The 60,948-nt window shown below is 34.7% G+C and overlaps 5 protein-coding genes and 1 non-coding gene across 15 annotated transcripts; 4 read left to right on the forward strand and 2 right to left on the reverse strand.

The window, feature by feature from the left end:
* Nucleotides 1–8,016: 8,016 nt before the first annotated feature.
* LOC114401934 (transcription factor DIVARICATA-like) lies at nucleotides 8,017–8,472 on the reverse strand. The gene has a single exon (XM_028364505.1). It carries the CDS (start codon nucleotides 8,470–8,472, stop codon nucleotides 8,017–8,019), a length of 456 nt encoding a protein of 151 aa, XP_028220306.1.
* Nucleotides 8,473–22,027: 13,555 nt separating this feature from the next.
* LOC114401187 lies at nucleotides 22,028–27,337 on the forward strand. 8 transcript variants are annotated; one of them, XR_003664235.1, is made up of 13 exons: nucleotides 22,028–23,735; nucleotides 23,868–24,010; nucleotides 24,091–24,213; nucleotides 24,471–24,531; nucleotides 24,650–24,752; nucleotides 24,845–24,935; nucleotides 25,013–25,163; nucleotides 25,443–25,600; nucleotides 25,680–25,800; nucleotides 25,879–26,043; nucleotides 26,124–26,192; nucleotides 26,291–26,422; nucleotides 26,996–27,337. XR_003664235.1 is itself a non-coding variant. In XM_028363640.1 (13 exons), exons 6-12 carry the CDS (start codon nucleotides 24,719–24,721, stop codon nucleotides 26,175–26,177), a joined length of 774 nt encoding a protein of 257 aa, XP_028219441.1. In that variant the 5' UTR covers nucleotides 22,028–23,735; nucleotides 23,868–24,010; nucleotides 24,091–24,213; nucleotides 24,356–24,358; nucleotides 24,471–24,531; nucleotides 24,622–24,718; the 3' UTR covers nucleotides 26,178–26,192; nucleotides 26,291–26,665. The 8 variants fall into 8 exon arrangements, 7 of the variants coding, with proteins under 7 accessions (XP_028219441.1, XP_028219440.1, XP_028219438.1 ...); XM_028363640.1 differs by lacking the exon at nucleotides 26,996–27,337 and adding an exon at nucleotides 24,356–24,358 and having other exon boundaries at nucleotides 24,622–24,752; nucleotides 26,291–26,665; XM_028363639.1 differs by lacking the exon at nucleotides 26,996–27,337 and adding an exon at nucleotides 24,356–24,358 and having other exon boundaries at nucleotides 26,291–26,665.
* A 36-nt stretch (nucleotides 27,338–27,373) lies between these two features.
* LOC114401189 lies at nucleotides 27,374–30,030 on the forward strand. Of its 3 annotated transcripts, none has more exons than XM_028363643.1 (5): nucleotides 27,374–27,973; nucleotides 28,636–28,708; nucleotides 29,045–29,110; nucleotides 29,192–29,519; nucleotides 29,604–30,030. In XM_028363643.1, the coding sequence occupies exons 1-5, from the start codon at nucleotides 27,969–27,971 to the stop codon at nucleotides 29,717–29,719; spliced, it is 588 nt and encodes a 195-aa protein (XP_028219444.1). In that variant the 5' UTR covers nucleotides 27,374–27,968; the 3' UTR covers nucleotides 29,720–30,030. The 3 variants fall into 3 exon arrangements, with proteins under 3 accessions (XP_028219444.1, XP_028219447.1, XP_028219445.1); XM_028363644.1 differs by having other exon boundaries at nucleotides 27,379–27,973; nucleotides 29,192–29,477; XM_028363646.1 differs by lacking the exon at nucleotides 28,636–28,708 and having other exon boundaries at nucleotides 27,375–27,973.
* Nucleotides 30,031–42,953: 12,923 nt separating this feature from the next.
* Nucleotides 42,954–44,546, reverse strand: LOC114401935 (protein MAIN-LIKE 1-like). The gene is made up of 5 exons (XM_028364507.1): nucleotides 44,199–44,546; nucleotides 43,879–44,085; nucleotides 43,426–43,590; nucleotides 43,155–43,319; nucleotides 42,954–43,082 (listed from the first exon to the last, which is right to left on the reverse strand). Exons 1-5 carry the CDS (start codon nucleotides 44,544–44,546, stop codon nucleotides 42,954–42,956), a joined length of 1,014 nt encoding a protein of 337 aa, XP_028220308.1.
* Nucleotides 44,547–45,990: 1,444 nt separating this feature from the next.
* On the forward strand, nucleotides 45,991–60,261 carry LOC114401936 (protein DNA-DAMAGE INDUCIBLE 1-like). The gene is made up of 7 exons (XM_028364508.1): nucleotides 45,991–46,190; nucleotides 46,356–46,496; nucleotides 56,570–56,671; nucleotides 57,450–57,506; nucleotides 58,030–58,079; nucleotides 59,881–59,999; nucleotides 60,181–60,261. Exons 1-7 carry the CDS (start codon nucleotides 45,991–45,993, stop codon nucleotides 60,259–60,261), a joined length of 750 nt encoding a protein of 249 aa, XP_028220309.1.
* On the forward strand, nucleotides 53,857–53,963 carry LOC114404009. Its single transcript, XR_003664771.1, has one exon. It is a non-coding gene; the product is annotated as a small nucleolar RNA R71 (small nucleolar RNA).
* Nucleotides 60,262–60,948: the final 687 nt, after the last annotated feature.

Genomic DNA, 60,948 nt, shown 5'->3' on the forward strand with positions numbered 1-60,948 from the left:
ATTTCAATTTCTTACTAAGTAAAATGGATCATTTTTCAAGGTCCAACGCCTTAAAATGATCACCTTTTTAAGTAAAAAAGAATCACTTGATAAAAAAGAACTACGTAGGTCTGATTTCCTCATCGCAATTGAGGAATACGTAGGAGCAAAGGGAAACACCCTTGTCGACCACAAAAAGAGAAAAAATATAAAAAAGGGGTATAAAGGATATAAAGACATAAAAGGGAACGTAAAAATCAAAGTCATGTTTGCACATTCGATTAAAGGCTGTCATCCCTTGGGACGGACGTGTGGGGTGCTAATACCTTCCCCGTGCGTAAATACAATTCCCGAACCTTTCACTTAAAAGTTCGTAGATCGCGTCTTTTCCGGTTTTTCCGACGTTTTCCTCAAATAAACGTTGGTGGCGACTCCGCGCGTATTCCTTTCGTGGAACACGCATCCCGCGAGTCACGCGTCGCCCTCCCGCCGAAGGGTAGGTTGCGACAACATGGACTTATAATTTTGGGCTTCATCGTTACAAAAGTCCGTTAGTTAACTAGTAGCATGTCAATGCTAAAGGACTTTGCCCCACATGATGGAACTATCACACAATGATAAGGGTAACTAGTCTAGTGGTGATATATATATATATATATATATATATATATATATATATATATATATATATATATATATATATATATATATATATTATTGTAGGAAGAATGTTACATAAGATCGAAAGTAAGTTGGATTGTCCGTTGAAGATTTATGACATTTAATTTAAGGTCCGGTTTAACATAATTTATTTAGTAAATAGATTAAACTCAAGTTTTTTTAAAAACTTATTTAGTTAAATAGAGTAGATCACAAACCTTAAGAAAAGTCTATTAAACATGACGAACTAACTCATTTAACAATAATATGTTACAATAAAAATATTATTATTAATATGATATATCTTATAATTATTTTATTTAAATTAAAAAATTATTTTAATAGTATGACGATTTTAATCATTTTAGTTAATGTTTGAAATATGTTAATTCGTATAAGTATAAATGGGTAATGGGAATATAAAGTCTTTGTTTTTGGTGAAATTTAAAAGATTTGATAGTATGTCACATGTAATGGTTGTAGGTAATTTTGCCCATATTCTGTGATTTAAAATTGTTTTATTATTGTTTAATGAAAACCTTTGATTTCGATTAAAATAATAATATTTTTTTACACTTTTTAATATGAAACAAGCCTTTATATGGATTGATAGGTTTGACGGGCTCTTATAGAAGTCAGGCTTAGGCCTAAAAATAGGTTTATAACAAGTAACAAGCAAGCTTGGACAATAAAAATATAAAACAAATCAGACCAAACATAAGTAAGACTTAACCCAACCAAATACATTTCTACCCCTAATGCTATAATTAAGATATAAGGATACCATATTAACAATTTTTTGATTGCATAGAATGAAGCTAATTTGCAGGGCATGAAACGTATTCTTTCTAAATAAGGGTGAGAATAAAAATGATCATACCCTTACTATCATTTTACAAATGGAAAAAGGGGGAAAGGCTAGTAAATTTGAGCTTCTTGAGTAATTAATTCAGAATAAAGGATAAATTTCTATTGATTTAACAAAAGCATGTAGCAAAATATCAACATAAATGTTGATGATGACAAATTTATACCTGCTTCACAGCTTCGGCTAGCTATTGAATATAATGTTGCAATATAATTCAAGGCTCTAAATGTCCATGTATTAAGCTAGGAATAAGTCAGCATTTGTTAGTTGAACTGTAGGAAGATTTGGTCAAGTCTATTGCTAGTTTTTAGCTATTTTTTAGGTGAACATGTGCGTCAGTTTGAGTCAGTTTTATGCCACTTCCTTAGGTGATGTTAGTCCTGGAAAGTGGAGTCAGTTTATCAAGTTAGTTGATTCCATTTAAGCATTGTTATGTACTAAAATTTAATAGAGAGAAGAACGTTGATTTCCTCATTGATTTGTCTCTCAAAATTGTTATCTTATTCCTCTAATTGTAACATTTGGTATCAGAGCTTGAGAGCAATTCCTGAGTTGATTTTGAGTGTTTTCGTGTGAGAAATTAAACACAAAGGTGGTCACCATGCAGAACAACAATGGGAATGGAAACTCACTAAATCAATTGCCTATCTTCAAAGGTATTAATTTCATTTTTGGAGTCTAAAAATGAAATCTCTCTTCAAGTCACAAGAGCTGTGGAGCAGTGTTGAGAGTGGGTTTGAAGATGATGGAACTGAGGAGCCAGACCAAGCCTTGAGGGAGAAAAGAAAGAAAGATGCAAAAGCACTTTTCATCATCCAACAAGCTCTTGATGATGAGGTGTTTCCACGCATTGCAGCAGCTTCTACAACAAAAGAAGCATGGTGTATTCTCAACCAAGAATATGTCGGAGACAAGAAAGTGGTCAATGTAAGATTACAATCTCTGGGAAGAGAATTTGAGTCATTCCAAATGAAGGAAAAGGAGAACGTGCAAGAATGTTTGTCAAGGATATCTAGCACAGTTCAACAGATGAGAACCTTGGGTGAAGAGATCAAGGAAAGCCAGGTTGTGAGTAAGGTGCTAAGAAGCCTCACAAAGAAATATGATCATGTGGTGGCAGCAATTGAGGAATCAAAGGATATGGAAACATATACCTTTGATGAATTGAAAGGCTCTCTTCATTCACATGAAGAAAGAATATGCAAAGGTGATGACAAGAAAGAAGAGAAGGCTTTTCAAGCAAAAGGAGAGTCTTCAAACAAGGAGAGAGCAAAGTAAAGTTCAGGCAGAGGCAGAGGTAGAGGCTCCAGAGGGAGAGGTCGTGGAAGAGGGCAGAGTAATGAGTAAAGGGATCAATCTTCTCAAAATTACAAGGGCTCATTCAAATGCTACTACTGTAAGAAGCCTGGACACAAAGAGGCTAGTTGCTGGAAGAAAGAGGAGGATGAACAGAAAGGACGTGATCAAAAATCCAACTTTGTGGAGCAAGAAGAGAAGTTGTTCTTGGCACAACATATATCAAACAATGATGCTGAAGGTGGAGTATGGTATGTAGACAGTGGGTGCTCAAACCACATGTCAAATGCCAAGTCAATATCCAGGACCTTGGATGAAACAGCAAAGACCAAAGTGAGACTAGGAGATGGAAAGCAGCTTGAAGTAGAAGGAAGAGGCACGATTGCAATCACAACCGAGCAAGGCATCACCAAGCTCTTATGTGATGTGCAGTATGTGCCAAGGTTGGCTCACAACTTGCTAAGTGTCGGCCAACTTCTCAACTCTGGCTATTCTGTGCTATTTGAAAATGGAGCTTGCTTGATCCAAGACAGGAGCTCTAAAGAGACAATAGTGAAGATTGCCATGGGAAAGAACAAGATGTTTCCTCTAGATTTTTCAAGCCATGTAAGCTAAGTCTTGACAGTCAAAGGGGATGATAATGCTAAGCGTTGGCATCTAAGATATGGTCATTTGAATATGCAAGGGCTGAAATTGCTACACTCCAAAGATATGGTGCAGGGGCTGCCTAAAACTGAAAAGCTTGAGCTGTGTGAATGTTACATTTATGGGAAACAATCAAGAGGATAATTTCCAACAGGCAAAGCATGGAGAGCAAGTGAGTGCCTTGAACTTCTTCATGCAGACTTATGTGGCCCAATGAAAGCAGTCTCACTCGGTAGAAGTAAGTATTTCTTGCTCATCACAGATGATTATAGTAGAATGAGCTGGGTTTATTTTCTTAAAGCTAAGTCTGAAGCATTTGAAAGCTTTAAGATTTTCAAGGCTATGGTTGAAAAATAGTCTGGCTTGTATGTTAGAGCTTTGAGAATAGATAGAGGTGGTGAATTCTTATCAAATGAATTCATTACTTTTTGTGAGGAGCAAGGGATAAGAAGAGAATTGATTGCTCCATATACTCCAAAGAAAAATGGAGTGGCCGAGAGGAAAAACAGAATTGTGGTTGAGATGGCAAGGAGTATGATCAAAGCTAGAGGTGTGCCAAACAGATTCTGGTATGAAGCTGTAGCAACTGCAGTGTACATTTTCAATGTTTCTCATACCAAAGCTGTCATGAACATGACACCACTTGAAGCTTGGAGAAGAAAGAAATTGTCTGTAAGTCATTTGAGAATTTTTGGTTGTACAACATATGCATTAGTTGATTTATGGACTAAGTTGGATGATAAATCTATCAAATGTGTATTTATTGGCTATGCTACTCAGTCAAAGGCATACAGACTGTATAACCCACTAACTGGCAAGATAATTGTCAGTACAAATGTTGTATTTGATGAAGATGCAGGCTGGGTTTGGGAGGAATGTGAAATCAGTCAAAGTGTTCAGCAGAAATCAGTCAATTTTGATGGTTTAGAGGAGGTCTCAAATGTGCCACAAAATGATCACACTCCAAGCCCTCCTTCAATGCCATCAAGCCAGGGATCATTAACTCCTTCAAGCCAGGTATCATCTAGCTCATCAAGTGATTTTGCTCCAAGGAGATACAAATCTTTGGCAGACTTGTATGAAAATTGTGACTTTGCATTGATGGCAGCAGATCCAACATGCTTTGAGGAAGCTAAAAAGAAGTGGAGTGGAAAAATGCAATGAAAGAGGAGATCAAGTCCATTGAGAAGAATGCAACGTGGCAATTGCTGAATCTTCCTGAAGGGAAGAATGTCATTGGACTGAAATGGGTGTTCAGAACAAAGTTCAAAACAGATGGAAGCATCCAAAAGCATAAAGCTAGGTTGGTGGCTAAGGGGTATGCACAGCAAGAAGGAATTGATTTTGAGGAAACATTTTCACTAGTAGCAAGATTTGAGACAGTGAGAGTGATGCTAGCATTGGCTACTCAATGGAAGTTGAAGGTGTTTCAGTTGGATGTCAAATCAGCATTCCTCAATGGAGACTTGCAAGAAGAGGTGTTTGTTGAGCAACCACTGGGGTTTGTCAAAGCTGGTGAAGAAGGCAAGGTATACAAGCTGCAAAAGGCATTGTATGGGCTGAAACAGGCTCCACGAGCCTGGTATAGCAAGATTGATTCATTCTTCCTTCAAAATGAATTTGAGAGAAGTGAGAATGAACCAACTCTCTATGTGAAGAAAGGTACAAATGGATTTATAGTTGTCTGCCTTTATGTAGATGACATAATCTATTTTAGCTCATCTCCAAAGTTGCTAGAAGAATTCAAAGCTGCCATGATGAATCAATTTGAGATGACTGACCTTGGATTACTTCAGTACTTTCTCAGTTTAGAAGTGAAGCAAGGAGAAGATGGAATCTTTCTCTGTCAAAGAAAATATGCAGAGGATTTGCTTAAGAAGTTTCATATGGAGAAATGTGAAGCAATGAGAACTCCTATGAACACAAATGAGAAGCTGCAACGTGATGATGGTACTGAGAAGGCAGATGAGAAGCTTTTCAGAAGCTTAGTTGGTGGCTTGAATTACCTTACACATACAAGGCTTGATATAGCTCGTAGTGTGAGTGTAGTTTCAAGATATTTGCACTCTCCAACTAAGCAACACTTAGGTGCAACAAGGAGGGTTCTTAAGTATGTTGCAGGTTCAATCAAACTTGGAGTACTTTATGAGAGTGTGGATAATTTCAAGTTGGTTGGCTATAGTGATAGTGATTGGGTAGGGTTCTTAGATGATAGAAAGAGTACATCAGATTTTGTATTCAGTCTTGGCTTGGGAGCCATCACGTAGAGCTCCAAGAAGCAAGACACAGTTGCTTTATCATCATCTAAAGTTGAATATGTAGTTGTTTGTGCAGCAGCAAGGCAAGCAATCTGGTTGAGGAAATTGCTAAAGGATTTGTACTGTGAGCAAGAAGGTGCAATCGAATTGTGGTGCGATAACAGGTCTTCTATAGCCATGACAAAGAATCCAGCGTTCCATGCAAGAACCAAGCATATTGAAGTTCAGCAACACTTCATAAGGCAGCTAGTGGCAGAAGAGAAGTTAGTGCTAAAATTCTGTGGCACGGATGAACAGAATGCAGATCTGTTTACAAAAGCTTTAGCACAAGCGAAACATCAGTTCTTTTTGGAGAAAATAGGAATGCACGAGCTTGAATTAAGAGGAGGTGTTGCAATATAATTCAAGGCTCTAAATGTCCACGTATTAAGCTAGGAATAAGTCAGCATTTGTTTGCTGAACTGTAGGAAGATTTGGTCAAGTCTGTTGCTAGTTTTTAGCTATTTTTTAGGTGAACATGTGCGTCAGTTTGAGTCAGTTTTATGCCACTTCCTTAGGTGATGTTAGTCGTGGAAAGTGGAGTCAGTTTATCAAGTTAGTTGAGTCTATTTAAGCATTGTTATGTACTGAAGTTTAATAGAGAGAAGAACGTTGATTTCCTCATTGATTTGTCTCTCAAAATTGTTATCTTATTCCTCTAATTGTAACATATAACAAACAGGCTAAAAACATAAGTTTTATGCATTGTAAATGTAAATTAAAAGAATTTACACAACCAACAAATAATAAATGATGATAGGTATGACCATGACTATAAAAAACTTTTTCACAATACCAATGCATATTAGATTAATTATTATTGTAAGACAGCCCAAAACAAAAACATAAGTGTTCACTGATATTAAAATTCCTTTATTTCAGTTTCCATTCAAAGGTATGAATGATCATGACCCAACAGACACCCTTCTCTCTCTTTCATCAAGATATTCATTCGGTGAAGCTCACCCTAAATGAACCTCCCAGGCACTTTAGCAATTTACCTCTCAAAGTCAAACCTTACTCCACCAAAAGAATAATGTGCCCTCTGAGCTGCTGTTCTACCAAGTTCTTCTTGCCAATTATTTGAACTGCCACCATAGTCTTGACAAACGTGCCCTATGGTGGTAATTCATATTTCTAATAGAATTTACTCTTGACAAATGTATCATCATCACACTTATGATACGCTTGACATCCAATACACATATCTGCAAATAGCCATTTCCAATAACAGCCATTGTATGAACATGAATTTGCTTAGACAAAAGTGAAAAGAATTCACAAAGATACAAGTATTTGATTCAAATAAGCAATGCAATAATATCATCAATTGAGTGAAAAGATTAATATGCTAAGGAGATGTTTTGCTTAGACTAGGGAAATCAACAACGGACCTACTCACAATATTGAAATTTTGTTGACATTACAAGTCTCTCAAGGAATTGACTTGTGACACTTTATTCAGCATATCACCCAAGTTTTTACAGCCTACATATACACACACTTATCAAAACAACGCATGAACAAACAACCTGTTAATTAATATCTAATAGTAAAGTATGAGACTTGACTCTTATATTAGAAGTATGAGATTGTGGTGTGAGATTTATTAAACTTGGATTCTTTAATCAGAATGTCTAACTTTTATATTCTTATCACATCAAAACTTTTGGTCATGTCTCTTGGCTTCAGACTATAAGCAGCATGGGGCACTAACATGAGCGTTAAAATAATATATGTTTGAATGGAACAGCATAATCGTATTCTATAGCTTAAATAGTTCTTAAGCTATAACCAGCTGACACAATCTTTATTTAAAGAAAGAAGAAAATAAAGTAAAATCCATAAATGCATAATCTAAGAATATTCTAAAACAATAGAATACAACCTATAGATATCTGGACAAAGCTTCTAGCAAGCTTCTCAATCAAAACTCAATAGTCATTATTAAAATAATATCTATCTAGTTGATCTGTCATTGTTTTTATGGTTGAACTTGTTCTTCTTGTATTCAAGGATCTATTGTGCAATAAGATCCAACTCATTATGGGGATGGCCACTATTAAAATTTCTATATTCATCCATTTGAGGAGATGAACTATGTAAGTTGAACTGCATATGTTGTTCTTGTTGCATTTCATGTGACTGCACTGCAAAATTTGAAGGAGGTGGAACTCAATTATGTCGATCAATTTGGGGAGTATGTGGCTGCACTACAAAATTTGGAGGAGGTGAAACCCAATTATGTTGATCAATATGAGGAGTATGTGACTACACTGCAAAATTTGGAGGAGGTGGAAGCCAATTATGTTGATCAATATGAGGAGTAACGATCATATCAATGTCGTCTAAAGTTGTTTCATGGATGCTTCTTCTTTTCCTCTCTTTCTTTGGGGCATTCTTCCATTTGAAGAATTTTTTAGCATGACTGACGACTTGAGTTGGAGTTTTTGATGGAACAAATTTCTCTGAAATCTTTTCCCATCTACTCTCTTTATATTCCTCAAGCCCAAGGAGAAACGACCTATGTTCTTCTTTTGTCCAATGTATGTATTTCTTGCTATGAATCGACTGGGATGAGCCACTGGATAACATGACGTGATTGGACTCCGTATTCTGTGACAGCAAGTGGTGTGGGTAGCTGCTCGGCACATGGACCTGCTTAGATGCAATGCTATAGAATGTTTCCTCCAATGGCTTGGTAGGAACCTGAGAGGCAAGAACCATCTAAGGGGCAGGAACCCGAGCAGGCGGAATAGGAACAAAATCAACATAAGTATAAATCCTGTTAGGTGCAGGAGCAAGAATAGGATCGAGAAGAGGGGCAGGAGCAGCAAGAACCTCATTGGCGGGAGCAAGAATGACAAGAAACTCATCCACTGCAGGAGCAAGAACCTCAGAGGCTGAGGGGAAGAATCTTGAGTGGCAAAATTCTTCAAGAACTCATCAAAATCTTTGTTTACTTGTTGGAGGTCGAGCGAATCCAAGATTACATTGAGGCATGGCTCATCTTTGTGCTTCAATAACTCTTCTATTTCCTCCTCATCAAAGTGATAATCATACATTGTTTTCTTTCTTTTCCCTTTGTGATTACTGAATACTGAATTCCCTTTGTTTCCCTTGTATATAGAAAGTAAAAGATAGCACCGAACTTTTCAAAATTACTGCCAAAATGATAATTAGTTAGTTACTTACTTAAGGATTGATTGTGGCCATTGTAATTTTGCCTTCGTTAAACTTGCGTGATAACACAGAGGCTTCTTAAGTCCCAAATGATTATTAAAACAGTTTGAGAGACTTATCATCAAATTATCATATATAGGGGTGTTTGAAAAAGAGAGATATGTCATAGCTGTATTGTAGTGACCGGACTCAAAAAATTCGTATGTATATATTAAACTATCAATACGGATAACTTATTAACTAATTTTGCATTTCATTTTATCCTTTTAAATTCAAATCAACTAAATTTGATTTTATCTTTTTAAATAGATTTTTTCACCTTGTTAATAATTTTGGGGCCGAATTAGAATAGAGAAATAAAAAAAAGTAAAATTAGTAGCCTAATGGAAAAATTTAAAATTTTACATTAAAGACTCAAATTTATAGCATAATATAATGCAATATAGACCCAAAGAGTTCATATGATTAGTTTGGCAACCTTTTCAATTTATAATTTTATTTCAAAAATCCCTTTAAAATTTGAGAAAAAATGTCTGTGAATTTTTGTGATAAAAAAATTTAGATAACAAAGTCTTAGTAAATACTCATTTTTAAATAAATGAAAGTTTGAATTTCATCGTTATATATTTTGTCTAAGGTAAATTTTGGTAAAAAAAATTATGGCAGTGAGAAGTTGACTTTGAGTCAGCATGCAAATATGTTAGATTTGTGTATCATTGCATGAATCTATTTACTGTTAAAATCATTATTCCCTTATAATTTACACCAAATGTTGAAGGCAACACCGAGCACCACGTCTACATTGTTACAAACAAAACAAATAAATTTTCTATAGGATTATTGTTCAAGTTCAATTATCAAAGTGTATATATTTTATCTTAGGATTTACTTAAACTCACATTGTAGTTAACTTATTTTAGGATTTAGATAGAGAGAAATAGATAGCATCCATTTTTACAAAATTGCTGCCAAATTGACAATTAAATAGTTATGTAAATATATAAAGAAATTTTAATTTATAAATACTTTTAAAAGAGTTTGAGTGAGTTAGAATAAGCCGGAGTCAAAAAAATTCGGATGTGTATGTATTAAGCTATCAAGAGTAAAATCAATACGGATATAACAATACTTCTTCATCAGATCCAGTTTTGATAAAAAAAAAAATCATTCAAATAAGGGACTTTATTGTCTCCAAAGAGCTAAGTACGGAAGAGGCCAAAAAGAGGATTCAATCTTGGAGCACCAATGAACAATTGCTTATTGGCAAAGTCTATGAATACATTAGAGGTGTCAAGCCTACTATTAGTTGATGTTCTGTTATATGGAACCCAACAATCCCCCCTAAGATGTGTTTCATTCTATGGCTTGCTAAAATGAATCGGTTGCTTACTCTTGACAAAACTGCTTTTTTGAACAAGGGTTCCCTCTACCCTTTATGTTCAAATGAGGCTAAGTCAAATGCTCATTTGTTCTTTTCTTGCAACAAATCTCTCCAAGTTTGGGCTCACATTCGTGATTTGGCTCCTTTTCGCAAGCGTTTCACTTCTTTGCAGAACATTACTGACTCTTTAATTAGGGGCAGATCCACATCAAGTGTTCAAGGCAAATTTCGTTGTCTGACTATAGCAATTACAATCTACTGCATCTGGCTGTCTAGGAACAAGCTGATTTTTGAAGATTATCAATTTTCTATGGTAGAAGTTATTAGCAAGATTAAGTTTATTTTGTATAGATAAGCGCACCTGTTACATTTGTTTTAACATCTTGATATAGGCTTTTTTGTATTAGGGAGGTTTTTTATTTTCTCTAGCTTTGAGGTATGTCCCGTTTATTGTTGTATCATTTTGAGTTTAATATAATTTACATTTTTCCCAAAAAATACAGATATATTATTAATTAAATTTGTATTTTGTTTTATTTTTTTCTTTTTAAATTGAAATGAATTGAATTTTATTTACTGTTATAAATAGATATTTTCAATTTTTTGATAGAGTACCAAAATTTAATAAGGTTATTAGGTTTTTGGACAAATTGGAATATTGAGAAATAAATAAAGTAAAATTAGTAGCTTAATTAATGGGAAAAATATAAAATGTTATTGTTCAATACTGTAGACTCAAATTTATAGTATAATACTCACCCAAGGAGTTTTTGTTTTTTAATAAATAGACCCAAATAGTTAACATAGTTTCGTGTTTTTTTTTAATTTATAGTTTTATTTTAAGCTAAATATATTTTAAATATCTAATAAATAATCAAAATTTGTTTTGTATTAAAAAAATTGCGTTGGATACTTACTTTTTTCCTTTGAACAAAAAGAGAAAAAATACAACCAGAAGAATATATTATCCATGTCAACGAATTAAAAAAATATAAAAAATAAAAATAAAATCAAAACTAAATTTCTATCATTTTCTACCCTTTTAAACCATCTATCTGCAACGAGCTAGCAACAAAATCATTGGGAAGCCGAAGAACCATCCTATCCAATAAAAACACAGGCACAGAGTGCCTTTAAAAAAGTTAACATCATTTTCTAACCAAATTTTTTATAAAAAAAAAAAAAAACCTTTTAGTTAAACCTAACAAGCAAAATCTTTGCCAAAGTAGTGGGAGCCAAAAGCCTTGAATCATACTTAAAAGATCAGAACTAGAGTTCTAATGATTTTTGAATTTTACTAAGGTTATGATCCTTTCTTATAATTATTAATGAATAATAGTCTTAATCGATGCTTAAAAGATTAGATATGATACAATTTCTAGTGTTTTTTTTTTTTACTTTTATTAATATGGATGTAATGCCTTCTTCCACTTGTTATATTAACAGGGCAATTGATTGCTGATGAAGATGTTCAAAACAGATACATAACTCTTAACAATGTTGTATATTCATTTAATTTTCCACATATCTAGCGGGTCCTTATTTAGTATCTTCCAAACTGAGTTTAGCATAATTGTAGAAACCTAGACAAACCAGATTTGTGCATCCAAAGATGCAATCTACCAAATAAACCTATACGTTAATTTTATGCATAGTAGGTTTGCACTATGTTGATAGGCAAGTATCCAGAAAAGAAATCAACACAAGTTTAAAGAAAAAATATGTAGTATAGTAAAAGGTAATATAAAATTTTCATAAACATAATAAGGATAACGTAGTGGTATTTCAAGGTCCAATAGAGTCAAAATTATTTAGAACTAAAATTCAGACTCCAACATGTAGTGATAGAACAAATTTAAACCTATTTTCCAGAGGAAGTCTCACTGGTAACCATGAACAACTGAAATTATTTTGAATTCTGCTTTTGCCCTACTATATAACTACTGGGAAGAAACTGCCACTTGCTCATCATCATCATTTGTTCCAAAGTACCGATCTCCAAACTCGCCCATGCCAGGTATGACACGGAAATCTTCATTCAAACCAATCTCAATCTCGGATGTCACTATCTTTATTCTTGGAAACTTTTGCATACCACATGCACACCTTTAGCTGCCTGAAAAGGTGCAGCATCAAATGAGAACCATTTAAACTACACAATAAAAAAGAAAGAAGCAAGAGAGAATTAATCACAATAAAAAAAATTAGCAAGAGATATAGAGGAACTAAGATATTAGTCACTTACGGATATCAGATTAAGGAATATAATGTTGGACTTAGGTACACCCTTTTCATCTATCATGATACAAACAAGGCCCTGACAATGCTGACGTGGCATTGTCAGGGCTAACGTGTCGCACAACCAGTTATCCAATTTCCCGCTTAAAAACATCACATCATACTTTATTATTTTTAATTATTATTATTATTATCGATGCTTTGGCGTTACCGAGGCAGTACCAATACCAATGCAAGGCCTTTCATTTTCCTCCTCTCCCTATTTCAGTTGCATCCTTTTTATTACGTTTTCTAATTTATTGCATTGCATTTCTTCTTTTCTCTCTCTGTCATTTGGTACTCCATTGTTTTCTCTCCCCCATTTGGTATTTCACCATCTTATTGTTCTCTCCCACTTCTCTCTTCTTTCTCTCCATTTTTTATTTTCATTTTTCCAAATAAGGGCTTCGTTTTCGCATGTAAGAAACAATGGCTTCATTTTTTGGCTTGTTTTGTCATGTATGATGGTATTTTACTTTTTTTGCACAAAAACAAACCAAAAGATTCGACCTTTTTGTTCATAAACGTTGTTTGTTGTTCGTTTTCGGCTTGGTTTGCAGGAATGATGGTATTTCAAGCCATAAGGTTCGACCTTTATGTTCATAAAAAACGTTGTTTGTTGTTCATTTTCGACTTGGTTTGCAGGTATGATGGTATTTCAAGCCACAAGGTTCGACCTTTTTGTTCATAAAAAACGTTGTTTGTTGTTCGTTTTCGGCTTGGTTTGCAGGTATGATGGTATTTCAAGCCACAAGGTTCGACCTTTTTGTTCATAAAAAGCGTTGTTTGTTGTTCGTTTTCGGCTTGGTTTGCAGGTATGATGGTATTTCAAGCCAAAAGGTTTGACCTTTTTGCATTTTATCATGAGTTTGTTGTTTTGTATACGAAGCTTTTCGATTTTTCTTGAGTGGTTTGTTGTTATGTACCATTTTGGTCGAGGTTTGTTGGGTTTTGATGTTGCATGTGTATCATTTACTAGCTTTTTGTGGTTTTTTGATTCATCGCAACAACAAAGCTTAAAGCTTTGTTCATTTTTTATTATTAGTACAAATGGTTGGATCTTTTTTTGTTCTACAATGAGTTTATTATTTTGTATACGAAGCTTATGGATTTTTCTTGGGTGGTTTGTTGTTATGTACCATTTTGATCGAGGTTTGTTGGGTTTTGATGTTGCATGTGCATCATTTACTAGCTTTTTGTGGTTTTTTGATTCATCACAACAACAAAGCTTAGAGCTTTGTTTAGATATGTAGCATTGGGTATCTTTGTGACCGACAGCAACAACGAAGTCAACAAATAGTGTCCGACATGAAAAGAACAGGTTTGTGATGTATTTCATTTCTCCTTTTGATTCTTGGGTTCTGTCGGTACAAAAGATTGAATTTTTTTGTGTTCTTCAGTCTTATTTGACCGTGGTTGAGTATTCTTCTTCTTTTGCAAGACAAAAGCCACAGATCATAGTACGTTGGATAGCTTACAGGTTTGTTTTCCCTCCCCGTCTCCTTCTGCGTTTTCATTTTACCTGTTTTTGCATTTGTATGCGTTTTTTTTATTTCGGCTTTTTGTTTTTTCACTGCATGTTCATTGTTAGGTTCATTTTCCCTCCTCGTCTTCTTCTGCGTTTTCATTTTACCTCTTTTTGCATTTGTATGCGTTTTTTTTATTTCGGTTTTTTTGTTTTTTCACTGCATGCTCATTGTTTCTTCTAAAACTGCGATTTTTTCTCCAAAAAGCTTTGATTTTTGGGTTCTAACAATGCAAAATATTGAATTTTTTTTCTCGGCCTTATTTGTCCGTGGTTGAGTATTGTTCTTCCTTTGCATTTCGTGTTTCTTTTGTTCTACCTTTGTTTTGTTAGTTCTCGCAGTGAAAAGATATAATTTTTTGGTGTTCCTGAACCATGTTGACCTTTTTCGTGTTCCTGAACATGCTTCGTTTTCTTCGTAGGAGAAAACTTTGTTTTCTTTGCCCGATGCTGACGTGGATGAGTCAGTGCTTACGTGTGGCAATGTCAAGAGCCTTCATTCTTCATTGTCAACTTCCATTTATATTAATGATTTTTATTAATTTTAATTTTATTGTGAGTTTAATACTTTTTGTCTTTTGCGTTGTTTTTGCTCCGGTTACGATGCATTTATTCATTTATTTCCATTGTAAATTTAAATATGTAATAATTAATTATTTGTATTATGTTTCCAAGATGTTTGTCTTTCCAATGCATTTTTCTGTTCCCGAGACTTGGCTTTTCAATATGCTTTTCTTTGCCTTTCCAATGCATTTTTTTGTTCCCAAGACTTGCCTTTTCAATGTATTTTTCTGTCATAGTGATTTTACTCATTATTACATCACTCCCACTAAAGCATATTCATATAGATGAAAAAAAAATCTTTAAGTGTAGTTAGTTTTTTTTTTTTATCAAGGATAAGTTTCATACTTGAATCAAAGAAAAGATATTTCAAAATTTTATTGAAGAGTTAAATATTTTAATTATGTTAGTTAAAAAAATAAGATTAATATTAACATAAGATTAATGTTTCAAACAAAAAATAAGTAAATAACTAATAAATGTAATTTAAAAATATAAAAGATTAAAATTAAACTTTTACAATTTAATTTATTCAAATAATTACAATGATAAAAAATTCCCACAAGGCATTCCTGTTGAGTGCAGGCGCTGATTCTCCATGGCCATTCAAACCACTTAGAATGACTTCATTTGCAATGACCATTAAGAAGTCTACGGGAAAGACCTTGGCCCCCACTAAAACATATTCATATAAATTTACCATTCTTTAGGTTAGGACTGTTGTATAAAGTAGCAATGTCTGGCTTGAGATTTTTAAATGTTTACTACTCTTATTTATATATGCAATCAATTCATTCATTTGTATTCCCGCTTGAGTTTTTAGTTTTTTTATTAGTTGAAAAACTCATTAAATTAGTTATTTGGTAAACAAGTTTTTTTAGTAATTTCTAACTTTCATTGGAATGTTAGTTTTTAATTTTTATTTTTTTATATTTTCTTATACTTTTATCATTTAATTGGTATATTCGGGTCACATAATCTTGGACAAGTTATGGAAATTAATTTGTGGATAATAAAATCAATTTGTTTGGTTTAATAGTCAATTTAAAATATTCTGTTAAGATATGAAAATAATCATAATTTTCTAATTATTAAACATATTCTGTTAGGACATGGAAACAATGAATCTTAAATATGACACTATTAATCTTCAAGTTAATTTAGACATTGAGTTATTACTAATTAATAGATTCTTAACAATTAATTTTAAATATTATCATATCAATTTTAACATATTATTAAAACCAGATTCACTTTTGTAGAAACTTAACATATTATTCCTAATTAGTAGGAACTTAACAACCAATTATATTTAAAAGTATGTTTTGTGAATTTAAAGATTAAACAAAACGTTAGACAAATTTAAAAGACCTTTCTATTAATAGGTACTTAACAATCAATTTTAAACATTTCGTTAGTATATTAAAATAATCATGATTTTCAAATTATTAAACATATTCTGTTTGGATAGGTAAATAATCATAATTTAGATGTTGAATTATTCTTAATTAATAGGTTCTTAACAATCAATTTAGAATATTACCATATCAATTTTAATATATTATTAAAACCAGGTTCCCTTTTGTATTTATTTTTGTCTTAATCATCGTCAATTTATAAAAATTTAATCATAATATTATTTCACTTAACAATCAATCTTAAATATTACACTATTAATCTTAAAAAGTAATTTTGGCGTTCAGTTATTCCTAATGAGTAGAAACTTAACAATCAATTATATTTAAAAGTATATTTTATGGATTTAAAAATTAAACAAAACGTTAGGCAAATTTAAAATACCTTTCCATTAATAGGTACTTAACAATCAATTTTAATATATGAAAATAATCATGATTTTCAAATTACTAAACATATTTTGTTTAGATATGTAAATAATCATAATTTAAACCTTTCCATTAATGGTGTCCTTAACAATCAGTTTTAAATATTCAGTTAGTATATTAAAATATTCATGATTTTCTAATTAATAAACATAATAATTTAGCAGTTAAGTTATTCCTAATTAGTATATTCTTAATAATAAATTTTAAATATTACCATATCAATTTTAACCAATTATTAAAACCAGATTCACTTTTGTATTTATTTCTATCGTAATCATTGTCACTTTATAAAAGTTTGATCAATTAAAAAGAAAAAAAATACAATCAACAATTTAAAGGCACGGGCTGACACTACTAATACCTGAATTTAGTCATGTGCATCCCAAAGGTATTCTAATCAAAAAGAGGGAAAAAATACAGCCAACAATTTTAAGGCACGGACTAACATTACTAATATCTATTTTTAGTCATGTTCTTCCCAAAGATTCTTCAATAAAAAAAACAAAAAAATACAATCAACAATTTTAAGGCATGGGCTAACACTACTAATATCTTATTTTAATTATGTGCATTCCAAAGGTTCTTCAATAAAAAAAATAAAAATACACCCAACAATTTGAAGGTACGGGCTAACACTATTAATGTCTAATTTTAGTTATGTGCATCCCAAAGGTTCTTTCATGTGCCTTTTTCTCATACTTTTGTTAATGTTGTAAGTTCAATACCTTTGGGTATCGAACAATTTTTCAATTCCATTTTAATTTTAACTGAACAATTTATGGTTTGCTTTAATTAATTCTGAATTTATTTCATTGGCTTATATTTTTATCATTTCTTTTTCCTGCCCCTTGATGTTTCATGACTTAGTGTTCTTGATGTTTCATAACTTAATGAGATACATATTATTCAATCATGTAATCGTTTGATTCACGTATTTTTACTATATATCCTTTCTTTTATTCCATACAATATCAAACAATATATAATATTTACACATTACCTTAAAATTATGTTTTATTACCTACATGTAGCTTAATATTAGTTTCAAATTCATATTTTATTTAATGTATTTCTGTCAATACTTAAACATTATTATTATCCAAATAAATAAAATTATATAAGTGTGTACATGTAGTAATAATTTATATTTATGAAATATTTTCTTCTGTTTCTCTATGGTCATTCAAATTAATAGGTACGATGACTCAAACTAAGAGGAGAGATTTCAAATTTTTATTGAAGAGTTAGATATTTTAATTATGTTAGTTAAAAAAATAAGATTAATGTTAACATAAGATTAATGTTTCAAACCAAAAATAAATAAATAATTAATAAATATAATTTAATGCTAATCATCATCAAAATAAATCAATTTTTTTGTCAATGTCAATCAACATTTATTATTTGTTTATCTTTTGCATTTAATTTGTTTCAGTTTTCCTTCAATGAATGTTTCTTGGACTATTAACAAGTCTACGATACGGACCTTGACACATATTTCAAATTCATATTTTATTTAATATATTTTTTTTGTCAATACTTAAACATTATTATTATCCAAATAAACTAAATTTTCAGTCATTTCATAATGAATTTTAACACTAATGATAAAAAAAAGTTAATGTTTATACCAAAAATGAATATGTCTCCTTTTGATTCTCCATGGTCACTCAAACTAATTGGAACGACTTCATTTGCAATAGCATTAACAAGTCTACGGTACAGACCTTGACATATGTTTCAAATTCATATTTTATTTAATGTATTTTTTCTACCAATACTTAAACATTATTATTATACAAATAAACTAAATTTTCCATCATTTCATTATGAATTTTAACACTGTTGATAAAAAAAGCTAATGTTTATAACAAAAATTAGTATGTCTCCTTCTGAGTCTCCATGGTCACTCAAACTAATTCTAACGGCTTCATTTGCAATAACATTAACAAGTCTAAAGTAGAGACCTTGACACATGTTTCAAATTCATATTTTATTTAATGTATTTTTTCTGCCAATACTTAAACATTATTATTATACAAATAAACTAAATTTTCCATCATTTCATTATGAATTTTAACACTATTGATAAAAAAAAGGTAATGTTTATAACAAAAATTAGTATGTCTCCTTCTGAGTCTCCATGACTACTCAAACTAATTCGAACGGCTTCATTTGAAATATCTTTAACAAATCTATGGTAAAGACCTTGATCTATGTTTCAAATTTATATTTTATTTAATGTATTTTTTCTCTGTCAATACTTAAACATTATTATTATCCAAATAAACAAAATTATATAAGTGTATACATGTAATAATTTATATGTATGAAATTTTAAATATTAGTATGAGCCCGTGCATCGGCATGGGCGTCTCTCTAGTTTATGAGGAAAGAAATTGCTTGAACAGCCGAATTCCCTGAGAATGAAAATGTTCCAAGGTTAATTCAAATGAAAACCAGCAAAACCAAGAATCAATTTCTTTCAAATCCACTCTTATTATTATTATTATTATTGTGTGAGCTACTCAGTAACGGCAATTAGGCTGCACACACTTGCAACTTCAATACAAAAGAGAATGACAAACCTGTGCAAGTACAGGGTCCAACACTAACACATGCCTATCTGAGATATCATTTGGCAACTTTTCTATATTAGCTGATCATTGATCAAAGCATAAGATATCAGTATCACCAAGTGAAACAGAGATTTGTACCAAACCATAGATGCAGATGAACTAACCTGCTGACCATTGTCACCTTCTCTGTGAATTAAAATTTTCCCAATCTTTATACCTTTACAGCATGCTCTCAAAGCATTCTCCATACTCTCCCCCACTGAAATTAGCATACATTAAATTATTAGTTATGATAACAGAAAATGAATTTATTATCAATAAATTATAAACTGCAAAGAGACACACAAGGTTTCTTAGGACATGCCACCAATCTTCTCTTCTTCTCAAATCCCACAATCTCATAAGATTGAGTTGTTTGTTGAGAATTGGCGCTCAATTCAATCTGATTGATTCACAATGCATTCCCCAAACAACCACAACCCTGCTCCTCCAGCATTCCCTTCGACATGCACTCCTTCTTCAACCCCTAGCCCTAACCCTTCCTCCTCCTACCCTCCCTCCTTCCACTTCCCCAACTTCGACCTCCCTCTCCCTCCCCACCTCACCACCGCTCCATCTCCTTCCCCACCCAACCCATCCCTCCCCCTCCCCGCCGCAGCCCCCGCCACCCGAGTTCGTTCCCGCCTCCTCCTCTGCCGTCCTCGCCGCTGCCCTCACGCGCCTCCCCAGCAGTAAGGTCCCCAAGGGAAGACACTTGGCCGGGGAGCTCAGGACTTACGACGTTGACGTGAGGCTTCCCAGCGAGGTCCAGCCCCAGCTCGAGGTGGCTCCGATTACGATATACGGGTCGGATCCTAACCCGTTTCTGGGGAGGCAGATTGCGGTGAATAAGTCGTATATATGCTATGGCTTGAAACAGGGGAACATTAGGTGCTTGATATTCACACTGCTGTCAGGTCCTTGCTCAGAGGCCACACTCAGGTTTGCTTTGCTTTCTAAGTTTGTTTTCAGTGTATTGGGTGCATTCTTGTTGTGCTGGTTTTGCAATTAAGGAAAAAAAAATCATAAGGAGCAATGCTTTAGTTAATAAGATAGGTGACCAAAAAACAGACAAAAAAAAAGGGGATAAACAACGTTTTCTGGGGGATCTATTGTGGCTGCATCCGGGTGCATTTGTCTGCAATTTCCGCCATGTCAATGAACACAAGGAAGACCACTTTTTTTCGCCTCAAGATCGAGCTTTTGGGGGTGTCTGTGACCCCAATGGTTTCAGCCTTAGACGCATTTGTCTGCGTTTTCCCATAATATCAAGGAACATGAGGAAACCAGTACGGTGACTGCAGTTAAAACTTTGGAGATAAATTTTAGAAATGGTTAATTGTCACTTGTTTATAAGATCAGATATGATAGCATCAAAGGCTTTTCCCCCTGGGCGGTTGGTTTTATGTGGATTAAATGATTCCATAATGTTTTATTTTAATGTAAATCAGAAATTTTTTGTTTCCATATGATTTGAGAGTGTTGATCTATCATGTACTTTGAGAAGGGTTAGATTTTAATATCCTGATATAAAAAGATTATGATATTGTCTATGGGTTTAATGGCTAAGATTTCATACTATCATTTTTAATATTTGAGGTTATTTTTGCGTCCATAATCTTGTAAGGAAGGGGGACAATCTGAAATTTGAATAATAATCCTGGTCCAAACATGTTATATTGATGGTGATTTTATTACTATGTTGAGGCTAAACTCACGTTCATAGGACGCAAAAATATCAGACACCAACATTGGTCATGGGAACAATTCTATGTTTGATTTTCCCACTAGCATTGCTTTGTTTCGTTGTGAAATTTACTTTGTAGTGCTGCTATAATTCTAGGTGAAAAGGCAGCATTTTCTTTTGTTCATTGTAGTAGAGTTCTTGTACGTATTCAAAGGTTCTTTGCCGGCTTGTTGCCTTTCAACTCATGAGTTGTTTCCATATTTCACACTTATACTGCTATGTATGTGTTTTTAATGGCAAAAACATTTAAAGGATAACCAATTTATCCTTTGATTAATCTTTTTTTCCCCTTGTCAGACGGTCACAGACTTGGCGTTCTTTGCTGAAGATGTTCATCTCTTGGCTAGGTAGTTTTTGTAGCCTCAAAATTTTAAATGGCATAGTTTGTTTTGTCTATGAATTATTATACAGTGTTGGCACAGATGACCGTGTCTACTTGTGGGAGATCTCTGAAGGCCCAGATGATGAAGATAAGCTTCAAATTACTACCAATATTGTTATTGCTCTTCAAATAGTGAGGGAGGAGAAAGTTGAACATCCTCAAATTTGCTGGCACTGCCACAAACAAGTATTTGCCTCATAATCTCCTGTTTCATTGTTCTCATTTCCAAAAACCTGAAGCTATGGTTTACCTTTCTTCCATGTATTCTTTTTATATTAATTCAACCTTTTCTAACAGGAGATTTTGATAGTTGGTATGGGAAAACATGTTTTACGGATTGATACCCCAAAAGTTGGAAATGGTGAAGCCTTTGTGGTAGATGATCCTCTGAGATGTCCTGTGGATAAGCTCATTGATGGGGTTAAGCTGGTAGGCACACATAACGGGGAGGTGACTGATTTGTCGATGTGCCAATGGATGACCAATCAATTTGTATCTACATCACAGGATGACACGGTTTGTATTTTTCTGTTGTAATTAACTGCTACTTTTGTTTTCTCAAGTTTAAATTCATTTTTTTTATGAACGATGACAATGTTTATTAAAGCATTTTCCTGATCAGGCTAAATAATGCAGTGGTATGAATGTTTTGTTAATGTCTATGTTGAACTTTACTTGACTATTTCATTGCTCTGTTTCACTTTATTACCAAAAGGGTGTTTTCACAGTCACTCACTTTTGAGACTTATCTATGGCTTAATTGTCTTCTCAATTCCTGATTTAAAAGTAAAAACTACAATAGATTGAACACCATACATCATGATAAATGTTTGGCTATTTTCATCGCATAATCTTATGATTCTTCTATACGAATTAATATTCAATGAGAAATATTTTTACAATCATTTATAGAGGAAAAAACTTCCTAACTTGAACAGCTTTTGGAGCTTGATCTTGAGAGACCTGGACACTAACCTACTGTATCACTTGTATGGAGAAGGAGAAAGAGAAGGAGAAAGAGAAGGAGAATACCTATGAAATGGAAAATGGAAACACCTATTAAGCAAAAACGCATGCCACTTAAAACAGAATAACAATAACTAAACCCTGGGTGAGCGTCTCACCTTGATCTCCTTGAATATGACATTAGCTACAATTCAACAAGCAACCCAAAAACAAAGGCAAAAAATAATAAATCAGTACTCATATGAGACAATAGTCAATTCACATAAAATAAAGTACCAAACATTTAACAAAATCTAGTTTTTTTTATAGTTTGAAAAATCACTATTTGACCCCACCAACACAAATCTACTATCCTTTATACAAACAAGGCCCTGGGAAGGCTGACATGGCATTGTTTTTGCTTACGTGTCGGCCTGTGGTTAATTGCATTTCCCGCCCAAAAATGTCTAGGTCAAACTTTTATTATTTTTATTTTTTCCGTAAAACTAAAATTAAAATACATTACCAATACTGATGCCTTGCCAATACCGATGCATTACCAATACCAAGACAAGACGTCTGCAACCGAAGGGTTTTGGTGATACAGTTCCATTTTCCTCCTCTTCGTATTCCATTTGCCTCCTTTCCGTATTCCATTTGAAGAAGGTTCGTTTTCCTTTTTATTTTATTTTTCTACCTTATCTGTGAATGATCTTGTTATTGCATGTGTATGATTCCGTTCTGTTTTTGCTTTTACCTTACCTGTGTATCATTTGTTGTTGGCGTTTTATATTTTCCCCTTATTTCATCTCTTTCATCTTAGATCTGCATCGTGGTTCTAATGTTTTGCTTTTGTTGGTGCATGTGTATGATTCCCTTTTTTTTTCTCACTTCCATTTTCCTCCTCTCCGTATTCCATTGGGTTTCCCTGCATTTGCCTCTTCTTCGTATTCCATTTGAAGAAGGTTCATTTTCCTTCTTTTTTTTCTACATTACTCGTGAATGATTTTGCTTATGCATGTGTATGATTCCGTTCTTTTTTTGCTTTTACCTAACCTATGTATCATTTTGTTGTTGGTGTTTTACTTTTTCCCCTTATTTTATCTCTTTCATCTCATATCTGCATCGTGGTCCTAATTTTTTGGTGTTTTCTTTTTTTGTTACACGTTTTTACCTTACCTGTTAATGATTTTCCGATTTACCTAATTTTTTTGTGTTCTCTTTTATGTGTTTGCGACACATTTATTGTGAAATCTGTTTTTGTGCTTGATTTCTTTGGTTACTATAGTGTGTTTACCATATCATGGACCATTTTTTTTGAACGCCAACTTTGTTTGAGTAGCAATGGTGCGTTTTTTTGTATTCCACAGTTGTCGTTTTGTATCACCTACTTCTTATTTGTGTGTGTATTCTTTTGTTTAGTTAAGTGTGTTTAGTTTTTTGGTATATCCTAACTGAACTTGGCTTTTATTTTTGACCGAGAGCAACAAAGAAGACGACTAATAGTGTCCGGCATTTGGAGTACAGGTTTGTGATGTATTCGATTTCTCCTTAAGTTTTGTGATGGTTGAAATTTTAATATTGTTTGCAAACTTTATTGTTCTGTTTTATAACCTATTCATGGTGTGTATTTGTGACAACATTATCATGTAATTGTAGTGATGTCTCGAAAGGAAAATCTGATATCTAAATTGCATCCGAGGAAAGGGACATGGAAGATAGCAGTGCGTATAACTGATATCTGGGATGTTAAGAAGCACAATGGGAGACAAGCGATTAACATGGTCTTGATGGACCAAACGGTAATTGTTATGTTATTTGCTTTCATTGTTATGTATGTAGTTATTGGATTGTTTATAACTTTCATCTGTAACTGTTTTAGGGTGCAAAGATTGGTGCGACGCTATGGCAGGAATTCTTCCTTGAATTTCAACCGAAGTTGCATTTGGGTTGTTTCTATTTGATCCAGAACATCAAAGTTGTGGATAATCAGTCTGAATACAAAGTAAGTCCAATTTCATATTTGGTTTATTTTGTCAAAACAACATCTGTCAAGGAGGTTGAAAGACCTGAGATTCCTACTAATGTACACGTGATAATTGAAATTGTTGATATTATTTCTGGCATCGCACCACGGCTTACTTTAGTTGGTGAGTATATTGTAATGTTTTCCATTAGATATTAGTTTATATATTGAACACAAGTTAATTTTATTGTTTTATGGTGGTTTTAAAATATATGTTGTGGGTGTTGTTGCTGAAGTTATTGAACGAAAAACAGTGAACCCTGCATACAGAGTTACGGTGAAGTTGAGAGATAACAGGTTATTTTGATGATATTTTTTAAAATTCATATTAAAATATGTTAAATCACAAATTAATATGTTCATGTTATATTTGTTATGTCCTGTTAGTGATGCTAAGATCATCATGACGCTGTAGGAGGATTATGCTCTACAGCTTGATGATGCTATTGAAAAAAACCATTTTGTTGGGGAGCCGTTGGTGCTTATGTTAACATTAGCTAAGATCAAAGATGCCAAAGGTGAATACGATGTATATTTTTATTACTTCTTACGTGATGTTTCAATTTAATGTATCACTGCATATTACATGTAACTATAATGGTTTTTGCAGACAAGTATCCGCTGAGTGTCCAAAATATAAAGAATGGTTCCAAGTTGTATGTGAACGCCGATATTGCCAAGATCAAGAAATTCCGTAATGCGTACGATAAATGCAAACAAAAAAGTTATATATTTTCTTTATAATAACACTTTAATCTCATCACGTTCTTCTATGCAGTTTACGTGTGTCATTTTATGTTGGCGGAGCAACAGATGAAGGGAGTGGTTCTCAATCCCAGTATACCAACAATTCACAAAGAATGCTGCAGGATAAGTTCTTGCATAATGCTCAGATGGTGAGCTTAGGTGACATAAGCAAACTGAGAGAGGTAAGAACAACAAATTTTAAATGAAACACCATTTGGATTCGATTTGGTGTCGTTCCCGGCCGTTTATGGTGAAAGTATTGATGTTGTTGTGTATATGATTCCTTTTTTTTTCTACCTTACCTGTGTATCATGTTGTTGTTGCCGTTGTACTTTTTTCACTTATTTCATGTAAGATTTGCATTGTAGGCCCTAACATGGCTGATGTGAAGTTTTTTTTCTTACGTGTCGGCCTATGACCTGTCCACTTTCATGTGTTATATCATTTAATTCAATTATTAGGACGGTTACTGTTTGACCGTTGCTATGGTGGATGAAGTCATGATTGATACACCATGGAGTTATGATAGTTGTCCCTACTGCACTACAACATTTGATCCATTAAAAATAAGGGCAGCCTGTCGCTCGTGCCAGAACCAAGTTAGTCATACGGTTCCCAGGTAAAATGTATTTATTCCCAAATGAGTTATAATCTAATTCACATCTGAGTCTTTACTCATATGGATATTGTTTTGTTAGGTATAAATTAGTTGTCAAAATGGATCACAATGGGGAGAAAGCTAACTTTCATTTCTGGGATGCGTCGTGTATCAAAATGTTCAATAAGACAACTGACGAATGTCGACAGGAATGGATTGCGGTGTGTATTGTAACACACACTCATCCATGAAATGACAATTCAATTCATATTGCATTTAAATTTATTTATAATTGTTAGGTTGGTGACGAGATCAAAGTGTTCCCTGAGTGTGTGGATGATTTGGTGGGTAAGACATTGGCTGTCAGATTCAAGTTCCATGTACACATGTGCCAATCATCTGTCTTGGATGTTAGCCAAGAGGAACATCATATCCACACATTGACCTCCACACTTGGTTTACAGGTAATAATCAACTAATCCTAAGAGTGTATGTCAGAAATTAAAAAAACATTTGATGTTGTCTGTGAATGTGGTATATGCAGGATGAAGCAAGTATAGGGAAGTCACCAGCGGCGTGTGCTGAAACTTCATTATAGGATTACCATCCCACGGTACGTATATTTGTTTCACATTATATTAAGTAATTAAAAAAAATTGCTTTAAATACGTTATTGGTAATTGGTAATAATACTTTATATTTGATTCACAGCCTTCATTGTCCCAGTTAGCTGACTATGAAAAGGGAACACTGCCTTCATCACCCCTGCCAAAAGAATGAGCGGTCAACAAGGCACAACTGAATTTGATTCTGACGATTATACTGCATATGAGCTATTCACAAGTAAACATATGAAAGCTGAGTAATCAGTTGATATTTTAATTATATATTGTAACTCTTTTATTTTATACATTTGTTGGTTTATTTTGGTTTACATGTGGTATGTCGTTTTGTTTGTAGCTGTTTGGTCCAAATGATTCTATTTTTTGTGATGTGGTACCACTTCAATTAGCCATGGATGAACAATGAATTGTATCGACATTAATTCGTATGGTTAAATTTTATATGAGTAATGTTTGTGCCTAATAACTAGGGTAGTTGTAAATTTAAGATCGTAATGCCAACTATATTGTTAATGATTAAAAGTGTGATTTTGCAATCAGACAAATAACATACCGCTAAAATTTGCCACGGACGGCCAAATATTGATGTCTTTGAATTTGTAATCAAATGAAAGAAAAAAAAAAGTTTTTTTATCATTTCTTTAAACCATTTTGTGCATGTTTCCATAAGGTACATTGTAATTACTGTTTTATACACGTGTCAGATTAGTGAAGTTAATTTGCTTAATGCAATTAGTGAGTTGTATTTTGTAATATAAAATATAAAATAACATTTTCTACGATTTACTTGTAGGTTGACAAGCCACTATAAGCTTCTGGAATTATGACGTCCTTATTACGGTAACGTATACCCTTATACAAAATCACTGTCGTATATATTGTTGAAATTTGTGCGCAAGCAGGTACTATTTATCCTAATACTTTATAGTATATTATTTTCCATATTAGTGCTAGATTATAATGTAAAGTACCTTTCACATATAATAGCAATACATATTAGGTATTAGATGGGACCTGACCTGCAAGTTCCCAATACCCAGTACATGGAAAAAAGTTAATGCATGTGTGCCAATCACTTAAAGTGATGTGATGGAATTGTAATAGGCGTGCAGACTTTGACGAAAATGTTAATATATATATATATATATATATATATATATATATATATATATATATATAATTAATCATTAATGCAATTAGTAAATTTTGTGAAAAGAAGTACTTCGAGAAAGTAAAAAGACTACATTTAATGTAGTAATCATTTGATTATTGGTATCAACTACTGAACAATAAATATCAACACTAGGGTTAAGGGAAGAGTAAAAGACTGTCAATTAATATATTAATATACAACATTATTAGTAATTAATAAACACATATAGACGTCCTATGGGAAGGGGAAAAAGGTTGTAATTATTATAGGTTATACATTGTACAATAATAACACGAGTACTTAGAAAATTTAATGAATATTAATTACAATTTCAGTAAATATTATTGTTGGCACACCAGGCTTTCAATTATTATACAGTAAGTATTTGAGTATTCGAGTAGATATTACGTGCGGTTTCCAATACGAATAAACTGCTACGACAATGACATTAACTACTCATTATCTATTGTGTATAAGACAAATTGTATGTCATAATTACAAATTCTTTGATTGTCTCTCCTTCTCCTTCTGTGGAATCCATAACCAACAATATTCAAATAACTCTAAAGTCATCCTACCCTCAACATGAGTACACAGACATCGACGGCCTCCAATGCTGTAAGTTTGTTCTACTTTCGCTTTCTTCATCTTTTGCTTTTTATATGTTAATGCTCAATATAGTTTGATGATTCATCTTGGTGGTTCTCATGTTTTCGGGTATCATATTGATCGTACTTTCATCATATTTCGAACATCTAAGTGTCTTATACTTTTCCATTGTCGTCTATTGGGAACTTGCAATCTATAAGTTTGTTCTACTTTTGCTTTCTTCTTCCTTTGCTTTTTATATTTTAATGTTCAATATAGTTGCATCATTCATTTTCGTCCTTCCATTTTGTTGGGTATTATATTTTATATTCATCATAATTTCACCCTATTTCAAACATGTAAGTTTCTTATACTTTTCTATCGTTCGTGTTTTTATTGTCTTCATTGCCCTGAACATTTTCTTGTATTATTGTCATGATTGCGCTGGACTTATGCATGTTTTTTTTTTGTTTTCCAAAATGGTAACTATTTCGTCTATTGGGAACTTGCAATGTATATGTTCGTTATACTTTCGACATTGAACTTCATATTTGTGATTCTATCTGGGACGACATTCATGTTTTATTTTCATCATCTTTCAATGTTATGAGTTGCCTCCCATGTTCATAGTTTGTTCTACTTTTGCTATATTCTTCTTTTGCTTATTATATATATGTTAATGTTCAATATAGTTTCATCATTCGTCTTCATCGTTCCATTTTGTCGGGTATTATATTCATCATAATTTCACGATATTTCAAACATGTAAGTTTCTTATACTTTTCCATCCTTCGTGTTTTATCGTCTTCATTGCCCTGCACATTTTTTTGTATTATTGTCATGATTGCGTTGGACTTATCCATGCTTTTTTTAATTTACAAGATGGTAACTATTTTGAAACCAGAGACTCAAAGAATATTAATATTAATTTTTGTCATTAATTAATAGACTGAACTTAGCAGTGCGACGCTTCTGTTTCCAACATTATTGGATTTCCAAACGTCAACTTTGACATTTAAGTGGTTTTATCATCTTATCATTAATACGTGTATGAAAAGAATATAAATTATAATATTTAATTCGGGAAATTTTGTCATTCAGGCCCCACCTAATTTCTTGGGATGCACAGTCATATATCAATTTCAGGAGGCATTCCATGTTGATAGAGTAAGTGTTTCCCCACGTAATCATTTTATCATTTTTGTAATTTATATTGCGATTATGATATGTTTAAATGTTTAATTGCAGAACTACATTGAGGTACCTTCAAAATATCATTGGCAATGGGCTCCTCATTACCCACCTCAGGTGCTCTTCGATTACAATGGAGACAAGCACTTTATAAAAATTAGAAAAGATGGTGACAGATACTATTTTGCCGATGGGCTTAAAGAGTTTAGAAGACTCATGGGCATTCATGAAGGTGTCATGGTCCATTTTATGGCACCCAACAATAATATAACATTTCAGTCCACCGTTGGAAAGACAAACATGTGGAAGGCCTCGCACATCCACCAGAAATTATGTCTTCATGGTAGACGTTACCCAACCTATCATCTCACATGCTACCCCATTAGTACGACTTTATTGATATCATAAATGTTTGTTTTGTTTATTAATGACCTTACAATCATTACTGACTACTTTGCCTTGAATGCAGTTGCTGCCCCCCCCGAGGCTCTCAATTTTGTTGCTCCATCATCACAATATATCACTATTCAAGGTAATAATGGTCGTCGTTATATATGGAGGATCTCTATGCATAATGGCATATAATATTTGGCTGGGCCTTGGTACCAATACTTAATGGACAATGACCTAATGGCTATTGATGAGGTCGTCTTCTATTTTCGTCCCAACCAACATGTATGGGAACTTATCTTGAGGAAGCATCTCATATGGGATGAAGATCAGCCCAAATGAAGAATCCAGTCCACAGCCCAATATAATAATTTTTGTCCGTTTTTTGTTAAAGTTTTTTTTATGTAACTTTTATTTGAACCCGAATGGTGTAACTTAATCACCTTCGGGTATTAGACAATATTTAATTTGTTATATATTTTATTTTCACTCATGTCAAGTTATATATGCTTGGATTTTTATATAGTATTCAAGTATTAATTGCTCAACATTTGGAACGTCAATGGATCGTATGACTTTAAATACATATAGCCAAGATCTTTAAAAATACTCAAATGTAATACAAAACATGAAATGACAGTGTTAACCAAAATTTGGATTTTTACCACAACCCATTTTCTAATTTCACCGCTCTAAACTATATTACCGTACACAATTCAAGAAAGCTGAAACGTAACTATTTACAATACCAAAATTCTAAATAATTTACCACATATTTAATGACAATAGAAATACAAAAAATATATATAATCAATAGTTTGAACATTTGTCTTTTGTGAATGTAACTTCACAAATATCAAGATTATTCTTATACAAACACCACACAGGGTTATTAAAACCTACCAACGCATTTAATGAACACAATTAATAATGAGTACTTGCAGGTACTGTAGCTATGATTGATGGGTTAGGTGGTGCCACCCAGGGTCCAATCAACAACTTGGGCTAAAAGAAAATGCAAGGCAATGCACAAGAAGACCTTCTTCTTCACTTTTATTAGCTTGGAAATGAATTTGATATTGTTGTTCTTCCATCCTCATCACCATTAAATGACATTCAACAACAAATAACACGCAGATGATCATAAATGTTGAACCAAAACAGAAGCTGTGAAACTAGATTTCGACAAGAACACAACATTGGCTTCCACAACTAACCCTTAATTAAAGTTTCTTTGTTTATACAATTTAATACATGTTATTTGATGTAATTATTTTTTTGTTGATGAATATTGTCATACCCCATTTTTGACCTACTGTCAATTCATTGCTCTCGTCTTTTAAACCAGAAATTTTTGTCGTTTCAGACGAAATTTCGGCAGGGAGTTATTTTAAAATACCTCATTTTTGTCCCAAAGGCGACCGTTTTTATTATTATTATTATTTTTATTATATTTATTGGTTATTTTCATTTTTCTTTGTTTTTTATTTACCTTCTTATTATTGGTTTTTTTTTCTACTTTTATTTTCGTTTTTTATTGTTGCTGTTTTTTTTTGTATTGTTTTTATTTATTTATTTTAAGTCATTTTTAGGTCCATTATTTTGTCCAGGCCCAGAGGGACATTTTTGTCTTTGTATTATTTTATACTGTCCTTTAAATAGTGCATTCAATGCACAGTAAGAGTCAGAGAATCTGTTAGAATCACAATACCAGTCAATACTACCACTGGCCACCACTCAGCGCCACCCTCCTCCTCCGTGAACCACCAACACAAAAAAAAAAAAAACCAAAATCATCTTGTTCATACTATTCACTTCCTTCTCTAGAAATCAAAACATTAGAACAGCAAATCACACAAACACAGTAACCCACTCACTCACGCGGCCTAAAGCATACTAAATCACACACCCACGCCACGCCACCACAAAACGGAAATCACACCCTAAACCAAAAAACAAAACACGCCGCCTTCAATTACATAACCCACACAACCCAAGCTGTAACCGATTTTACTCTGAAGCTTAAACGATAACATAAGGATAAAGGTAGTTCACTTTTCTTTTTTCTAAGATTCAAGGCTAGATCTAGGCTTTATCAGTACTGGTTTTCAAAAAAATAACTGTGGATTCGAGAACTAGAAAAAAAGGAATTCAGAATATGTAGTTTTTTTTTATGCATCATATTTACTTTATGCCCTTGCATTTTTTTTATTTTCTTTATTCATTTTCCAGCACCATATCTATATTACGCCTTGCATTTTACTTTCCAATATCATATTTATTTTTTGTCTTGCATTTTTTATTCTATTTTGTTTATTTTTATTTTATGCATCATATTTACTTTATGCCCTTGCATTTTTTTATTTTCTTTATTCATTTTCCAGCACCATATCTATATTACGCCTTGCATTTTACTTTCCAGTATCATATTTATTTTTTGTCTTGCATTTTTTATTCTATTTTGTTTATTTTTATTTTATGCATCATATTTACTTTATGTCTTGCATTTTTTTTTTTATTTTATGCATCATATTTACTTTATGTCTTGCATTTTTTTTATTTATTTTTAGCATCATGCTTATTTTATAGCATTATATTTATTTTTATGTCTTGCATTTTGTTTTCTTTATTTATTTTATGCACCATATTTATTTATTGTTTTGCATTTCATGCATTTTTTATTATTTCTTCTAGCATATTTATTTTAATGCATTTGCAATTTTTTTTATCTGTTACTTTTTATTATTTTTGTCATTTATTTTATTGCCAATTAGAATGTATCTAGGTCCAATGTAAATAAAAATATAAATGAGAATATGCACCGACACCCACACTAATTTTTATGCTTTATGCCAAGGACGATAATGTAATTATGACCGTATCCGAGGAAAAGGACCCTCACTTGGTCCAACGTCATTTTGAGGGATCCGGCACGTTTGGACCTATCTCTGCATAACTTAGTCTCTGGACCTTAGGACTTAATCGAAATTTTCATAAAAAAATCAAATAGTCAAAACCCAAAAACATTTTATAATCAAAATCCCAAAAAAAAGTCAATCTTTGTTTTTATATTCTTAATCAAAATTTAATCAACTTTTAATCAATCAAACATTTTCCAATTTAAAATCAACCAAACTCACATTTTATTCTTCTATGCCTTTACGACCTCTTATCTTTCTTAAACTTTTGTTTCAAACTTTAAAATCAACCAAAACCAATCACTCGGCTTTTTACCCCGAACTACATGATTTTGATCCCATTCGGGTATGTAGGCAAAAGACTTTGTCTTTCCAAATCAACAAAATAACAAAAACATTTTTCTTTCTTTTAAACTCATCACTTTAATCCTTATACACTTAAGCATTTATTTTACAAACAAATAATCATTTTAGCATAAAGATAAAAATAAGCAAGAGGTTCCTATAGAGTACTATAGACGTTTAGGGTGTTAATACCTTCCCTTTGCGTAACCAACCCCCGGACCTTGATCTCTCTTAAAAATAGGGTTTTTTCGAACTTTCTCCCTTTTCCTCGGAAAAATAAAAGATCGGTGGTGAATCTTAAAATTGCGAGTCAACGCTAATTAATAGCCTGATATCCAAAAATCACCGCGACAAATATTAACTTGGAACTAATTGTGCAATACTACATATGCAGTATCAATTTTACATGTTGCAATTTTGTTATGTTTATCTTAAATTGTTATTTTCAAAGTTTTACACAGTAATGTATACTTTATTCACAGGTGGAGCTTGAAATGGAAAATTTTGCCGAACGGAGGAAACATAGGAAAAATATTTTGCGAGAAAGAAGACAAAGTGTTGACAGTCAAAATAATTATGTACCTAACGATAAAAATGAATACAAAAGCACATTTCATTTGTGCATATTTTATAAATGCTAACATGAATATAACTACTGTTATTGCATAAAAGCGTAAACGTACGTCACCATGTGACCCACAATTTAATGGGCACAGTCCCACGGTATGTACACAGTGTACACCATTATCAAACATCACTTTGTCTATGAATCAATGTGAGCACAATCATACAGGCGAATTTGCAATTCAACCTAGGCATTTAGTCAATGGATGTACCATAAATGCTTCAACAATCCAGAGGAATCTGTTGTCAAAGTTTGGGAAAGAAAATTTAACTTCATGCATGCTGAATCATCCTGCAAGTTGTTTAGTACATACAACCACAAATGCTGATCCAATTCACTCTACCTTAACAACTCAACATATACATTCAGGAAGATATACAATACATAATTCCAGACTAATAGAGCACATCTCATATGACAGTGATGAAGAAATCAATATAACACAGAGGGACATTGATACAAGTCAAATGTTGTTATTTTGATTACATTATGTGAATTTCCCAATCATGTATATTTAACTTATTACGTATTTGACTTACTTAATTAGGTAGACACAGTTTATTTTAGATTAAACAATTTTATGTCATATAGATTACTCATTTGACAACCCACCAACAGAGGATGATGTTGAAACTGATCAATATGGGAATCTGGACACACCATATCAAGATCAAAATACAGTTTTAGGCAATCAACTTTCAACTTACATGCTGCTTTGTTTAATTCCTTTTTATTTAGGGCAGAATCTAAACTTACAAATTAATGTATAGGTGTAGGTTACAATGATATTGGAGATCCAGTTTAGCAATGCGAACACTGTAAAACTATGATGTGGTATGATGAAAGGATTAACAAAGACAAATAAACCAAAAACCCAAAGTTTGCATTATGTTGTGGTGATGGAAAAATACAACTGCCTATGCTACAAGATGCTCCACAATCGTTTACTCTTTGATACCAACGACTCTCGGGCTAAGAACTTTCAGCAAAACATTCGTTCATATAATCTAATGTTTGCATTCACATCGCCCGGTCTCAAAGTTGACACTACCTATAATACAAGAAGAGGGCCTCCTACATTTCACATACATGGTCAAGGTCATCATCTTATTGGAAGCCTCCTACCTATGCCAAATAACTCACCAAAGTTTGCACAACTATATATTTATGATACAAACAACGAAGTCAACGATAGGCTTTCGCAAAACCCGTAAGTGTTACGATTCAACCAATTGCATGTTACATTACGTATTTTTAAATTGTCTTTTAATAATGTATACCATCAACACTTGGTTATGCACCTTCATCAATGTACAACATCAAACATGTTCTTGATGAAGACATTATCATTAGCATCGAGAATATGCTAAATAACAACAACTACTATGCGTAAAAGTTCAGAATGGCAAGGGACAAACTACAATCTTCAACGGTTTCTGACCTGAAGCTTAACTCATTTGTCATAGGCAGTCAGATGGAAGATTATATAACTTGTCAAATACTGCTGAAGTTGTTGCTTTGATTGTTGGTGACGAGTACACAAGTAATCAAAGGGATATCATAATAGAAAAGCAATGAACTACATCCTGCATATTTGCCTTTGCAATATCCCCTGTTGTACCCCAAAGGAGAAGATGGCTATAGACCAAATATTCTTCATAAGGATCATCCAAATATCCATGCTGCAAAGAGAAAAAAGGTTACCATGCGTGAATATTTTTGTTACAGACTGCAATCAAGGAATAATGAAGCTCAAACAATACTACATTCAAGGAGATTGTTTCATCAATGGATTGTTGATGACTACTGTATGATTGAGTCTCAAAAACTAAATTATGTTAGGCAACATCAACAACAACTTAGAGTTGACAAGTACATGAATTTGAATGCCTGTAACAATGCCCCCGAAACACTTGGCAACCAAAAAGGTAAGAGAGTTATACTACCTAGTTCTTTTGTTGGTAGTCAAAGGTATATGGAACAATTGTATTTTGATGGCAAGGCAATTTGTGGCCATATTGGATTTCCAAACCTATTCTTGACATTGACATGTAATCCAACATGGTCCGAAATACAAAGAAAAGTTAGGAAATCCAATCTCACACCTCATGACTGCCTTGATGTTGTCTCACAGATATTTAAAATGAAGCTAAATCAATTGATGAATGATCTCAAACGTGGACATGTCTTTGGTGCCATTCTTGGATGTAAGTAATTACCAACTCAACCAATGTTTTCCTACAATTCAAATGTTAAAATATAATTATAATTGTACATTATTAATGTTGCTACTAATATTATATGTTCACTGTAGTTGTTTACACAATTGAGTGGCAAAAAAGAGGATTGTCTCATGCTCATATTTTAATATTTTTGCATCTTGCAAACAAGTATCCAAATCCAGAAGACATTGATAAGATAATTTCTGCAGAGATACCAAATAAGGGCACGGATCCAGAATTGTATGAAATAGTCTACAACCATATGATTCATGGTCCATGTGGACTGCCAAATAGAAGCGCATAATGTATGGTCAATGGGAAGTGTATTAGATTTTTCCCTAAGAAGTTCAACGAAGCAACAATTATTGACCAAGATGGATTTCTAGTATATAGGAGAAGAAACAACGAGCATACGGTTCGAAAGCATGGTATTGAACTTGATAATCGCTTTGTTGTACCATACAGTCCACAATTGTTACTCAAATACAGAACACACCTGAATGTCGAATGGTGCAATCAGAGCACATCGATCAAATACCTGTTTAAGTACATCAACAAAGGTTCTGATCGGATTACAACAGCTATTGTTGATGATGAAATTAAACACTATCTTGATTGTCGGTATGTATCAATGATATGTTCATTAAATGCATAACATTCATCTATACACAACACACCCTTCATTATTACATTTATTGATACATATTTTGTGTTTATGTTTTACTAATCATTCACTAGGTATGTCTCGCCCCCTGAAGCATGTTGGAAGATTTTTGCATTCCCTATGCATGGACATGCACCAACAGTTAAGCGTCTCTATTTCCACCTTGAAAATCAACAGCCTGTTTACTGGACAGATAGCCAACAAATTGGGGCAGTACTATCTACGAGTACCATTAAAGAATCAATGTTTATAGCTTGGATGGATTTTAATAAAATATACCATCATGGAAGGGATCTTACTTATGCTGAATATGTGTCCAAATTTGTTTATGTTGCACACAAGAGATGCTGGCAGCCAAGAAAACAAGGAAATACAATAGAGAGGCTGATATGGGTACCCCTTTCATCTAGAGAGTTGTTCTACATAAGGATGATGCTTTCCTCCGCTATAGGGTCACAATCTTACAAAGATATCAGAACAGTAGACAATGTCTTCTACCATACATTTAGAGAAGCATTCTTTGCAAAAGGTTTCCTAGGAAGTGATCAAGAATTTGTTGGTGCTTTACAAGAGGTTAACACTTGGGGAACTCCACACTTTCTTAGAAAGTTATTTGTTAAGTTGTTATTTATGAATACCATGGATAAACCAGACTATGTGTGGGAACAAACTTGGCAATGGATGGTAGATGACATTGTATTTAATCATAGAAGACAAGGTAATTTCATAAATCCTAAATAACTACATAGCATTCATAGGAAACAACCTACTTGCTAACAATGTGATTATTTGACTATTCATAGGCATTCAACTCACTGACAAAGAAACAATGCATCTTTGTTTGACTCAAATTGAAAATCTTCTACAAGACAATAGGAAAAGCGTATGAGATTTCCCTTCAATGCCATACCCAATAGGCTATGCTGCCAACCCACACCAAAATAGGCTCATCTACAATGAAACGGCTTATGACAAGGAAGTTTTGGCCGCTGAATTTAATAGATGTTATCACTCACTAACAGGTACGTACACCACATTTCAGTTTTAACAGTGGCTTCTAGTGGGATTGTTTCATTATTGCTGCCTGGAGGTAGAACATCACATTCTAAGTTTGCTATACCAGTGCATGCAACATGAAATTCAACATGCAATATTCATCAGGGAAGTGACTTGGCTAAATTGTTGCAGATGACAAAATTAATAATTTGGGACGAAGTTCCAATGTGTCACAAATTTAGTTTTGAAGCACTTGACAAAAGCTTCAAAGACATCATGCACAACGACAAACCTTTTGGGGGGAAAGGTTATTGTTTTCGGTGGTGATTTCTGGCAAATACTACCTATTGTGCCAAGAGGTAATCGCTCTGATATTGTCCATGCATCTCTAAATGCATCATACATTTGAGATCATTGTAAAATTCTAAAATTGACAAAAAAAAACATGTGGTTGCAATCTAATCCTTCTGACCAGAACAACACTGATGAACTCAAACAATTTTCTGATTGGCTACTAGACATAGGTGATGGCAAACTTGACCAACCTAACAATGGATATAGTGAAATCATCATCCCAGAAGAGTTTCTTATAATGGATTTTGATGATTCTATCCAAGCAATTGTTGATACAACATATCCAGATTTATTACAAAACTACAACAACGCAGATTTCTTGCAAAAGAGAGCTATTCTAGCCTCAACAAAAGATGTTGTTGACAAAATAAATGACTATGTCCTGTTTTTGATTCCCAATGACGAGAAAGAGTATTGTAGTACTGATACTGTTGACAAATTTGATGAACTACTCAATCCTGCTTTTGGAGTACTAACACCTGAGTTTCTAAACTCCTTGAAAACATCAGGGATACCTAATCACAAGCTAAGAATCAAGATTAGTACTCCCATCATACTACTATGAAATTTGGACTAGGCAGATGGTTTTTGCCATGGAACTCAGTTTATTGTCACCAAACTTGGTACCAATGTAGTTGAAGCAGAGGTAATAACTGGACCCAATATAGGTCATAGGACATACATACCAAGAATGAATATGTCTCCTTATGATTCTCCATGACCATTCAAACTAATTAGAAGCCAATTTCCATTCATGGTTTCATTTGCAATGACCATAAGCAAGTCTCAAGGACAGTCCTTAGCACATGTTGGTTTGTATTTTCCAAAGCCAGTATTTTGTCATGGCCAACTATATGTTGCACTTTCACTAGTGCAAAGTAAAAAAGAACTACATATTCTTATTTGTGATAATCAAGGCATTGCAAGAAATACTAACATTAATGTAGTATACAAAGAAGTATTTGCAAACTTATAAACAGGTATGCTTCCCAAATTGTTATAGTTACAAGTCCTACATTCTCAACCTACTACATTTTCCTTTGATTTCATTTTCAACATGTCAATATTTAATTATATCACTACCACTAAAGTATATTGATTTAAAATGTCTACTTTTCATGTGCATATTGTTGTATATAGTACCATCGTTGTACTTATGATTATTAAATGATCACTAACTGTATCCACAAATGTAATCAACTCATTCATCTCTTTTTATTGTGCAACCTCTCTTTCATTACAACAACAACACATTGATGACAATCACACCAATACCATCCAACAATCTACAATAGCATTAGGTTAGTTTAAAATTCTTACTTTATGTTACTTTTTTCTACACATACCTCAACATTATGATGATACAAATAAACATCATTATTGAACTTTACATATGTGTTGACCAAAGTCTAGTTACCAATATCCACCAACCACCACGTACGTCAAAAAATATATGAAGAAATTAATTATTCAATGTTCATAACTTGATCACGAATTGCCAATATATGCTCGGAACAAGGCTTCGAAATACAATTGAATATGTAAATAGTAATTTGAAATTTTAAATTGTAGTTTCAAATTCAACTGCTTTTAACTTCTAACATCCGCTCCAACACCAATTCTGTTCCATCGAACATCACAAAACACATTAACACACACACACAATTCTTAAATCTCTCCACAACTCAAAATGAACTATAAAAATAAATCAAAATTAGTTCCAAAAACTCTCCGATCATTCAACCTAAATTGAAAATAAAAATGAAAAACATTGAAGCTTCTGGAAATAAATATAGACAACAATTGAACCATGAATTTCAAAGCTGCGCGAGAAGGAGTCCAATTCTCAACGAAAATTTCACAAAACAATGGAAGAAAAAAAATTGAAATCAACGAAATCGTTCTCTACAGATCGATTAGAGACGATGAGATTTGAGCTTCACCATAACCAACGGATGAACGACAAGTAGCTTTATCAAAAGATGGAGGGGAATCAGAAAGAACTTTATCGGTGAACGACACGATGATAGTTGCATTTTGAAAAAGTCGAGAGTGGTAAGGGTGCAGAGGTTTATAGAGGGAGAAGCGTGAGGTTCGGGTTCTTAGGAGGCTTCTGAAGAATTGGACGCCAAACCATAATTAAACTGGCTTGAATTCTTCGTGGGTCGTGGGCCATTATTATCTTCCATTCTGAAATGGTAGACCTCCTATTGCTAAGTGCACCACCCAAGCTCCTAGCCCCTAGGGATCTATTGGCCAAATTTTTTTCTTCTTTCTTTGTAATTATTTAAAATGTTTAACTTCTGATAAATAATATTGTTTAAAAAATATGTTTATTTTTACACGTGAAATTAAAATTAAATTTTATTTTAAATAATAATAATAATAATAATAATAATAAACACAACTAGTTTTATACAATTTTACATTAAATAGTCTTAATCATTGCATTAATAACAACAAACATAATTGATTTTATAAAAATGTACACATATACCCTGCCCCCAAGCATTTAAAAACAAGTGTAAAATATTCAATCTGCCCTTCACCCTGTTACTCACACTCTTCCCTCCCTTTCTTTCTTCACATCCTTAGTTGCACGCACACACACACATACACACATTGCTTTTGCATTCAAGCTCGTTCTCATCTCTTTGACCCCCCTCCCCTTAATTAGATGTCTATTGTCTTGCTCACTTCATTACCACAACTTCGTGTTGGTTATATTCATTGTTGCTCTTCATGTCATTGCATGCCACACCCTCAGTTGCATTTAACTTGGTAACACCTTTTTTCATTTTTTAAAACCTATTGCAGATCTAGCAAACACACATGTTTACGTTGTATTATATGTATAGCAGAAACACCTTTGCATATTATTTGTTATTGAATAATAAAATTAAACGTGTTTATGCAGTGTAATTTATAAAAGGGAAACAGATTTTTGTTTTCATATTTGATGAATAAGCAAACAAAAACTTCTTTCCATTTTGTTATTCAAAAAATATCAAAATGGAAAATATTTCCATTTTTTGTTTAGAATTCACGGATGGAAGTTGGCATACATTATTTTCTGGTGAAGTGAATATGCCAAGTTCTTAAGGCAATTCCATAGTAGCACCTGACACTGCATGGGGGATTCAATATAAGCAAACCACAATACATAGGGGAATTCGATAAAAGAAAGTGTAACGTTTGGGAGAATCCGATAGAAGGAAATAGAATGCTTGTGAGAATTTGATAGAAGGAAATGACAAGTATATGTCACAGAAGGTGGATGAGAACCAACACGTATTTCTACATTATGGTGATTTTTTCACTACTACAAATATAATTTGAATAAATCAATATTCATTATTTAAATTTTTTGTTGATAAGTATAATTATTTGAATATCGTTAGTTCATTATTAATAATGGTATTATGAATATTACTTAACTATCCTTATTTTTTTTTATTTTAGGAATTTTTTAGATGTAAAAGAAAAGCCTCCAAAATCACGAGTGGACTTCGATTGATAAAACTTTTTCCGTAGACAATAAAGTAAAAACAAAAAACTCTTTCTCATTTTCTCTAATGTACCAGTTATGTTAGAAATCAAATATCAGAGTAGAGTATGCATCTCAAACACTCGCTAACCACAACATATTGACAAGATGATGTTGTTTTCAGGTGTCTATATACCCTAGAATGTCTCAAAAATGTTGTAGGACATAATCAAGCAATCATGGTGAAATGAAATCACTATTGAGGAAATTACTTAGATATGTTAACAAGATATTCTTTGCAATTAAAATAAGATCCTTTTTTAACCTGTAACTAAAAATAACTAAATCTAACTTAAGCGTCATAATGATTTTGTATATATCACCACATATGACATGTTGAAATTAAGTCTTTCACACATACAAAAGAGTAGTTGTTAGGCCTATCATTTCTCGATAGGATTGTACTCAAATTTGTGTAGTTACAATTTAGAAAAAAATAGTATCTTTAAACTCTCTACCAAAGTTATTTAAAATAACATTAATATAAAGAATTTCTTAGTTTATTTTTTTTTTCTTCCCATCAGAATGTATATGAAATCTCCTTTTTATCCATTCTCTCTTATCCTTATTTCTTTTCATTAAATTAAAACCTGAAAAGTTAAAATCCTTTATTAAAAAATAAGGAAAAAAATAAACAAAAAATACTTTACTTGCATGGCACTTTCAATTCACCTCAATGCCATTAGGGTGTTGCTAAGTGCATCCAGCATTATTGCTGGTGCACCCAGCATCCTTTAAAAATCCCATAAGTGCCCTTGTGTTTTTTTCTTTTGTAGATCAACTTGATCCACGAGTGTTCTACGGATCAACTTGATCCGTGAAAGACTTATAGATCAACTTGATCCGTAAGTCTTTTACGGATCAAGTTGATCCGTAGGAAACTGAATTTTTTTAAAATTTAAACTTTATTAAAACAGATTATCATTAAAGTAATTAATTAATAATAAATAATGTAGATATGTTTTAAATTTTAAATGACATTTCTAATTTACTAAGGCAATAATAATATAACATTTCTAATTTAATTACTTCCATTCATAATATTTCGACGAATTTTGAATGAATTTGGAATAAATTTCAGATCAAGTAATTTAAACATAATTGAAAAATAACATGTAAACATTAACACTAATATTATAAACTAATATTACTAATCAAAATAACTTAAAATATACAAAATGTTCAATCAAATACATCGTCCAAAACTGATAATATGAAAGGTGTTAATAAACTATGGTTGATCCGTGCGCCGCCTACATCGAGACCTGACATACATATTGCAGTCTTCTGTGACACCCCTGGCAATCCTCTTGAGGCACTTTTGGATAACCTCATGTGTCGATGTGCCTGGCGTGACTTCATTTAGGCTGAGATGATGCTCCAACATCTCGGCGATGGCATGGGAAGCTTCTTGTTAAATTGAAAACAAACGAATTATACAAATTAGTATTAAAATAATTCAAGTAAATGACATACATGTAACCAAATAGTAACACTTACCACTGCATGTCTGGGCTCGTTTGCATCAGAATCCGCATGTGTCGATGCTGGTGTTGGCTCTTGAGGGATACGTGACTTTGGCACCTAAGGGATATGTCTGGGTTGCGTCGCAGATGCATCTCGAGGAGGATCTGATGTCTGTGGCATAGTCATGAATGGATGTGATATCACGAAGAACCAGTCGATGTAGTCGAGCGCACACTGACCTTGCACAACACATATGTCACCTGCTGGTGCCAGATGGTCTGAGTAGTGCGTTCACCTATCGTCTATGTCATCAAATGACACCCATGAATCGACAGGGTGTGCAGGAATGCACTGGACATATCCAAACTGGCGCATAACCCTCTCCGGTCTATATTTGACAACAACAGGCCCCCAGCGGAGCTATCCTGAGAAACATGAAATCGAATGAAAGTCCTGGACTAGTCGGTGCTTCGCATATGGCATCTAGCAGACATTTGGAATCTTGAGACGGTCCAGGCGCTGCCTGTACATCGATGTAGATATCTTCTTGACAGTTTTCTTTGTGGCAATCCACCGACACGCACGTGGTGACACCTCGTCGTACTCCAGATCAGCATTGCACTCTGCAACTGACGGAAAGTGCTCATATATCCAACACTACAGAGGTTACATGAAAATCATACAAATTTCAAATGAACGTCTGAAATAAAATACCCTCATTAAAACATTTTTGTAATTAAATTATGAAAAACATGTTAATTACCTGTAACAATGTGATGTAACCAGTAACCTGTCGGCTAGTGTTGATACTGGCATCATTAAGGTGATCGTACATGTGGACGAGGCCAGCAGCTCCCCATGCATACCTCCTAGTCTGAGTGAGGTCACGTAGGGCGTCTAAGAACACAAAATCAACATGGGTTGCACCCTTATTAGCAAAAAGAGTGCAACCCAAAAGATGCAGAAGATAAGCACGAGCTGCAGTTGTCTAGTGCTAGGTCTGACATCTGCGCTAATAAATGTCTCGTAGCCAAGACAGGCATACGTATGGTCCAGTACAACGTCCTGTCTCGACCATGGCTACCTCTGGTGAGACCATCAATAACTCAACCAACATCAACACCGCCTCGTCGATGTGTAGAGGCTAGAAGGCGTGGAAGTCACCAACGATTAGCATATGAAGAAGAGATGTGACGTCGTCTAGCGTGATGGATACCTCCCCCACTAGAAGATGGAAAGTACTTGTCTCCCGGTGCCACCTCTCGACAAACGAGGATATAAGTTCCCGATTGCCAGTGTCTATTGAACACGCGATCAAAGAACTTAATCCTGTCCCAACAACCATCTCCTCAATTGCAGGAACATGCATGCCTAATTTATGCACCTTCCTCCCATGGGAGGATAACTTTAACTTAGGCCGTTCCTGAATTGAAGTATAAAGGAACAGACAATTTATTAAAATAATATTTTAAAGTAACCAAAAAATCGATAAAAAATAATACTTAACAGATAACTTAAATTGAATATTATAAATACCTCTCCGGACCATACGCTGGCTGCAACATGCTGAGCATACTCCATAAGCACTGATGGGTCCTTGGGTCCACCAGGAAATTCCTTAGCCTCATCTGTAGCAGCCTCTACACCAGTGTCCTGTGCATTAGCCTCTGCATCGGTGTCCTGTGCGTCAACATCTACCATCGGCTCATCTGCAGGTACCGCAGGCGCATCATCGGCAACAGTGACAGGTACCCGTTGCCTGCGTGCCAATGCGGTCGGCCTTCGGCGCTGGGGAGCACCGTCAGAATAATCATGATCCCTTCTCCCCAAACCTCTGTCAACAACCATACCTAAGGCACGGCCTAATTCTCTAGTCTTAACCATGATATGCAAATGTCTACCACAAATTCCATCACTAAACCACACAATTTCAAAGGGTATTTTTCATTTTCCCTTCTCAAGGAGAAATTTAGAAATTTTATGTGTGTGTGTGTGTATGGTTTTGAAAATTTTATTTGGTTTGGTTTGGGAGACATTTTGAAAATAGGGATTTTATATTGAAGGGGAAGGTTCGAGAAATTTGGTGATTTGTGTTTGGGTTTGGACTTTCGAATGATCGACCAGTTTGAAGAAGACTTGGTAATGGAATCGTTGGGTTTGGAGGAGTGTCTAAATATATGGTGGCGAGTAGGAAGGAGTGAGTGACCAAAATGTTTTATTTGCCCTATACTTATTTAGATATAGTTCAATGTGTGTTTCTGAACATTATTTGGGATTCTAATGAGTGACTAAATTTAAGTGCTTCAAACACATAAGTAGGAGAAACTTTGAGCAAAACTTAATAGTTTGTGTTCAAAGTAAAGCTACAACCTAATAGTTTGTGTTCCTATTTTCAATTGCATATTCACTACCATACAGGATATAAATAAAGTAATAAACCATTGAAACCTTCAAAACAATACCAACCAAAATATCTTAAACAAACATTATACTTTCATGCATTATACAATACAAACCAAAAAGCCTCAAAACCAAATTTCAAAACAATATCTTAAACAACCATTATACAATATCATACTTCAGGCTAAAAGCTTCGAAAGTAACCCTAAACCCTTATTAAAAACCCTTTTTCATTAATTATAACCTAATATCAACTTTTTAAAATTAAAAAAGATTATTGCGGATCAATCCTAACCCACACCACCTACGGAAGACCTAAATCCCTATGCAGATCAATACAACCCTACAAAGTACACTACAATACCAAAAATGGAGCAGAAAAGAGAACGAGCTTACCTCGACGTCACCAACAATGGTTAACAGCTGAACAAAGAAGAAGAACGCGCAAGGTAAACAGCACCACCACCAGTCGAGGTCGCGTAGAAGGAGGAAGAAGAAGAATCAACCCACGCCACTAGTCGAGGTCGCGTAGAAGGAGGAAGAAGAAGAAGAAGAAGTAAGGTCGCAAGGTCGTGGAAGAAAAAAAAGAAGAAGTAAGGTCGCAAGGTCATGGAAGAAGAAGGAAGAAGGAGATAAACAGGCGCGCGGAAGAAGAAAAGTTGGGTGCCCAAATTTTAAATAAAATAGGAAGGGGTATTTATGTCATTTCCACTTAAGTGTTGGGTGCACCAGCAATAATACTGGGTGCACCTAGCAACAGCCATGCCATTAAGGCATTAACCCTTCTTCTCTCACCGGTCCACCCAAAACCCGCGAAAATCAAAACCTTAAACGCACGACAACAACGGAAGCGAGTGAGTCTGCATAGCAAAAAGCATAATATAAAAGAGAGTGAGCAGAGCAGTCACACACAAATAGTGGCGCCCCAATGGATCCGATCCAAGCTACCAACGAGCTCGCTTTTCGGGTCGGGTTCTCCGGCCACAGTTGTCACCTCCGTTTGGAGCCGCTCTCCACGGCGGAGGAGTGCCGTAACCCGCTCCGCTCCATTCCGGATTTCATTTCGGTCAGTCACCTCATTGTTGACCCCTACACTTTCTCCCTTTACTCTGTTTTCATACTCTCTAGGTTTTTTAATTTTTGCTTCCACATGCCACCTCACACTATCATTTCAATTGTTACATAATCTCTCTGATTATCTTCTGCTGCTTTCTCTGTGTATAATTAATCCTTGTTATGACTGAATTGACATTTTCCATGATATATTCTAATGTGCTGATTTTGCCCATGCAGCATGCTGGGTTTTGATATCATATATGTCGTTGATCTATTTGTGATTGGATTTCTTATTGTGTTTGTTTGTTTGATGCTAACCTGTGCATATGAGAAGACAAGTGTGGCTCTTCAACAACAACAGCTTCTGTTTAACAGGAAGTGATCGAGACCGTACCCAAATCAAATAAACATGATAATGCAATAACTAGGAAGTGATCCTAGGTCGTTTCCCAACGAGCAATGATAAACCAAATGTTCATAATATACTTGCAGTAACAGTAACGATTGGGGGGGGGGGGTTTGTTTGTTTTGTGATTTAAGGAGCAGAACAAGTAAACTGGAATACGAAACTAATAATATTAAAAATGGGTTGTTTCCTCTAATTCAGAAGTCATTCTCTTATCCTGGGTTATGGAGAATTCGTCCCTAACAGTAACCACTTAATCCAACCCTATTTCAATTTACTAAGCGAAAACCAACCTAGGGTTGTCAATACGTGATTAGGCACCACATACACCAGTTAGCCATTCTTCCATTAAGCATGAACGCAAGTTAGGCTCAGAGGCAATTAATCGAACACGAAGCGTGCACTGATTAATGTTCACGAATTTGGGTTAACTGGTGAAGGGAAAACTGCCAGGGAACCACATTATAAACGAAACCTCAAAGACAAAGCTCTGAATAATGAATGGCATAACAGAATGCCTTGCATGAATCCCAAGGCTGCTATTTAAAAAGAGTCACTCAAAGTCGCTGGGCCCTATTACAATACTCTGGCCCAAAACGAAATAAACACTAAACCACATAAAAAAATTGCGAAATTTCCTAATTAAAAATTAACTAAGGTAAGCGCTGCTTTATTTGACCTCTTCAAGTCCACAACCAAAATCCGGATTAAGCCCAATGTTTCATTAATTCCTGAAATTAGATTAAAAACATCAAATTAGCTAAATGAGACCAAATAATAAAACTGCCTAATTAATTGACAATTAATATCAATCAGTAATTAAAATGGTGCAAAAAGGGTTTAGAAAATAGAAGAAAATGATGGCACATCAAAACCCCCCATACTTAGCCTTTTGCACTCCTGGGCAAAATGAAACAAAGAACAAAATCCAAGGATATCAAAGAGAGGCAAACGAAAACATTCACATATTTCTCAATGAACATCAAGGAATGAAAGGAATGGGTAACATCTAACATAAGGAGATCCGAAAAGTCAAGACATTCATGAAAATCATCCAAGCAACCCAATCATGGCAAAATAGTTAATCAGCTCAAGAATGAAAAGAGATAAAGCCTCACAAGATATACACTCTATCTCTCAAGTGTCTAGGCTACTATTTACCCTCAAAGCACCCATGAAAACAAACACCACATAAACTTGGCAAGATTCTAAAATTGACAATCAACCCATAAACACAAGCACATGAGGATCAAAAGGTCTTTTAAGGTTGTAATGGGACCAAGGACAAGGTATGGAAAAATATGGAATAAGTGGTTGAATCCCAAAGGAATAGAGGAGCAATGGGGAATAAGTGCATATTAAGAAAACATAAGAAAATAAAAAGAAGTAAAGATAAAATTTAAACATAAAGAGTAGAACCAAGAGTCTCATCATTCTTTTCTTATTCACTCAACTTTACTGTTTTTCTTTTTCTTTTTTGATTTTTTTTTTTTGCTCTGTAGCCTTTTGAGAAACAGCATCATATTCAGCATGTCCAACATTTAACCAATATGCAATGTATATCAAGTATGACTCAAAATATATCATGAAGCATGGCCAACAAAACATGTTATCCAATGAAACAAAAAAAACCCCACACTTATTCCCAAAACAATTCCAAAGCTCCAAAATTCCTTAAGGATATGGTGATATCATGGTTTTTCACTTAAGGCTTGTAGTGAGCTTCAAAACAAGGAAAGGGAAACAAGGCTAAAAAGGGCTATCAAAGGAATTAAGTCAAGGTAAGTCCATTTGGCTAGAAGCTTATAAGAACAAAATTGCCTCAATCATATCCAAATATGCATGTGAATTAGGAAGCATCAACAAGAATCAAGCCAAGGCTATTGTGCACGCAATCAATGGGGCAAAACACACCGAATGATTATGATGATGGATGGCTCAAATTCTCACAAAGGTAAACTCATCACTTTCAAAATGAGCTTTCAAAACTATCATGACATGTAGAGGAGAATCAAAGATTTCAAGTCACAAAATGTCAAAAACTTTTATTTTCAAAAAAATTACCCATTTCTTAAACATATCCTATGATTCAAAGAAAAACATGCAAAGTCGTACATGCACACAGAATTGACCCAAAATATTAAACTAAAAATCCGACGAAACTAACCAACATTAACAAATTAACACAACTAACAAATTAACAAAACCAACAAAACTAACAAAAACCAAAGAACACTCCCCCCCATACTTAAACAACACATTGTCCTCAATGTAGCACAATTAAGAGATTAAAACAATTAAACCATCAAATAGAATTGGACAAGTGTAATAAAAGCAAAGAAGGAGATAGGAAAAGAAGAACTCCCTAAGTCATGGTGGAGGAAGAGTAGGGTGGAGTAAGGAAGTCTCTTCCTCCACTACGTCCACTAAAGAAGGGTTCGTGAGGAATGGCTTAAGTCGATGTCCGTTGACCTTGAAGCTCTTGTTTGTGGAGTCGCTTTTGATCTCAACTGTACCATAAGGAAAAACATTAGTAACAACAAAAGGACCAATCCACTTAGACCTCAACTTACCACTCATGATTCCAAGCCTAGAATTGTACAATAGCACTTTTTGCCCAACCATGAAGTCCTTCTTAACTATCATGCTATCATGGAACTTCTTGGTCTTTTCTTTGTAGAACTTGGCATTCTCGTAGGCTTCTAGGCGGATTTCATCTAACTCACTCAGTTGCAACTTTCTTTCCTCACCAGCTTGATCCATAGAGAAGTTGCAAGTCTTCACTGCCCAGTATGCTTTGTGCTCAATTTCCACTGGAAGATGACATGCATTTCCAAAGACAACCCGATAAGGAGACATTCCTATGGGTGCTTTGTAGGCAGTCCGATGTGCCCAGAGAGCATCATCAAGCCTGGTACTCCAATCTTTCCTGCTTGGCCGCACAATCTTCTCTAAAATTCTCTTGATCTCCCTATTTGAAATTTTTGCCTGTCCATTGGTCTGGGGGTGGTATGGTGTGGATACCTTGTGTACCACCCCGTACTTTTTAAGCAGGGCATGCATTGTTCTGTTGCAAAAATGGGTTCCTTGATCACTAACAATTGCTTTAGGTACTCCAAACCTGCAAAACAGATTAGACCTGACAAAATATGCAACAACCTTAGCATCATTAGTTCTAGTGGGCTTGGCTTCCACCCATTTTGAAACATAGTCAACGACAAGGAGAATGTAAACATAACCAAAAGAGACAGGAAAAGGGCCCATGAAATCTATACCCCAGACATCAAACACCTCACAGAATAGCATAGGTTGCTGAGGCATTTGTTGTCACCATGTAAGTGTATTTCATGCTCTCTGACACTGCTCACAAGTGCTGCAGATCTTCCACGCATCTTTAAAGATGGTGGGCCAATAAAAACCATAATCAAGCACTTTGCGAGCTGTCCTTTGAACACCCAGATGACCTCCCGGTGCGGAAGAATGACAGAACTGCAGGACTGAGTCAGTCTCATGATCTGGAATGCATCGTCTAATGACCTGATCACTGCACAATTTCCACAAGTAGGGGTCATCCCAAATAAAATGCTTAGCATCACTTTTAATTTTATCTTTTTGGGCCTTAGATGCTAAGGGAGGAAAAACAGAAGCAACCAAATAATTGACAATGTTAGCAAACCAGGGAGTAGAAAGAGAGTCAGAAATACTATACAGTATATACAAATGATCATTCGGGAAATCATCCCGAATGGGTGAATTCGCATCCGATACACGTTCGATCCGACTCAAATGATCAGCAACTAAATTTTGTGCTCCGCTCCTATCACGGATCTCCAAGTCAAACTCTTGAAGCCAGAGCATCCATCGGATCAACCTAGGCTTAGAATCAGCCTTCTTCAACAAGTACTTTAGAGCTGCATGGTCAGTATAAACAATGATGCAGGTACCAAGCAAATAAGATCGAAATTTTTCAAGAGCAAAAACTATGGCTAGAAGCTCCTTCTCAGTAGTAGTATAATTTGCTTGGGCAGCATCTAAAGTCCTAAAAGCATAATATATCACCTTGGGAAATTTATCAATTTTCTGAGCAAGGACAACCCCCAATGCATAATTTGATGCATCACACATAAGCTCAAAAGGGGTTGTCCAATCGGGTGCCTAGATGATGGGGGTGGTAGTCAGCGCTCTTTTGAGGCAATCAAAAGCCTCTTTGCATCTGTCATTAAAGTCAAACTCCACCTCCTTTTGCAACAAGTTGGACAGTGGAAGGGCTACTTTGCTAAAATCCCTTATAAAGCGCCTGTAGAATCCTGCATGACCAAGAAAAGATCGCACCTCTCGCACACAAGAGGGGTAAGGCAATTGTGAAATAACAGAAATTTTTGCAGGATCTACTTCAATACCCTTATTGGAAATAATGTGGCCTAAAACTATACCTTGCTCAACCATAAAATGACATTTTTCAAAATTTAGAACAAGGTTAGTTTCAATGCATCTATTCAAAACTTTTTCCAAACTATCCAGACAACCATCAAAAGAGGATCCATACACAGTGAAATCATCCATGAACACCTCTATGCAATTTTCTAAGAAGTCACTGAAAATACTAATCATGCACCGCTGGAAGGTACCAGGGGCATTGCACAGGCCGAAAGGCATCCTCCTATAGGCAAAAGTGCCGAAGGGGCATGTGAATGTGGTCTTTTCCTGATCCTCAGGAGCAATAGTAATTTGCATATAACCAGAAAAACCATCAAGGAAACAGTAGTGAGATTTACCTGCCAAGCGCTCAAGCATCTGGTCAATGAATGGCAGGGGAAAATGGTCCTTTTTGGTAACTTGGTTCAGCCTCCTATAGTCAATGTAGACTCTCCAACTGTTCTGCACCCGAGTAGGAATCAGCTCCTCCTTCTCATTTTTTATCACTGTGAGGCCGGTCTTCTTCGGGACTACCTGGACGGGACTTACCCATTGGTTGTCGGAGATAGGATAAATGATTCCAACTTGCAAAAACTTGGTTATCTCCTTCTTCACTACATCAAGAATCACCGGGTTGAGTCTTCTCTGTGGCTGTCTTACTGGTTTAGCTCCATCCTCTAAATTTATTCGATGCATACATGTGGATGAGCTAATACCAGGAATGTCCGACAGGGTCCAGCCTATAGCCTTCTTATGCTTCTTGAGAATAGACAACAACTTCTCCTCTTGCTCATTAGTAAGGGAGGCAGATATAATCACTGGAAAACTTTTGCTATCATCCAAGTAAGCATATTTAAAATTTGATGGCAGAGGCTTCAATTCTGGTGTGGTTGGCTGGGTAGTGGTAGAAGGAGATGGTTTCTCAGCCTGTACCTCATAAAGAAAGTCAGAGGTATGTGTACTTCCTGAAACATGGTTAGTCCTATCTGACTCTATAAAATCAATCTCAAGAGGTAAAACACCACCACCAGACATGCAATCAATATCACTTTCAGATTCACTTTCAGCATCAAATTCAGACATATGATCAAGTACAATTTCAGACTCAATGCATGAAGAGTGAGAGGTATGCAGATTAGAGTAAAGATCAGTCATGTATTCATCAACAACATGGTCAATTATTTCAGCACGAAATACAGAAAGATCTTCAGATGGGTATTTCATAGCATCCAGAATATTAAAATGAACAGTTATATCACCAAACTCCATGGATAGTGTGCCTGCATAAACATCTATCATAGTTCTAGCATTTTTCATAAAGGGTCTGCCTAGAATGATGGGAACTGATCCTTGAGAAAATCCATCTTCCATATTCAAAATATAAAAATCAACAGGGAAAATCAGTTCACCAACTCTAACTAAGACATCTTCTATGAAACCAACAAGGTAGGCAACACTTCTATTAGCTAAATGAATTACCACATCAGTTGACTGCAAGGGACCTAGAGATAGAGAATTAAAAATAGACAGAGGCATAACACTAACAGAAGCTCCTAAATCTAGCATGGCATTGTCAAACTTACTATTCCCTATAATACAAGGTATGCTGAATGTACCTGGATCTTTACATTTTTCATGAATTTGGGGAACAGATTTACCAATCAGTGCAAAGACATTTCTGCCCAAGCTAATTCATTCACTTCCTTTAAGCTTCCTCTTATTAGTGCACAACTCCTTCAAGAATTTGGCATATCTTGGAATTTGCTTTATTGCATCCAGCAGAGGTATGTTTACCTCTACTTTTCTAAATGTTTCCAAGATTTCTTTCTCTGCCTCTTCCATTTTTTGTTGGAAACTACTCTTGGAGGGAATGGAAGGAGAGGAATGTGTTGCTTCTGCAAATCAGAATTACCAGTGGAAGATTCACCTGCACAAAAATTGTTAGGTAAATTTTTGTCGTTACCTCTTTCTGGAGTAGAGTGAAGTTTGGCAGGTTCATTTGCAGATGAGGAAGGTGTTACGGTTTGAGGTCCTTGACACTGCTTTCCCGACCTCAATGAAATGACACTGACATTTTTGGGATTTTGGACAGCTTGGGAAGGCAGCTTGTCATAATTCTCGGACTGTTGTTGATTCAATTGTGTAGCCAATTATCCCATCTAATTGGTTAAGCTCTGAATGGAGGCTCTGGTCTCTTGTTGAAACTGCATGTTCTACATAGTCATTTGCCTCACAAGTTCTTCAAGGGAAGGTTGTGGAGGAGCCTCAACTGTTGGCTGTTTCTGGGGCTGTTGCTGTTGTTGGATTGGTGGAGGAATGTATGGTCTGCTTGGGCCAGCAGCATTTTGGAAGGAAGGAGCAGGCTATTGTTGTTGTTGCTGAGGGCTAGACCATCTGAGATTAGGGTGATTCCTCCATCCAGGGTTGTATCTGTTGCTGGAGAGGTCATAATTGTTCTGCTGTGGTTGATTTTGCTGCTGAGGTTGGGGAGGTCTATTGTAAATATTAGCAGCATAAGCTTCGGGCTGCTCAATTGCTCCAGGTTGCTGCATGGAAGGGCAAAGGTCTGTATGGTGGTCAGTAGAGGAGCACAAACCACAGACCCTTGCAACAGGTACAGATTTCTGGTTCAAGGCCAGCTGGGTTACCAAGTTAACCAATGCATCTAGTTTGCCTTCAAGCTTCTTAGTTTCAGATGATGCAGCTGAGTTTGTAGCTACCTCATGCACTCCTCTAATGACTATAGCATCATTTCTGGCGCTAAACTGCTGGGAGTTGGAAGCCATCTTCTCAATTAAATTTTTGGCTTCAGCAGGAGTCATGTCTCCAAGGGCTCCACCACTGGCAGCATCTATCATACTTCTCTCCATATTATTGAGTCCTTCATAAAAATATTGGAGAAGCAGCTGCTCTGAAATCTGATGGTGAGGGCAACTGGCACATAGTTTTTTAAATCTCTCCCAGTATTCATGCAGGCTCTCTCCACTGAGTTGTCTAATACCTGAGATATCCTTCCTGATGGTTGTGGTCCTAGAAGCAGGGAAAATTTTTTCTAAGAATACTCTCTTCAGTTCATCCCAACTTGTGATGGACCTTGGAGCAAGGTAATACAGCCAATCCTTTGCCACTCCCTCTAAAGAATGAGGAAAAGCCTTCAGAAATATATGATCCTCTTGGACATCTGGGGGTTTCATGGTGGAGCAGACAATATGAAATTCCTTCAAATGTTTGTGCGGGTCCTCACCTGCAAGGCCATGAAACTTTGGAAGCAAATGAATCAGTCCAGTTTTAAGAACATATGGGACATCCTCATCAGAGTATTGGATGCACAAGATTTTGTAGGTGAAATCAGGTGCAACCATTTCCCTTAGAGTCCTCTCACGGGGTGGAGGTTGTGCCATGTTCTCAGAATGTTCAAAATCAAAATGCTCAAAATCAGAATGCTCGAAATTGTAATGCTCAAAATCAGGATGTTCAAAATCACCAATAACAGAATGCACAGATTCACCAGTAATGGAATGCTCAGGATGATCAAAAGGTATAAAATGATGCCTAACTAATCTATGAAATGTCCTATCTATCTCAGGATCAAAGGGTTGTAAGTCAGATGGATTGCCTCTAGTCATATACTACATTCAGCATGCACAACTAGTTGCTTTGTCATGTAAATAAAGGTGCAGGTTTGAACTACAGCTACCTTCAAATGATATCCAAATGACTTGAAATTTTGTGAGCAACCTTATAAAATGATGAGAAGATAGCACAAAATATTTCAGGCAAAAATTCAAAGTCTAACTATGGAAGCTAAAAATGGTAGGTTAAGAAAAATAAGTGAATAAAACTTGAAAAATAAAATTTTTTTGACAGAATCACTATTTTTGGACGATGGAGACCTCAGCCGGCCTATGGCGAGCTGCCATGGCATAGGAAATTTTTTTCTACCCCAAATACATATATAATAATTGCGATTCTGATAACCGGAGCAAAAGTTATGGCCGTTTGAAGTTTCGACAAACACAAAATTTGCTACTTTTTTGGAACTTTCAAATCTGACCAAACTAAAGGCTCTAGCTATTTTTCCCACAAAATATAGATTAAAAGAAGTTACCACAAACAACTCTAGCTACTAAAACAAAAAATCTCAAATAATTCAACATGGGTGCTCACTAAAATCCGTCTCTACTTGATTTCTACTACTACTCTGTTTTACCGCAAGCAAAAGTGGTCGCTAAGTCCGTCGCAAAACACTATTCACAGCAAAACACCCAAAACTGAAACAGGGAAAGCGCTTAATAGGAAAACTGAAACAGAACACACACTAAACAAAATACCAGGACACTAAACAACACTAACACACATACTAACACAATACTAACAATTAAACATAAAACACGAAGGAATTAAACACACAACACTAGCTAGCTATTATGAACCTTTGGACACTGCTCCCCGGCAATGGCGCCAAATTTGATCGAGGCCGTACCCGAATCAAATAAACATGATAATGCAGTAACTAGGAAGTGATCCTATGTCGTTTCCCAACGAGCAATGATAAACCAAATGTTCATAATATACTTGCAGTAACAGTAACGATTGGGGGGGGGGGGTTTGTTTGTTTTGTGATTTAAGGAGCAGAACAAGTAAACTGGAATACGAAACTAATAATATTAAAAATGGGTTGTTTCCTCTAATTCAGAAGCCATTCTCTTATCCTGGGTTATGGAGAATTCGTTCCTAACAGTAACCACTTAATCCAACCCTATTTCAATTTACTAAGCGAAAATCAACCTAGGGTTGTCAATACGTGATTAGGCACCACATACACCAGTTAGCCCTTCGTCCATTAAGCATGAACGCAAGTTAGGCTCAGAGGCAATTAATCAAACACGAAGTGTGCATTGATTAATGTTCACGAATTTGGGTTAACTGGTGAAGGGAAAACTGCCAGGGAACCACATTATAAACGAAACCTCAAAGAGAGTTGGACTTCTTCCTCAGAAGGAAACAACACCAGAATAATTAGCCTTCCATAGATTCAAACAGAAAACGTAAATGAAACATGAAGCAGAAACCTAAATAACAGAAACGTAAATGAGACAGAAACGAAAATGAAAACAGAAACGTAAATGAAAGTAGAAGAAGAAACAAGAACGAAATTGTAATTAGAAGCAGGGAATGGGAAATTTCATTAAGAACGAAAACAATAGCATTAGAATAGAAAGAACTTAAAACCCTAAACAAAGCTTTGAATAATGAATGGCATAATAGAATGCCTTGCACGAATCCCAAGGCTGCTATTTAAAAAGAGTCACTCAAAGTCGCTGGGTCCTATTACAATACTCTGGCCCAAAACGAAATAAACACTAAACCACATAAAATAAAATTGCGAAATTTCCTAATTAAAAATTAACTAAGGTAAGCGCTGCTTTATTTGCCCTCTTCAAGTCCACAACCAAAATCCGGATTAAGCCCAATGTTTCATTAATTCCTGAAATTAGATTAAAAACATCAAATTAGCTAAATGAGACCAAATAATAAAACTGCCTAATTAATTGAAAATTAAGACCAATCAGTAATTAAAATGGTGCAAAAAGGGTTTAGAAAATAGAAGAAAATGATGGCACATCAGGAAGCAAGTTAGGAATTCTGAGAAGTTGAGTGCTCTTGGTGTTAAGGATGATGATTTGTTGATGATGGTATCTAGTGCTGGTGCTAGTGCCGCTGCTTCTAGGTGTGACCTTTCAATTTATGTTAAATTGCACTGTTATGAGATAAGTTGGGGACCCTCTATTTGAAAACCTGAAAATCGTGCCATCCCATTTATGCTGCCATCCAAAAGTACTACGGTGTTAGTTATTATGCATGCACATGGTCTAGTTGTTCTTAGGTGTTAAGTGGACTGATACATGATAGAAATTTAGAATTTAAATAACTGTGAAATTCTTTGTGTCTTGACTATGATTGTGTACTTATGTTGGCTTAATAAGTTGATTTCACATGTGATATATAGTTTGTTGAGTCTGTGATAATTTTCGTACCGTGATAGGACAAAATATGGGTTGTAGCTCAACTTACTCCATACTCCTAAAGTTTTACTCACTACTGCCTTGTTGAATAAATTATCTAAATTGAGTGCCATTTGTAAAAGTTAGGGGCTAAGAAAATCAAGTGATACTTTTGGGAATGAGGTATTGGAATTCTGGAAGATGCGTAGTGGGTATCATTTGAAAGGAGACTTACCAGTCTTTGAGATCAGACACTATTTCCATAATTTCATATATTTCTCCCATTTGCTTAGCATTCTTGTGGTATGGTATGAATAATTAAATGTACAAAGAGTAAAAGAACGGAGAGATAAGCAATTGCATGCTATAGGATTGCTGGGTTATTAACACATGACGTGTGTCTGTGGACTTTAACTGTTTTATATTTTATATCAACTTGTTTCATTGAAATATAAAGTATTGATATCTTAATATACTTTTTGTAATAAATTTGAATTATTTCAATGGATCTACCAATGATTTGAGCTTAAATACTGATGGGTCAGCTCTTTCAGGTAAGTTATGTTTGTTTTATTACTTAATCTTTATCAAGATATGATGTTTGCACATGATGTGCTATTCTTATGCTTAATAAAATAAAATTATTGAACTTCCCTATCGATTAGCAGTTTACGTGTAAATGTAGTTTAATTTTATTTGATATATTTTAGACAGTTTTGAACTTTTTTTTTATCCGCAAAAATAGAAATATTTATTAATATGGAAGCATTACTAGTGTTACTACTATATTAAAAAGCATCAATCACCCAATGTGGAGATTTGGTTCCCTAATACAGAACAACTCATCATGAATTAAGAAACCAAAACTCTGACTGTATAGGTTACGTAGATCATCCCAGCACTTGAACTTAGTTCCCCCTAATTACAAAAAGAAACCTTCTCTGATATTGCTTGACCAAAAGTTAAAAGGTGTATCAAATCCTTTCTCAAGGTTCCTCGGTCAAGTCCAGCAGAAAAATATAACGTCCTCCATCAGCTTGTTGGTGTTGAAGCTGTCGTTTGAAAAGACCACTCTGTTTCTATGATTCCGTACGCACCATGTTAGGGACACCCACCAAATGAGCCATCTCTATGATTTGATACCAAAAATGGTATTTCAGAATGATTGTTGCATGAAGTGTTGTCTTGGATTCTGCGAAACCCACCATGTTTATCCAAGATAAGGATTCCCACCAGAGCGACATAATTTTGTGGCAGCTGAAGAATAGATGGACTGCCTCCTCATCCTTTTCCCTACAGAATGGGCATAATTTGTTAGTGATGTCCACATTCCTTCTAGACAAATTAGATTTAGTGGGCAGTCTACATGTATTAATCTCCAAGCGAAAAACGCAGCTTTACTTGGTATTTTTAGCTTCCATACGTCTTGAAATACCCCATCTATGTTCTCATCTCTTGATTCCCTGTCAAGCAGTTGATAGGCACTGCTTACAGTATATACCTCAGTTGATTCGCTTAGCCACACCCACCCGTCTTGTTGCTGCTCGTTTATGTTGAGATGTTGGATTTCCTCCAAAAACACAAGCCCCCATAGGTATCTCATCCTCAAAAAGTAACCTCCACTGCAGGCACTACTCCCATGTTCCATGTGAACTACTTCCCATCTGCTAAATGTACTGGTTTTTTTTTGTTCGAGATAGAGTAAAGTCTAGGGTATTTTACCATTATAGGGATCCCATCAAGCAACCTCCCTTCTCCCTTCTTCCCAAAACCTAACCATGGAACCAGAACCTACACTCCATTTTATTCCTGATTTGAACCAGTTTTCCTATTGCAGCAAACAAAATTGAGATCAGACCACTATGCAGATGTTGTTGAAACCCTTCTGTACTCATCCAGGTTCCTCCATCCTCCATATTTTGACTCTAGTACTCTAGCCTATAGCTCTCCGTGATGATGAAACAGATTCCACTTCCATTTACCAAGAAGAGCTTGGTTAAACTTGGTCAAATCTCTAATTCCCAAACCACCTTTTTCCTTCGACAGACATGCTGATTCCTAGCTTACCCACGCAATCTTCTTATGTTCGTATCTCCTTCCCACAGGAAACATCATTCTAGTTTCACCAGCTTGAGTACCACCTTCTTTGGGATCCTGAATAAAAAAATAGACAGGAATTGAGTTCAGGACTGACTTTATCAAAGTCACCCTTCCCCCAAATGATAGTTGCTTTTATTTCCACTTTGTCAACCTACACTTACATTTTTTAACAATAGGATCCCAAGTCACACTCTCTTTTGGGTTTGCCCCGATGTGGATACCCAAGTAGGTAAATGGTACAGACAGTAAGCTGCAGTTAAGGTATGAGGCAACATCCTTCATCCACTCCATTGACATTCCAATCCCCCCCATACTGGCTTTTTGAAAAATTTATTTTTAGGCCTAAAGCCATCTCAAAACTCCTCAGCATCGCCAAAGAAAATGGTATCATCTGCATACTGGAAGATACTAATTTCCACCAAGTTTCTTCCAACCAAGAGTCACTTAAACTGATTTTTTTCCAGAGTTTCTCTCATTAGACTCATTAATCCCTCAACCACAATATTGAACAAAAGGGGGGCTAATGGATACCCTTGTCTAAGTCCCTTTTGTGTGATAAATGCAGCAGAAGGGTTCCCATTAATCAATATGGAGACAAAAGCTGATCTGAGACATCCTTCAACCCAAGTAAAATCCATTTTGGATAGAACCCCATCCTCCTAAGCATGTATACCAGAAAATCCCAACTAATTGAATCATACGCCTTCTCATAGTCGACTTTGAACACCAAATATTTTTGAACTTATAATTATAATAACTTTCTATGCTTGCTTATATATTGGTTCTTTTCTTTTGTGCTTGGCTATATTATAATCATATTTATAATGGAACATACAGAGTGATCCAGAGTTGGAACAAGCTATTTTAGGGAATGATTTGAACAAATTGCAGGAAGTTTTACGATTGCGTCATCATCAAAGAGATGAATTAAAGTGTCAGAAAGAAGAAGAGCTTGTATGTAAGTTGTATGATCATTATTGTTTCTTTACATTTGTCAAGAGTTTGAGTTCAATTGTATCACGACAAGATGCCTTGCCTTCTAATCCTTTGGAGTTCTTCATTTTTTTTCCTTGTACTTTGTTGTCACTCTGTTAATATACTTTGCTTCAAAATTTATTTGACATCTTTTTGCTAGGCTTTTCTTTATGCTGATCCTTTGGATGTTAAAGCACAAAAGAAGCAATCGTGGGCTCGTTGCACCGTTGCCACACCTTAAGCCTTATCTCGACGCGTCGTCACAGTCATTTTCCCTCTCACCCAGGTTTGGGCGTTTCTTTTTTTCTTCTTCTTTTTTCCAAAATAATACTCAATCCAAAACTCGGGTGCATTTTGTAATTTCTATTCATTCTAAATGGAGTTATCTGGAATTGATTCATTCCTAATTTCAGTTAGCACATATTTCAGGATTCTTAACAATTCTGATGAGAGTGTTAATTAACTAAGTGTATATGGGTAATGAGCTTAATGTCAATGTTTGTGAGTTGACTATGGTGCATTTTGGGTAATCAATTAGCTTAACTAAGTGCTTATTCATTAACTTCATCATAATATTAAGTGATTAACTATGGTGCATTATTAATTAGCTTAACCAAGTGCATTTGGGTAATGAGCTTTCAGTGTAATTGTCGAGATAACTTTTACTGTAATTTTCCATTAGGCTCTGTAATTTCCATTTGAATGACTAGCTACTTAAATATTACAATTCTATTAACAACATATATAAGGTCATTACATTATGCCACTTTTTGCTCAACCCAATTGAGCCAGGTTGGCCCACTTTAACACATCTAAAAGTTACACACTCGTGAAAAGTCTGGTTCTGCTGAGAGTTATGATCTTATGCTTCAAAACACTTTGAACCATAAATCAAATGCAAACTTGTAAACATGTTACACTTCATATT

Source organism: Glycine soja, chromosome 20, assembly GCF_004193775.1.
Source record: "Glycine soja cultivar W05 chromosome 20, ASM419377v2, whole genome shotgun sequence".
NCBI classification, from domain to species: Eukaryota; Viridiplantae; Streptophyta; class Magnoliopsida; order Fabales; family Fabaceae; genus Glycine; species Glycine soja.

Bases quoted from the DNA above. Each gene is read 5' to 3' on its own strand.
- LOC114401189 (XM_028363643.1), top strand. The intron at 28,709-29,044 runs GTAAGTTTCTTA...TTTGTCATTCAG, and splicing joins TTTCACGATATTTCAAACAT to GCCCCACCTAATTTCTTGGG. The intron at 29,111-29,191 runs GTAAGTGTTTCC...GTTTAATTGCAG, and splicing joins AGGCATTCCATGTTGATAGA to AACTACATTGAGGTACCTTC.
- LOC114401187 (XM_028363640.1), top strand. From the start codon at position 24,719: ATGTTAACATTAGCTAAGATCAAAGATGCCAAAG. The intron at 24,753-24,844 runs GTGAATACGATG...TGGTTTTTGCAG, and splicing joins TAAGATCAAAGATGCCAAAG to ACAAGTATCCGCTGAGTGTC. The intron at 25,164-25,442 runs GTAAGAACAACA...TTCAATTATTAG, and splicing joins ACATAAGCAAACTGAGAGAG to GACGGTTACTGTTTGACCGT.
- LOC114401935 (XM_028364507.1), bottom strand. From the start codon at position 44,546: ATGGTTAAGACTAGAGAATTAGGCCGTGCCTTAGGTATGGTTGTTGAC. The intron at 43,591-43,878 runs GTATCCATCACG...TTTGCTAATAAG, and splicing joins TCCATCTTCTAGTGGGGGAG to GGTGCAACCCATGTTGATTT. The intron at 43,083-43,154 runs GTCTGCTAGATG...TTCTCAGGATAG, and splicing joins ACCGTCTCAAGATTCCAAAT to CTCCGCTGGGGGCCTGTTGT.
- LOC114401934 (XM_028364505.1), bottom strand. From the start codon at position 8,472: ATGGTTCTTGCCTCTCAGGTTCCTACCAAGCCATTGGAGGAAACATTC.
- LOC114401936 (XM_028364508.1), top strand. From the start codon at position 45,991: ATGGATCCGATCCAAGCTACCAACGAGCTCGCTTTTCGGGTCGGGTTC. The intron at 46,497-56,569 runs GTGATCGAGACC...ATGGCACATCAG, and splicing joins CAGCTTCTGTTTAACAGGAA to GAAGCAAGTTAGGAATTCTG. The intron at 58,080-59,880 runs ATTTGATACCAA...AATGGAACATAC, and splicing joins CCAAATGAGCCATCTCTATG to AGAGTGATCCAGAGTTGGAA.